General features: G+C 34.8%; 5 protein-coding genes and 1 long non-coding RNA gene across 9 annotated transcripts in view; 3 read left to right on the forward strand and 3 right to left on the reverse strand.

The window, feature by feature from the left end:
- Positions 1–13,861: 13,861 nt before the first annotated feature.
- LOC145821341 (uncharacterized) lies at positions 13,862–14,440 on the forward strand. The gene is made up of 2 exons (XM_082917850.1): positions 13,862–14,098; positions 14,222–14,440. The coding sequence occupies exons 1-2, from the start codon at positions 13,862–13,864 to the stop codon at positions 14,438–14,440; spliced, it is 456 nt and encodes a 151-aa protein (XP_082773976.1).
- Positions 14,441–17,891: 3,451 nt separating this feature from the next.
- Positions 17,892–34,505, forward strand: LOC114307527 (CBS / octicosapeptide/Phox/Bemp1 (PB1) domains-containing protein). The gene is made up of 14 exons (XM_028252917.2): positions 17,892–18,346; positions 18,501–18,669; positions 18,771–18,903; positions 20,996–21,166; positions 22,687–22,765; positions 22,877–22,990; positions 23,166–23,232; positions 24,658–24,763; positions 24,834–24,892; positions 32,605–32,711; positions 32,790–32,920; positions 33,104–33,186; positions 33,269–33,358; positions 33,897–34,505. Exons 1-14 carry the CDS (start codon positions 18,201–18,203, stop codon positions 34,074–34,076), a joined length of 1,635 nt encoding a protein of 544 aa, XP_028108718.2. The 5' UTR covers positions 17,892–18,200; the 3' UTR covers positions 34,077–34,505.
- Positions 34,506–36,282: 1,777 nt separating this feature from the next.
- On the forward strand, positions 36,283–43,756 carry LOC114307528 (uncharacterized). Of its 3 annotated transcripts, none has more exons than XM_082890073.1 (4): positions 36,283–36,587; positions 37,109–37,226; positions 40,781–40,858; positions 41,105–43,756. In XM_082890073.1, the coding sequence occupies exons 2-4, from the start codon at positions 37,125–37,127 to the stop codon at positions 43,643–43,645; spliced, it is 2,721 nt and encodes a 906-aa protein (XP_082746199.1). In that variant the 5' UTR covers positions 36,283–36,587; positions 37,109–37,124; the 3' UTR covers positions 43,646–43,756. The 3 variants fall into 3 exon arrangements, with proteins under 3 accessions (XP_082746199.1, XP_082746202.1, XP_082746208.1); XM_082890076.1 differs by having other exon boundaries at positions 36,305–36,583; XM_082890082.1 differs by lacking the exon at positions 37,109–37,226 and having other exon boundaries at positions 36,307–36,583.
- Positions 37,250–47,134, reverse strand: LOC114307500 (uncharacterized). 2 transcript variants are annotated; one of them, XM_082890091.1, is made up of 3 exons: positions 45,924–46,017; positions 45,025–45,179; positions 37,250–39,095 (listed from the first exon to the last, which is right to left on the reverse strand). In XM_082890091.1, the coding sequence occupies exons 1-3, from the start codon at positions 45,967–45,969 to the stop codon at positions 38,958–38,960; spliced, it is 339 nt and encodes a 112-aa protein (XP_082746217.1). In that variant the 5' UTR covers positions 45,970–46,017; the 3' UTR covers positions 37,250–38,957. The 2 variants fall into 2 exon arrangements, 1 of the variants encoding a protein (XP_082746217.1); XR_014341459.1 differs by lacking the exon at positions 37,250–39,095 and adding an exon at positions 46,883–47,134 and having other exon boundaries at positions 44,838–45,179; positions 45,924–46,691.
- Positions 47,135–48,261: 1,127 nt separating this feature from the next.
- On the reverse strand, positions 48,262–51,914 carry LOC145800421 (uncharacterized). The gene is made up of 2 exons (XR_014341460.1): positions 48,667–51,914; positions 48,262–48,565 (listed from the first exon to the last, which is right to left on the reverse strand). It is a non-coding gene; the product is annotated as an uncharacterized LOC145800421 (long non-coding RNA).
- A 9,672-nt stretch (positions 51,915–61,586) lies between these two features.
- The window catches only part of LOC114263160 (polyketide cyclase/dehydrase/lipid transporter), a 23,448-nt gene continuing 13,488 nt past the window's right edge, over positions 61,587–71,546 (reverse strand). The window contains exon 11 of the mRNA XM_082890098.1: positions 61,587–61,862. Coding sequence (XP_082746224.1) covers positions 61,653–61,862 — 210 coding nt within the window. The 3' untranslated portion in view covers positions 61,587–61,652. The remainder of the gene's footprint in view (positions 61,863–71,546) is intronic.

Here is a 71,546-nt window from a genome sequence, read left to right on the forward strand (position 1 = left end):
GCTCAACCAATTTTTCTGGGCCAAAAGAACACCTTTTTGTCCAAAAGGGACATCTATTTGTTCAGAACTTACTATTTATCTATCTATTCAAATATTACATATTTGCACACACGTTAAATATATGTCTAATTATTTATTCAGATGCCCAACTATATGTTTAAATGTTATATATATGTACACATATCACCTATCTATGGGCAATGCTAAAGACCACTAAAATTGATACTCTAAAGCAACCACTAATGATGTGGCACCCACTTTTTCAAAAAAAAAAAAAAAAAATAGACACAACATTGTGGCAGTGGGTCGTGCTCCCACTCATTTTCCCATATCTATCCACGTCACCATTATTAGAAACCACCGGCGACTTTTCAATGCACGTTGTTATCACAAAAAAAGATTAAACCTTAGACCAAATAGCATATGGCCTCATAGGAATGGATTTTTTACCAATTAATCCTATGAAGAAAAAAATATTGAAGTTGTGATGTGATTTTATGAATTTTTAAATTTTTTATATTTATAGAAAATAGGAATATTTTTCGTATTTATGCATATATAAAGAACTAGGAAAAAACAAAAATAAAAAATAAAACCTCAATGCATGGTATAAGAAAAAATAAATAAAAAATAAAATGTTTAGTAGATTGCTAAATCGATCTCAAAAAAATCAATAAAACCAAATTAAGCAGTGTGTCCCATTTAGATAAAATCTGCATAGATATTTTTTTGGTCATTTTTCAATCTAGCAAGATCTATATCCTCATAATTATATGTAATGTTTTAAATTTTTGAATCTTGTGTGGTTATAGTTATCAAATAAAATTATTTTTTTATACTAATAATTTTCACACATAGATCTAGAAGATGAACAAACTATAAAATTATACTTTGTGATGCGCCGAATGGACCAGCAATATGATGCATAAAAATAAGCTATCTACGAATTTTTAACATTTAATTGATATAATAAATATCCCAATGAAAATTTTTCTTATAACTGTCCTTTGTGGTCCCTTTTTAAAAAAAAAATTATTTGTATCCTACACAAAATTCTTGTCAACTACACTGAGCCATATGATAAGGTTCTGCTAAAGATCATTCAATGAGTGTTGGTTAAAGATCAAATAATATAAAAAAAATTAAAATTTTCATATGTTTTTATGCATTTTTATATATTTTTTGATTAATTACACTAATAGTCTCCGAAGTATACATTATGTTAGTTGCTCCACTTTGGTCCCCAAAATTTGCAATCTGTTACATTTTAGTTCTTGACAGGAGTGTTATTCAAAATTAGGGGTTGTTTGGCGTGTTTTAAATAAGTGTATTTTTTTTGTCTTTTTGGATTAAAAAGTTGAGGAAAAAAATATAGATGTTTGGGTTAACTTTTTGTCTTTTTACGAAAAAATGTATAATAAAAAATGTATAAATAAAGTGTATAGTAGAAGAAAAGTGATTGATTGTACGACTGCCCAGCTGTGCCCAAGTAGGTCTTACAAAGAAAGTAATTGCCTCCTTCGGGGCAAAGTGTTTGGACAGTGATGGTCGGTTTGTGGGGGCCACCATGGGTCCCATTTTAATAATCTGAACCGTTCAATATGTACAACTCGTCGAGTATTATATGTTTATAAAAAATCACGTTGATCGGATATCGATACCATGATCAAGATTAGTTTTTTTCAATAGTTAACTATCACCCCATTTGTTTTGTTTATACAAAACTGAGTTGATCATATAGCTAACGATATCCGATTAACGTGATTTTTTACAGGCATATATTAATCGACGAGTTCTACATATTCAACGGATTGTATTATTAAAACGGAGTCCTTAGTGGGCCCCTAAGGGCCCAACATTACCATCAAACTTTGTGACTTTACCTATAGAATTTTTTTTTGCCCCAAACAAAGTGTATAATGCCTGGTCTCTATCACAAGTACGGTTGAGAATAGCTGCTCAGTCCATTTGTATTATAAAAATATATAAATTATTTTTTTAATATTTTTTATTTGTGAATAGTAATGTCTTTTTTGCTTTTTGTGTAACTTTTTGTCTTTTTAAATTATTTTTGAGTTGCCAAACTTGGCCTTAATAACGGGAGGAAGGGTATTTTTATAATTTTACAAGAAGTTTTAATAATATCAAAATGACCAAATAAATATGGTCTAAAAGTATACATTTTGTAGTATTTTGATTTCTAAAGTATGCGTTTTGTGCCATTTTAATCTCTACATTTTCTTGCATTTTTTGTCCCCAATCTTTTAATTTGTTACATTTTGTTTTTTTCTAAAATTATAAAAATAGCTATTCTCTCGTGTATTGACTTTGAACAATTTTGATGTTAGGAACTAAAGTGAAACGGATTGCACACTTTGAAAACTAAAGTCCCAGAGTTAAAAGATTAGAAATTAAAGTATAACATAACACATAATTTGAGAACCATTTATACAATTAACCCTATATTTTTTATACATCTATTGATATTATTGACAACCCAAAAATCGTATTAGTAGCATTTTTGATAATTTTAATGGTTCATTTTACGCAATAAAAGATAGGATTAGATCACATTGCAATGTTTGGTTTGGATTTCAGAAACTTATTATAGATTTTTTTTTTCTACAAAATAAAAGGTAATTTAGAAAAATAAATAAATAAATAAATAAATAAGTAAAAAATACTTACATTTTTACATTATTTTATCTTTTGGGATGCTAAAAATGATTTTTAAAATATTTTTTTCATATTTATTTTTATCAAATTAGTTTATTTTTATATAAAATTTTAATCAAAAAATTTCTGAAAAACTCACCAAACAAGTCGGTTATTTCTGTCCTTTGATTGAATTAAATTATATTGAGGTTGATGTGGTCTGTTTGATCAATTAGTGAGAAAAATATGAAAAGAGAGATAGTGTGAAATTTCACTGTTTTGATTAAAGACCGAATCAGAGGATGTCATTGATAAAATCCACAATTTAAGGTTGTTTTGAGTTGCAAAAGCTGCTGGTGGCTGAATTTCATGCCCACTTTAGGGAATGAGCTCCCCTCTCTGCATACCTTTTCATATTCGTTGTGTGAACTCTAATTTGGATCCATACCAATTATTTGAATTATTATCCCATAAGTATTTATGCAAAAAATCAATTTCATTGAACAACTATAAATATAGGAACAAAGCCCCTTTTGTTTTATAAAATGAATGGTTTAAGTTTATAATCATATTTACCATTCATTTTACAAAATAAAATCTTACTTGTTTCTGTGTTTATAAATATCCGATAAAATTATTTTTTTTACACGAATAACTTTTATTATAGAACCTAGGAGTTAGATCGTTTGAATTATTAACGCAGTCCCAAAACGAGACCTATAAAAAAGATCCTTCCCCATTTCATAGTATGCATTGTAGACTAATAACTTAACAAATAAATTTTTTTTTTTTTTTTCAATCCAATTATGTTCACACACTAGTGTCTAAAAAATATACACATTTTAATTGGTGTAAAATAGTAAAGCTTTGATTACACTTTCCACACTATTGGACCAATCATATTTGGGTCTCATACTAAAAAAAAGAGGAAAAATTACGCTTTGCTCCCTTTATATTTGGTCGCTTTTCTTAAAGTTTATTTTTTCTCACCTTAGCCTTTCATATTTCAAGTTTTTCTCAATTGCTCTTAAAGCTAATTTTTATTAAAAATTAAACAAAAAATGACACATTAGCAGTCGCATGAAATAAAAATATTTTATTATATATAAACCACATCTTTAATATAAACTTAAACTCTAATATAATAATATATTTTTTATATTATGTGATAGTTATTGTGGTATTTTCTATTAAATTTTGAACAAAAATTAATTTCAGGAATAAATTGAAAAAAAATTGAAACATAAAGGATCAAAGTGAGAAAAAATAAACTTTAAGGGCCAAAGTGAGAAAATTGTCAAACTTAAAAGGGGTAAAAAGTAATTTATCTAAAAAGAAGTATGTGAACAAATTCATTTTTTTTAAAAACTTAGGTGCCCATGCAGTGCATATGCTAGCAATGAGTGTAAATGTAAGTAGTTGAAGAATGAAGAAGATAAATAGTTAAAATTTTGAGTATCTGAATGGAAGGAATTTTTTAAATAAAAAAATATTTGACGTCAACAACAAATCTGGTATTGACTTTATATAATAGAGTATAGAGATAAAACAAGTATGTGCAAAAGCAATGTGTTTGAATTTAAATTTTTGAACAATTTAATGAATGAAGTAAATTCTTAACTAGCTCAATTCACTCAACTAGCTCTAAATATTTTATAAGAAAAACTAAACATTATGAGATCTAAAATATTCATGATGCAAATTAAGAAAAACTATTACTAATGTGGTGAATATTGAAGTTTCATTTAATTTTCTTTTTATTTTTATATTCAATATTAATCTTATCTAACATGTCTCAATGAATAAGTTCCAAATATATAGATTTTATTAAGAATTTGATGTATATTATGAAAGTTAAGATATTTTCAAATTATACAATGAATCAAATTAAAAAAAGAAAAGAAAAAAGAAGTTAACGTCACGTTATGCTCCATTTGTTTGGATAGAAAATATTTTTTGAAAAACATTTTTTGTATTTTCTAGTGTTTTATGGTACAATGGAAAATGAAAGTCAACGGAAAATATTTTTTATGGTCAACAAAAAATAAATCTCTATGGGAAGAAAATATTTTTCACTTTTAAAAGGTTAAAAATGTTTTTTAAATTAAAATTTTACCAATGCCACCACACTACCGCCACCACTTTCACCTTCACCACCAAGCCACCCTCACCACGGCCATTGCCATTATCGCCATCACCACCACCTCTACCTCCGCCTTCGTTCCACTACCATCACCACCAAATATAAAAAAAATAGAAAATAAAAATTTATAAAAAATATTTTTCCGTCCAAACAAAGGCAACCTTAGCATCCTTTCATGATCAACATATAATGGCAGGCAATACTTCTGCCTCTTTTCAATTCATGGATTTTGAAAATAGATTTGAAAGAAAGATCCCGCTTGATTTGGAATTTTCAAAATTAATTTTTTTGATTTTTTAATTCATATTTTTATATTTATAGTATTTTTAAAAATATTTTAAATAATTTATTTTATTTTATTTTTTTAGATCCACTTAATCTTAATATACTTAAAAAAAATATAATTTGTACAAAAATCTTTAACAAAAGTCATTAAATACAATAAATTACGAATATGTACAGAATTTTAGTTTTTTTTTTTTTTTTGAATTTAATAATCTTTTAAAGTCTTTTTTCACAAATATTATACTTATTAAATATATTTAGATTAAGTATATATAAAAAATAAAAATTTTGCATAAAATATTAAAAAATTTCACTGAAAACAAAAAACAAAAAAAAAAAAAAATTAACAAAAAACAAACCAAACAAGTTCGCCATTGGTTTAAAATTTTTAACCCGGAACTTAGCCTTGAATAAGTAATCAAAATGTGAATTGATGATAAATGACTCTTAACAAATATATATATTTTTAAAAATAACTGCAATGAATAAAAAGTTAATGATTGATGTAAAAGCTAATTGCTGAGTATTTACTAAGCAAATCCACAATTATTTGGATTATTATACCGAGCAAGTCCAAGTTCAAATTTAATTTGTTAGATATTATAGCTCAATCAATCCTGACACTAAGGGACGTACAATTGTCAATTATGGTTTTTGATTTATATTAGCATCAATCATGCATCACTTTAGCTAAGGAAAAATTATATCGTGTTCCAAGGATATTACGGGGATCTATTATTGACTAATTACAATTTATTCCGGTTTTTTATATTTTTTAATTACTAACACAAAATTTTGAATTCCACCGTCTCAATCAATCACAACTCGCCATGCCCCACAACCACCAAATAACTTCTCTTAGACAAGTCCCTATCTCTACATCAAATTTCATTTCAAATTTTGAAATTATGCTATTCGCATTGTTTGACAAATGCTATTTTTTTTTTGTTTTTTGGATTAAAATTTACAAAAAAAATAAAATAAGTTAAAATAATTAATAAGACAAAATGTCACATCAAATTCATTATCATTTTATTTTTTTTCTTACAAACATCACATTCAATTACAAAAAAAAATCTAACTTTCTTCCCAAATACAAATATTTTAACTTACTAAAATAATCTATTAAAATAATAACTTTCCAAACATCCACATTATTTATTTTATTTTATGTGTCAAATATACGGATAACATCCAAAAACAAAGTCCAACCTATGAGATATGCATTTTGTAACTTTATGTAGCATTAGATTTAGGGATTGGATTCTCTCCCAACAGTTGGGATATCTAATTGGACAGTCCAATTCAATTCATTATTGGCTGTTTCAATGATTCAAATTATTTATTTTATAAAATTTTCTATGAAATCATGCATATCAAAAACATTGTTGATCGGATATTAGAAGCTACTCGATCGGATCATATTTGTTTAAAAAATAATTAATGGATAATATAATTTTGAAAGTAGTTTGATAATTATTTTTAAAATAAATGTAATCCGATCAAGTGATTTGATGTCTAATTGACTTGGTTTTTGGTATGCATGTTCTCCTTGAAGATACAACATAAATGATTTGAATTATAAAGACGAATCTAAAATGGGCCCCTAATGGCCTAACTAAACTATTCAGCTGGATATTCCAACTAAAGAGGATTCCATCCCATTTAGGGCATTGCATTGAAGGCTATTTTTGTGATAATTTTGTCATTTTATGTGTTTTATTAGACCATTTTTAATGATGAATCAAAAAATTTATTAAATTTGAATAAAATTTTGATGAAAAGATTAATTTGATACTATTCATTCCAATGCTAAAATTAAAATTTTTATTAGATTTTTTCACATCCTCAGTTGTCAGGGAGGACATCCGGGCAGTTGTCCTGGAGGTCGTCCAGATATGAACAAAAAAATTGTCAAAATTGCTCCTGGTGGACATCTAGAAGAATGTCTGGCCCAACGGTAAATTTAAATTTGATAAAAGATGAAAGGTTTCCTTCATTTGGTGAAAATTTTTATTTTGCCTCTATTTGATATGAATTTGGTAAAAAAATTAAAATGCCTTATTTGACACTTTTCATCAAATTTCAAATCTAGTGATACATGTTAGATGGGAGATGTTTTTAATTAACCTATCTTTAATTCTGCTTTCTTATTTTTTGTGAGATTATATTTTTAGATTCCTCCAACGTGATTATGAAATTGTGGGGAACAAAAATATTATTTTTACTAAACAAACATTAAAGTCTAACATATGTTTCGTTGTCATTTTAAATTCTTTTTACGGGTAAATTACACTTTTCAATCATTAGACTTCAAGTCCTATTTTAATTATTTTCCTTTGTCACACATTAATCATATAGGGTTTTACTTTCTCATCACATTATTATAGAAGTACAATTTGGACAAGTTAAGAAGTTGCCCAAGCCTAGCATGCTCGAGTTGTGTTGAGAGCTATCTAAACATGTCCAAGTCTTAAGTGTAATCCATTATTATCTGTCCAACTCCAACATGAGCTAAACCCGAATTGCACATAAATTTGAGTTTTTATTTATTTATTTATTTTTGTGCAATTAACTAATTTATCGAAATTAGACTATATTTACATTTTTTTATTTATAAAATCACTAATAATATCAAAACAAATAATTCATATAATGTGAGAGAGGCAATAATTGAAAAAATGATGTGCCATTACGACAGTCTATACAATTTATGAATGAGAAAAAAAAAATATAAGATTTTGTGTTATATTTACTTATGTATATGATATATATTCAATATGATTTAATGAATTAAATTACTTTAACATAATTTAATAGCTAATAATTTGGCCCTGTTTAGGATGTTGGGTTTAATGATTTTTTTGGCTAAAATAACTAATAAAGACAAAATAGGTTAAAATAGTCAATAAGACAAAATGTCATATCTAAATTATAATTATTTCAAATTTTCTCTCACAACTATCAAATCAACTACCAAAAAAACTAACCAACTTTCCAAACAACTAAAATTACCAAAAACCAAAATGCCAACTAAAACTTCCCAAACAAGCCTAAAATATCACATTCAAACTATAATCATTTCATTTTTTTCTCACAATCATCAAATCAATTATAAAAGAAAAAGAAGCTAATTATTATCCCAAACATAATTTTTTTAGCCAAGTTAAAATAACCAAATAGCCAAATAACCAAATTCCTAAACGGGCCCTTTATATGTATATTTAATTTTTATATATATAATTCGGGTTTTTGGTTACTCGAGTTGTTCGGTGTCTTTGCTGAAGACTGTCCAAATTTAATTCGACTGTCTGAATTTTTATCAAAACTTGCACCAAATTCAAAATTATTTTACCCAATTCCCTAAAAAAATCAGACTTAGCTCGGGTTGTTCGGGTTGAGCCCGTTCAAGTTGCACCCCTATATTATTGTATTATTGTGAGTGAATTTAGGATCTAAATTGCGAGTATTTAACAAAAAATTATTAATTGGTTCAGGAGTGCCATATGGCCATGCCCTTCACCAATCACAATTCATCATGCCTCTCATGTACATCATTGAGGCCGTTAATTAGAATCTCTTAACTTCACTTGCTGGTCGAACTGTATATTTTATGTGTGTTGAGTGTCAATCAGGTTGTACATCGTTGGAGCATAAAATGAGCAAAAAGACAGAATTTGGGCAGAGTTGACTTTCCCGCACGTGCGTTGACTTTTTTCGCACGTGTGTTGACTTTTCCGCACGTGCGTTGACTTTTTCTGGGAAAGTCAAACCGACGTTTTAAACCTGTTTGGACGAGATTGGAAGCAAAAAAAGGCAAGTAAAAGGCTGGATTAGGGTTCTGAAATTGTTTGGACCTAAAGAGGGAGGCTAGGGTTTGAAAAAAAAGGAAGAAACAAAAAGCTTCAAGGATGTCTCCCATGGTGGTTCCTTCTCCTTCTACCTCCTTCCACTCCTCCATGAGTGGCTAGTTTTCTTTTCTAGGGTTTTGATGAAACCCTAGCCATGTAATTATGTAGTTTTCTTTTTTGATTTTATATTATGTAAGGTTTGAACCATTGTATGGTGTTTTAGAAATTCTTTATATATAATTTTCATTATCTTTTCAAATATTTGACTTTCTGTGATTGTTGAATATTATCCATACATGAGTTTTCTATTCCTTTACATTCAAGGTATGGGACGAACCATGCTACGAGGAACGAGTCGTATCACTACCCTAGTTTAGAGTGAACGAGTCGTATTGCTTGAGATGGTTCGTGCTCGTACATTGAATGTGATAATCTTCTTGTTAAATGCTTTGAGCTTGTAGTTGTGAAGCATTAATTCGTTCAAACCATAGCATAATTAATTTCAATTGGAAACCCTAATTATGTGGTTAGTGGTGAATTCTCTACCCTAGGATTTTTCCCCAATTTAGTAAATCCAATTTCATTTAATATTGATAATTTAATTCCTTAGTTTAATTTATTTGTTAATTAAATTAGGTTATGATCATTCAATCTTTTTATCAAAATTAATTTAGGAATTTAATAATTAAATTAGTTTAATTTCACAATAGTCCCTGTGATCGATACCTGGACTTGCCATTATTTTGATAGAATTTGGTATAGTTTAGTATTTAATTTTGGTGTGTTCAACGACCCATCAGTTCAGGAGTGCCATATGGCCATGCCCTTCACCAATCACAATTCATCATGCCTCTCATGTTTCTCAATCACCCAATACAAATTTGCGGGTCTCATTTTTTTCACAAGTCACAACACCATTAGAGTATCATGTGATGATACTCTAAGACTATGGGTGTAAATTTGGTCCGATCCAGCCCACCCGAGCCCGGGCTCTGGTCGACCCATGTAAGCTTTGCAAGCTTCAACCAAAATTGGGGTTGGGACAGTGGGCCTAGTCTGGTCTCGGGCTTAGGCCAGGCCTCGGAGGGCTTGAATAATTTTAAATTTTTTTCATATTTTTTCCACCAAAATTTTATTCATTTCCACTAAAAAAAAACTAGGCATCGGGTGGGCTAAGCTTTGAGTGAGCCTTGAGCGGGCCAATGGGTCAGGGCCACGGGCCAGGCCAGACTTGAAAATGATGACCCAAGCCTAGGCCTAGGGTCCTGGACTGAGCTCGAGCTTGGGCCTAACAAGGCCAAGCCTACCCTGAGCCGCGGACAAGATTTGGGCCGCAGGCCATTTTTATACTCCTATTTAAAACCAACCAATAACTTATCTTATTTAACATTTCTCAATGAAGATGGTTAATATGATCGGGGCTCAACCTGAAAAGGGCTAAGCTCCCAAATAGGCCCAACTCATGTACCTATTTTGATGTGGGCTAAATAGGGAGCTTGGATTGAGCCTAATTGTCCGGGAAATTCTATTTACACCCAAAAAATATTTAAGTGAGTAATTTTTTAGTACACTCTAATAAATATTTATGATTATAATTCATTCTCAATACACCCTATTTTTTGTGTTTTTTCAAATTATCCTTTTGAGTTATATCCAAATAAAACAAATTAAAAAATTCAAATTAATTTGAAAAATCTTTCTTTTGTTCACGTACATACATGAAACACAACCAGGGAACCCAGCATCGGTGAGATGGCACCGACGAAAGAGAACAACGAAGAAGAAAGAGAGGGTAAAATTTCGCGTTCGAACTTCTAGAACCGAACAAAGTGAATTTGTTTAGTTCTGAAAGTTTGAACAATAATGACCAAAAACAGGCTGAATACAAAAATCAATAATTGTAGTTTGAGATTTATGTGAATACTTACATCCTCTTTGATGTGTTGCTTCAAAAGGCTATTATAATTATTACTGTTATCAATTGTTTAATTTTGTTCAAATTTTCTTTTATTTGCAAGTAACAATATAATAAAAAATAATGATGTGGATGATAATGGTGCATTTGGTGAGGTGGATTGGAATTTTGGAGTGAGAAATAAGAATAAGAGAAAATAATTGAAACTTATAAAGAAAATGAAGAGATTTGAACAGGAAGGATACACATAGGGCGCATTTGATTCGCTAGATTAGGGGGGGGACAATCCACTGTTTGGATTGTAATCCATTGAAAGCTCCTTATCCGCCGTTTGTTTTTTTTTTAGTCCGCCGGACATGGAGTCCGACCGGACTCCTTATCCCCCATATAAGGTATTCCACTGTCCCCAAGGAGAGGGGGGGGAGGGTGTGGGACAACTTTGGTAGGATTATTTACTATTAGGATTAGAGGGGTGAGATGACCATTTTGCCCTCATAATATATAATTTGCTTCCTCTGTAATTGTTGGCACAAAACATTATATGAGAAGAAGCAAAACGGCAAAACCCTATATGCAATTCTTTTGTTTGAGGCTCAATTTAATGTTGAACATTCTCTTTTAAGGAAGAATGTTTGATCATGTTCAATTGTAATGAATCTGTATATTGTAAAAGAGAAATTAAAAGGCCTCCATTTTTTCATCCATTGAAGTTATGGAATGGTTTCTGTCTGTTTATTGAAGTTAAAAAACCAAAGGAAAAGTGCCTATTATTTAGAACAACAATTAAATGTTGCAAAATCGTGGTCAATCTTACACCTATTTCCTGTGTTCCTTGTGCTCTTCTAGTTTGGGTTTGTTTAAGCCAAGCATGCATTGCTCAAGCTCTGCTCAATTATTAAACAAAGTCTAAAATTTTAATTCAAGTTCTTCATTCAATAAATAAACTAAACTTAAACAAATTTTAAACAAATCAAGCTCGAGTTGCATTGATCTTTCTGTATTGAAATGAAGTTATCTTAATGAAAAATAGATCATGAGAAACATCCATCACATAGATGGCTGACAGAAATGACCAAAAGATTTGAAGGACAATGAAAAACGGCATGAAGAAAACAAAAAACATTAATGTTCCGCATTAATACACCTGCTTGCAAATTTTTATATGTTATCTATATGCCTAGAGAAGCTCCATTCTTTAAATTAGTTGTAATTCTAAATGGTTTTTGTATGATAATTGATTTTGATAGATGGATGAGAATTTTTATGACTTTGACAATGAGAGTAATGATGAGCTTCAATTGTACATAGTACTACAAGTTGTAATGCAAGAGCTATTTGCCTTATGCACTGTAGCTTCTGTTGTCATTCAAGTTATCTTGAAGAAGTATTTATCTAAGTACCCACGTAATCTTATTAGAGGACTCAATCGGTTGCAAGAACAAATGGACCATATTAACTATTTAGTGAGAGAAAGTGACATAACATGCATTGAACTCCGTACGGATCGTTGTTCTTTTATGACTTTGTGCAACATGATTCATACAATTGATGGGTTAGGACCTTCAAAACATGTCACTTTAGAAGAGAAGGTGGCCTTCTTCCTCTTCATTTTGGCGCAACACTTGAAAATACAAAATGTTAATTTCAATTTCTATAGATCTGGACAGAATGTCAGTCGATATATCAATGATGTCTTAAAGGCTGTGCTACGCCTGCAAGCCAACTTACTTAGCACACCAAATCCTATTACCGAAGCAAACAAAAATCCACAGTGGAATTGCTTCCAGGTAAATATATTGTCCACAAATTTGATAACTTTACATTATTTTTTTTTTCTTTTCTTTTGTTCTCTATTTTACCCAAAACAAAAAACCATAACTATTACAATATTTATTCAACTGGTTTGTTTAGAATTGTCTTGGAGCACTTGATAGCACCTATATTAGAGTTCGTGTACCCGTGATTCATCAAGCAAGGTATGGGACAAGAAATGGAGATATTGCTACTAATGTTCTAGGAGTTTGCTCCCAACAAATGAACTTTATATATGTGTTGCCGGGGTGGGAAGGGTCAGTGGTCGACTCTAGGGTTTTAAGAGATGAGATCAATCGGCCTAATGGCCTAAGGATTCCAAATGGTAATTTCAAAGTTCATGTATAATAATTGAGTTTAATGCATAACATTCCACACATAGGTTACTACTACCTAGTGGATGCTACCTAGTGGATGCTGGCTATACAAATGGGTGAGGATTCTTAGCACCTTACCGTGGTCAGCGATACCATGTGTCTGTTTGGAAAGAAAGGGCAACTCCAAGTAATTACCAAGAATATTTCAATATAAAACATGCACAAGCCAGGAATGTCATAGAAAGGTGTTTTGGATTGTTGAAAATGAAATGGGCAATACTTCGCAGTGCATCATACTACCCCATTAGAACCGAAAATCGTATTATCACAGTATGTTGCTTGTTACACAACTTCATTCGACGAAAGATGGCAGTTGACCCTATAGAGGATGATGATGATGACGAAAAATATCAACTGCCAATGGGAGATGATTTCATTGATACTATTGAGATATCTAATGAATGGACTATGTGGCGGGATACACTCGCAATATAATTGTACAACAATTGGTTGGCTAGTGAGGGGGGGGTTGGATGAGAATAGTTCAGTGTTTATTTTCATTACTATTGTGTTCTACTTTGATTTGTTGTTAAACCATTTAAATTTTTTATGTAACGTTGCTATGTATTTTTATTAATATCTGACAATGTGGATGTTGAAAATGTATTTTTTTTAATATCTGACAATTTATTTTTTGAGTTATTAATGATTTATTGTTATGTGTATGAAATGTTGAATGATTACTTTAGGCATGGATAATGAGGTATCTAGTTCTCGTAAGAAAAAGAATGACAAGGTTGATTCATCAAAACAAAGGCAGATTTGGAGCCCACGTGAAGATGATGCTCTAATTTCAGCATTGGTGTCCATTGTTAATGAATGAATGAAAGTTGACAATGCTTTCAAGGCTGGTTATCTTGCGAGACTGGAAACTAAATTGGCGGATATCTTACCTGGGACAGACTTACGTGGTTGTTCCCATATTGAATCAAAAATTAAAATATGGAAGAAACACTATAATTCTGTGTCCAGTATGCTTGCTACTAGTGGGTTTGGATGGAATGACACTGAAAAAAGAATTGATGTGGAGAGTGATAGTGTATGGGAGGCATATGTTCGGGTAAAGTTACCATGATATAAATACTTTATTTATTTATTTTTATTTTTATAATTACTACATGTTTATGTAACTACTTTTGAAATACACTTTCCTATATTAACTAGGATTAGTTGGTCATTGCAGAGGGACACCAATGAAAAACACCTAAGGAACAAAACTTTCCCATATTTCGATGAATGGATTCAAATATTTGGCGAGGACCGGGTTATAAAGGATTTTGTTGAAGGGCCTGCTGATGCAGTTGAGGCTATGAATGCTGAGGAAGATGTGTTGTTGCATGGCCTTGCGGATAATGACACTTTTCTTGAACAAATGGGAGTAAATAGTCACATTGGTGAATGAATGGATTGTTCAAACTCAGCAACTCAACGGGCTTGTGAGAGCTCTGCCAAAAAGAAAGACAAGAAAAGATCTAGATCTGATGATGATGTAGTTGAAAAGCTGTCTATGTTGGCTGACAAGTTGGTGGATGTCATGGGTAAAACCAATGAGAAGCTGAAATTCATTGGAAAAAAGGATGGGGTATTCACATGATGTCGTATCAAAACGGGCAGTATTAAATGATGATCTTACAAAGTTGCCAATTACTGTAGATGAAAGGTTAGATGCTTGCGAAATCATATCCCATGATGTCCAAAAGCTTGACATGTTCTTCAGCTTGACACATGATGATGGGCTAAGGTAGGTAATGAGGTTGCTAAGTAAAAATGCTCCATAACAAACTTGTGGCATGTGATGGGAATATTTGGCTTTTGAGTTATACTCCATAGACTTAATTGTTGCTTTTTTAATTCGTCAAGCACCGTATTTTGTGGGTTAAATTTATATCATGATTTTGTGCCCCTGACTTATCTAGTTATGGGATACTGATGTTTTTGTTGTTGAAGGCTACTAGTTGTAAGAACAAATATTTATACCTGCTGACATCCTTATGAACATATACCACTTTCATGTTGGTTGTTGTTTTCATTTTGGTTGTTATACACAGTTATTTGGATGATTGTTAATTGGTGTGTTGTGCGGTTTTGCTGGTGTCAATATGAAGTGCTGGTGCGTTGTGTATTGTTGTTAGTGTGTTGCATGATGTTGCTGGTGTGATGGAACAAATAATTTTTTTGTATTGGATAAAATTAGAATGGGTATGCTGCTAGTGTGATGCTGCTGGAACAAACCATTTTTTTGTGTTGGATAAAAATTAGAAGGGGTATGCTGCTGGTGTGATGTTGCTGGAACAAATAATTTTTTTGTGTTGGATAAAAATTAGAAAAGACATGGTCTTATTTATATTGAAAAAATGTGACCATTAAAAAATATAAATATTGAAAAAATGTATGTTTCAAACATTGAAAAAATTAAACAATTAATTGTGGTCCACTAATCAATTATAAATAAAGATTAAATTTAAAGACAGATTTAATATTGTTATTATTTAGTAAACAATTGAAGAAAGGGTAAAATAGTCTTTTGTTCATTTATCCTTATCTAGTCCGTCCAACCAAATATTGGATTCACTAAAAATAATTCTTTCCAGACATCTAATCCCATGAGAAAACAAACACGAGATATACATCCAATCTAATCAAATAGTCTAAGAGATTCACAGTCTTAGGATTTAAGTTCGATGGATTCCAATCCCCCATTATTCAGTCCGCCCAATCAAACACACCAATCCCCCCTTATCCAGTCCGTCCAATCAAACACATCGGTGTGTTAGATTGAACGGATTGGATAAAAGAGGATTTGAATCCATCAGATTATAATCTTGGGATTCATAGTTCTGGGACTATTTGGTTAGATATGATATGTATTCCATGTTTATGTTAGGAAATGATTATTTGGTTGGATAAGATACGAATCCTATGTTTGTTTGGGATATTATAGAGAAAGATAAATGCTCAAATGACTATTTTATCATTTTTAATTATTTACTAAGTAATAACAATATTAAACATATCTTTAATATTTTAATTAATTTTAGCTAGATTAAATAAAAGTTTATTTTATTTTATTTTTTAAACAATTAAATAAATTTATTTTTTTAAATTAAATAAATAAAATATCAATAAAAATATATGTTATTTTTTAATTAAAATTTCAAATACATTTATTTTAAAAAATAATAATAATAAAATAATGAAATTAAATAAAACATCTATTAAAATTTAAATAATAAAATTAAACAAAATTTAAAAAAAAAATATCTATTAAAAAATTAAATAAATAAAACATCAATAAAAATTAAATAAAATTATTTTATTTTTAAATTGAGACATTTAAATTTTATTGAATTTTACTAAATATAATACATAATTATATGGTAGAGGGTCAAAATGGTCATTTCACCACCTAATCTCATATCCCCTCCATTTGTACCCTCCATGTGACATAATAGTCCAACACATTTGGGACTAATAGGTCGGAGCAAAATTGAAAAATCAAACAACAGATATAAATCCTATCTCACACTCCAATCCCTCCAAACAAACAACACTACAATTGATTATGGTGTATCATGAGAAAAAAACAATATTTTATTTGAAGATTTAATATGCGTCGTTCTTATTAGTAAATTTACATTAGAATATAATAGGAATTAAATCAAATCAAACTAAGCCTTAAGTATCATCAAATGGGGTTGGTTACATGAATCTTTTTTCTCTACACACGGCCATTTGATTAGTCAAATTAAAGAGATTCATATCTCTATTTACTATACTCACCTACGTCAATCTAGGTTTGCCACTTCCCCTAACACTTTCATCTACTGTCACTGTAACACATCTCTTTTCTATTGCCTTTGTTGTATATGACCAAATCATCTCAATCTATTATGTCTTTTCTAATCTCACCACACATCCACCGTAAACATCATCATCTAAGCAATACTCATCTTATCTATATATTATTTCTTAGTTGCCTAACATTTTGTCCCATACAATATCGCTGGTCTAATAACCGTTCTATAGAACTTTCCTTTTAATCTAGTGGATATTCGTTTATCACACAGTATCTCAGCCGCAATTCTTCACTTAAGCCACCCTACTTTAATTTAATTCTATGGACCACATTCGCTCCAATCTCTCAAAGCATTATGATAATCGATCATAAATAACAAAAATGTTCACTCTTAAGTAGTTCTTGATTATCAATTTTCACTTCTTTGCTTCCATTGTTACTGTTACCAAAATTATACTCCATGTACTATGTCTTACTTCTACTTATTATAAATCCTTTAAATTCAAGTGTTTCCCTCTACGTCTTAGTATTAACTCATTCTTTAGTCTTATCTACTAACACGATATCATTTGTAAAAAATATACATCATGACACATCATTTTGAATATTTCTAATCAACTCATCCATAACTAAAACAAAAAGATAAATACTTAAGGTTAATTTTTGGCGTAACCCCACAGTAATTGGAAATTCACTTTTCTCTTCAGCAAGTGATTTAATAGTGGTCACCACACATTCTCTAACACTCACCAGATTATATCCCGACACACTATATCATAGAAATTAAAATTTTAAAATTTGAACAAGTTTCGGTTTGGTAAAAAAAATTTAGTTAGTTTTTTGGAGTTGAAATTTTTTTAATTTGGGGTTAAAAAATTCATTGAAATTTTTTTACCTTATTAACTTATTTAACTTATGTTATTTTTTTTGTATTTTTTTTAATCCAAAATGAAATAGCCAAACGAAACCTAATTTTTTTTAATTCAATTAGAATGGCCCAATTGGCCATTCAAAAATGGGCCAAACAAAAGATTGGGCGAAACCCAATTGGCCACTTGGAAGTCGAGCGTTGGGTTGACAACACGCCACCTGGCTCAAAGGAAATAACAGGAGTCGTGGTAGTTATTCGTTAGTAGTTTATCCATTGTTCAAATCAAATGTAAATTCAATTAAAATTTGAATCTCTCTCTCATCTCAGCTCCGCGGTCAGACAAGAAGAAGAGAGGAGGGAGGGTTAGGGCAAACCATCCTCACCTCTCTCTCTCTCTAAAACTAGGGTTTACCATCTCTTCTCTCTCTAAATTCTAGGGTTTTCAGAGAGCTCCCCTCAAACGGCCCCTAATTTATGCAATAATAATTGAGGAAAATGAGTGGACAAATCCCTCCAGCTCCGAGACGGAACAGTTTGGTTCAGAAGCGAAATCAATCGACTGTGAAGAAATCTTCGATTCAATCCGAGAACGGAACCACCAATGGCGGGACCCTTTCCAAACCCTCCTCCCCTAAGCAAGCGTAAGTTTTTTTTTTTTTTTTTTTTTTTGTTGTTGGTGTGTGAACTTTTTTAAATTGAATTGAATTGAATTACGTGTGTATTTTGATGATTCATTGTATTGTTTTTGTTGTTTGATTTGGGTTTGTTGTTGTTTAATCGATTGATTGCTTTCAGGCCTGTTGGTGGCGAAAGGACGGTCAAGAAACTGAGGCTATCGAAAGCCCTCACTATTCCGGAAGGGACCACTGTTTCCGATGCTTGTCGGAGGATGGCAGCTCGTCGTGTAGACGCTGTTTTGTTAACTGATGCAAATGCTTTGCTTTCTGGCATAGTCACTGACAAGGTTTTGAGCATAACAATCGATTTTCTTGTGGTTAATTTGGTTTTTTGCTTTTGTGTTATTGGGGGAGTCAAGTGTTTGAATTGTGTTTGTTTTGTGCGTAGGACATTGCAACTAGAGTTATAGCAGAGGAGTTGAGGCCAGAGCAGACAATAATTTCAAAGGTTATGACAAGGAACCCTATTTTTGTCAATTCGGACTCACTGGCAATTGAGGCTCTTCAAAAGATGGTCCAGGGTAAGTTTTATCTTGTGTTTTATGTATATTACATGACTAGGAATTGAGTCAGATAAAATTATGATATACATGGTCCTTGGAGTAGAAGCTTACATAAGTGTGTGATAATAATAGTATTTGGTTGGAATATGGGATGCAGACAAGCACACAAAAATAGTGCCTCTAATTCTTTCCCATGTATTAGAGAGTAAAGAAAAAAGAAGAAAACAAGTAGGGCCAAGCATAAGTGATGCAAAAAACATGTGTATAGTATTTTGCTGCTTTTAAGATGGCATTTTGGTGTTCTTTGCGATTGTCAATTGCTATGAAGCATGGATATGGGTACAAGTATGCCAATATGACAAAACTTTAAAAAAATTGGATACGGGTATGCCTGGGGTACGTCTATAAAAAAATGATTTTTGTAATTTGTAGTAGTGCATGATAAAAATTAAAAACTCAAATGCAAAAATAGTTAAAATAAGGTACAAACTAAGATGAAGAGCCAGAGGGAGAATCAAAGAGGAGAGGGGACTTACCGGGAGGCATCGACATTAGTGCTGGTGAGGTTTGTGAAATTTTAGAGTAAGTGCTTGGTCGTAAATTGTGCCACTGCTTGTTGAGGGCTCTCCTTATGTTGGCGTAGCGTCTTCCATGCTTCTCCCATCTGTCTTCGAGCTCTCCAAGGCTTCATAGGTAATCCATTGTGCTCTTCTCATGATAGTGGCTTGGGTTATATCTAAGGTTGCACTTACAAGTCACACCATCCTAAATTTCTTCAAATGTTTTGAAAATTCTCTAGCTCATCTTCATTTCAATTAGTTGCATCACATGGCTTTATATAGATTTCTATTTCTATTTCTATTTCTAAGGACTCAGAACTCTAAATTGACTTGGACATTTGAAAAATGAGCACTTTGACTTCTAAAACTGATGCGTGTGAGAGAGAGAGAGAGAGAGAAAATCACGCAAGAATCGTGAATCTGATGAGATAGAAACGTGAATCAGTCCAAGAACGAAGCTCGATCTCTGTTGATCTTCCCGCCCCCCCCTCTCTCTCTCTCTCGTTTTCTCTCTTTCTTTTGTCTCTCCATCTTCTTCTTCTTCTTCTCCTCTCTCTCTCTCTCTCTCTCTCTCTCGGTTAGGGTGAGTGTAATTGGTCATTTAATATTTTGTCGAGTCTGACTCCTAGATACATACCCGCACTCGATACTCGTTCCCAAGTCCATGTAACGTAGCTCCTGCCCATTTCAAGAATTTGAAAATTCCAAAATAGCCTAGACCTATGTAACATGAATAAAACATATAAGCTGACCAGAGCTACACTCGCCTAAAAATAAATATTAAATGGGACTCTATGAAGCCGAAACTCAATTATGTAAGGTTTTAAATGAGTGAAGCCTTGAAATAGATCAATTCCCAACTCTTCCTGCTTAATGGAATTTGATTTTCTTTTTGTTTTGTTTTTTGGGGCTCTTCTTATGCTTTTCATTGAGATGATCTTTATTACCATCCATGGTTATAGAGGGCTTTAATTCGCATACTTAAAGATCCATCTTATATTACATTACATCACATTACATTTGGTTGTTTCTTAATTGTTTCATGCTTTTAATTGGTTTTGACATTGTCATGTTTGGATTCCTGTTGGGTAAATGCACATGTTGACATTTTTGGATTCCTGTAGGGTACATGTCTATGTCTAGGCATTTCAGCCAGTATGTGGCACTTTGCTGTCTCATTTACAATGTGGAATCATAAAATTTTCTACTACCTCTATTACTTGGTTTGGTAGTTGGATTTGTTTGATAGTAGTATATTCTTTTTCATGTGTCTTTCCTTCTCTATTTTTCCCTTTCTTTTTTCAGAATTAATGGTGTTGTATTATTATTCTAATCTCTATAACCTTTGATGCTGTAATGTTTTTTTAATTTTTTTTGTTGGTTTTTCTTTGGTGGACATTTCTTCAGATTATGTTGTTTTTAATCTTAGGCACTTTAAAAATCCATTATTCTATTTATAACCCATTATCATTTTCATATACATACTAACCAACACATTTTAAGTGAGCTATTGGTGTTATGATCTTAGTTCATCATTGTTTGGTTGACAGGAAAATTTAGGCATCTCCCTGTTGTAGAAAATGGTGAAGTTATTGCCTTGTTGGATATTACAAAGTGCCTCTATGATGCTATATCCAGGATGGAGAAGGCTGCAGAGCAAGGTAGTGCCATTGCAGCTGCAGTTGAAGGGGTGGAGCGCCAGTGGGGGAGCAATTTCTCTGGTAAGTTGGCACTTCTTTCAACTTAAAATGTACAATACATTATGTCTTCAAAGGATAGTTGCTGCACTTATGAATGCCCAAGGGAAATTTGTAACTTGCTCTGTGGTATGTGAGGATATAAGCTCAACTCAATGAGCCTTTCTACCAATTACTTGGGCTCAGTTACATGGATATCCACTTCCCCCACTTGGTTTTATTCAGATTCATATGCGAATATTATTTAATATAATTTTTGGTTATCTTTGTACTCATGTAGATAAGTAGGCAGACACTTCTCATTTGTAGTCACTTTGTGTACAAGGGGTGAACCCCTTGTTTTTGTTCTTTTACATATTATGGAGAATTGATCCAAAAGAGACGCTCAAGAAATCAAGAAGAATAAGAACAGAGGAAGAAGATGATCAAGTGTCACAACCCGAACACAAAAATGGCCATGGCCTTAACTCGATATTATTATCTCCAAAAGCTAACCTAAAACTATAACATAAAGCATATATATAAGTTTTGTAGGAAACCCTAAATTAAGGTTACCAAAAATAAAACACCATCTTAATAAAAGTCTCAATTAAATTATAACTCATAAACAAATAAGAAATTACAAAATCTTGAATTTTCCTTTTATCCAATGCCTTTTCGATCCCCCATCAGAAAGTTTTATGCATGGTTCAAAAAACCTGCTCGTTCAAATTGCTTTTTGGGCAATCTAGTTTCGTCACACCCCGATTTACCAGTGTGAGTAAAAATTGTTTCTGAACTGGCTCGTTCACGGTATCTACTGGTCTCAACTGGATATTTTACCAAGTTTTGGGTGCATTGGATTGGTTCAGCTTAAAAAGGCCAGTTCACCTGCTGCTTGTTGAAATGCAGAACTGTGTGCTATGCAGTAGACTTTTTGGCCCGATTTCTCTTCATTTTTTGGGCCACAATTCCTTCCAGAATCTCTACCATTTGGTTTGATTTGCATCCTACTATCACTAATCTACAGATTCTACCCCATAGCCACTTGAATTGCATCATTGGAAGCATGAAATAATAATGATTTTCCTAACGGGGACAGGTCCAATGTATTGGAGGTAAATTCCCCCCCCCCCCCCCCCCCCTCACGATTTCTCCTAGTTTGAAGATGAAAATATTATGGGTGTCAATCATTTCTTCATTTTGGTGAGATCTATCATTTTATATTCATTTTTTACTCTCACGATTTCTCCTAGTTTGAAGATGAAAATATTATGGGTGTCAATCATTTCTTCATTTTGGTGAGATCTATCATTTTATATTCATTTTTTATTTTATTTTTTTTGAATTTCTGGATATTTTTGTTTAAGTTTTGATGGCGTTTTCCATATTTATATTTTAGTTGTTTTTGTTTCATTTTTTTTTTGCCTGTCATACTATATAATATGGCTTTTGCATGTTGTCTTTGTCAGCATAGTGATGAGTGTAATCTATCATGCATATCTAATGGATGTAGATAACATATATTTATTTTGTAGACTCTAATTTGTCAATCTCTATTTCAGCACCGTCCGCTTTCATAGAAACACTCCGAGACCGAATGTTCAAGCCCTGTTTGTCAACTATTATTGCTGAAAATGCCAAGTATTCTTCAAACTCGGCCATTGGCCTTTCTGTGTAGGAGATATAGTTTCTATCTACTTGTTTTAGTGTTGGTTTTTTGACACCAAGTCTTGCTACATTCTATTTTTTCAGGGTTGCAATAGTATCACCGTCAGATCCTGTCCATGTTGCTGCCAAACAGATGCGAGAGTTGAGGGCTAACTCCGTCGTTATTGCCACTGAGAACAAGATTCAGGGGATACTAACGTACTGTTCTCTTTTCATCAGGGTTTTCCTTTCCTTCTTTCTTTTTGTTTTTCCTTTCATAAAATCTTAGATTTTCGTATTTGGGTAAATATGTTTAAGGTGCCATTTTCTTTATCTTTGTTTTTATATATTATGACTGTTGCTTATAGTTGTTTTTGTTGTAACTGAACTGCAGTTCAAGGGATATTCTTATGCGAGTTGTGGCCCAAAACCTTTCTCCTATGTTGACTTTGGTGGAAAAGGTTCTTATTGTGAAACTCCTATCATTATATTGGTTTCAGTTTCAGCAGTTTCAGTTGTTCCACTAGGATGAATTAGTCAGAAATGTCATTAGACTATTACAAGATCATTATATACTATTTCTCTATAAATAGGTTTCTATTTCTGTATTTGGCATATTCATCTTGGACATTCTGATACTAGTTTTGCTTGTACATTGTGTTTACCTTGTAGAAGCACTTTACCTGGTTTGGGTACATTTGTGCTCCTTTTGGTTGATCGCCTATTTGGTTGCTCTCTTTGTTAATGCTGACATAAATGCATGATAAACAAGAGTCTGATGAGCTTTAGGTGTAGAAAAACATTAATTTTAATTGTATTCCTTGTTGAATCATTTTGTATTAGTTTGAATATATTTATGCTCCACATGTGACACGGTTGATATGTTTCCTGTTTGGTTGCCCCATTTGCATATGCTGACTTGGGCCCGAAGCTGTGTGACTCCAAGTGAATAGGCATTACTTTGTAAATAGATCTTGTTTACTTGTGAAGTAGTTTTTCTCATCTCAGTTACTTCATCAAAGAAAATCACATTTTCCCCTCTGGCTTAGCTGTTAAGCTCTATATGTTCCATCAAACTCATAAAATTTCAATGAATGCGACTTGATATTTGTTTTGTTGTAGAGGTAAAGACATGGTTACTGTTCTTTCTAGTGTACCTTGCATGCTTATGAATACATAGTTTAGACAACGTTTATTTCACTCAAATAAACAATAGAAAAATTTATGGGGGCAAGTTAGTCTTAAACATCCTTAGAAGATGTATTTTGATATTTTTCTAAGAAAAAAAATTAAGAAAAAAGGTTAACAACCTTTGAGGTCTAATTGGATCATATTAAATCATTTGATCACCAAAATAACAAGAATCATTAGTTATTTTCATACTAATGTATTATGACATTTTCACAAAAAAAAGGAGGTAAAAAGGGGTCGAAATATGTCAGAACCCAATAGTTTCAGGAAAGCATAAATAGTAAAAACATAAATCGAAATGTGAATCAAATTATGATTCATGCGATTCACCATTGACTATCCCAAAATAGATTAACCCATAGGTTCACATTGATCTATACATGAATCATTAATCGAAACACAAATTCAATCGTGTATTGTAAGATTCTGATAACTGAGGTCATGGTATAGTTTGCCAACTTTGGCCTCCCTTGTAAGCCTTTTTCGTATTTGTCTCTCTTTGATTCCACTACTCTGCTACACAAACATCTGTATATATACGTATGTACCTAATCCAGACCTTAATTGATAATTTGACACACACACACACACACACACACAAAGCGATGTCCTCCCTTTGTCCAATCAGATTAATTGAAAAATACCTGTTTCACTTGGTTCCTTTTTGTCTCATTTTTGGTTTTTTCTTTGTCAAGGTAATGACGCCCAACCCTGAGTGTGCAACATTAGAGACAACAATCCTTGAGGCTCTGCATATCATGCATGATGGCAAGTTCTTACATCTTCCTATTGTGGACAAAGGTGAGTTTTAAGTTTTTAAATCAGTGTAATGGATTTCCCAATCATATTTTTGACATTTTCCATTGGGCAGATGGATATGTTGTCGCTTGTGTGGACGTTCTCCAGATAACTCATGCGGCAATTTCCATGGTGAGGACATTTTTTTTTCTGATGTTGCTGTTTGTATACTAGTGACATAATTTCTAGATCATGATGTTCCTACTCCAGGTTTTCTGCTTTTCTTACTGAAGCAAGCTCCTGAACTTTGAGCTGGTTGATCGGATACAATGTGTACATGAAGATTAGCTAATCCACTGTCCTGGAACTGTAATTTTTCTCTTGATAAAAAGCATGTACAACTTAAATTTTTATTTAGAAGCACAGTTCTTTGGTGATTAAACTTGGGGAAAATTACAAAAAAAAAAAAAAAAAAACCAGGGGATTTTTGTAACTATTTTTTGTAACCCTGGGATTCCCTAATTACAAATCCAACTATTTTTAAGGAGGAAACAAGAAAACAATTGACTAAAAGACAGGGTAGTGGAGTTGGGGAGGGTCTCAGCTTGGAAGAGGGTGAGGCTAAGAAGCATGGACACGTGACACGACATGGACAGTCGGACATGTAAACATGACAATTTTTAAAAGATAAAAGATGTAGGATATGACATATTGGGGATAAGTGCAAAATATATGGTTATATATATTATATCATGTTTCATTCAAAATTAATAAAAATATATGACATGACATGAATTTCTAAAGTTTAAAGGATGATAAATTAATAGGTATAAATCTACATTATTTTTCTTTTACCAATAGATCTCAAGTTATTTTGTTCAAACTTGTATTGTGTTTTATGTGTGTCCAAATGATGGATACGTGTATCTCCCAAGTGTTAGAAGCATGTCCAACTGTAAAAATAATGATTGAAGGAATTGATTTTGGATGGAATATAAGTCATAGATTATTGTGATATATTATATTGAATATTGGATGTCAATTTGTGGTGATGTGATGTATGTTGTTATGAAATAACATAATATTATAAATACATAAAAAAAGTTATGACATGTCCATGGATATCAATTACATAAATGTTGCATAAATTGTAATAAAGCGCTCTGTGTGTGTGTGTGTATTAACCATTTGATGAGATTCCATGGAGATGTATTACATGGGTAGTGTAATTTTTGTTGGCATATTATAATCACCGAAAGTCTTAGTATTTTATTAGCCGAAAGGCACTTGGGTCTGTAATCATTGTGATGCCCTCAGGGATCATCTTGTAATTGTCTTGTTTGTAAACCCTAATCTTCATGTATAAATAAGGGGTGATATCTCATCATACCCTAAGCTGATTATTCAAAGCTTCATGGTATCAGAGCTGAACCTATAGGGTTTCGGCTCACCCTCGTTGGCAGACCTATTCACCAACAACACTCTAGGGTTCGAAGCTTACCTGGGTGGATCTGCCTTAGCCGTCTTCCTCAGTCGATCTTCCTCAGTCGATCTCCTCAACCGTACCGTCTTCCTCAGTCGATCTCCTCATCTCCTCAGCTCTCTCTCTCTGTCGCCATCGTCGCCCATCATCGACCATCGCTAGCTCATCGTCACCGTCGCCAGCTCATCGTCACCATCGTCGGCCGTCAACTCTCTCTCTCTGTTCGTCCTCAGCTCGTCTTCCTCAGCCGTCTTCCTCGTCGACCTCCTCTGTCGATCGTCACTCGACCGACAGCACCGCAGCTCGGCGACCTCCTCCAGCCATTTCGTCGCTCGTCTTCTTCGTCATCCCACTTCTGATCACTGTGGTCTATAAATATATATATATATATATAACTATATATATATATCCGGCTCTATTTATATATATATATCAGGATATATAGTTATATATATATATAAAGACATGTATAAATAAATCAATTTAAAAAAAAAAATAAAAATAAAAAAAATAAAAAAAATAAAATAAAATAAAATGAAATAAAAAATATATATAGATATATATATTTAAAAAAAAAAAAAAAAAAAATCATTTCTTAATTTTTTGTTATGTCTTTATAGTGGTCATTGTGCCTGTTATCTCACTACCACCTTCCGGGTTTATGATTTCTACTAGTTTGTTGTGGGTTTGGTAGTATTGTATCCATGACAGATTCCACTAGTGTGTCCTCTTCGTCTCAAACACCAAAGAGTGAGAGTCTCATTCTACCTACTACCGTGACTGAGAATCCCAACCCTAGTCTGAAAATCACCACCTCTCTATTTAATGGTCAGAACTACCTAGCATGGTCTCAAAGTTTGACTTTGTTTTTGAAAAGCAGAGGAAAGATGGGGTATGTTGATGGCAGGATACAGGCACCTAGTACCACTGACTCAGGTTATGACCAATGGGAGATTACTAACTCTTTGATTATGAGTTGGCTTATCCATTCGATGGTTCCAGAACTTGGTGAGGGCTACTTATCTATGGAGACTGCCCAGGACATTTGGGAGGCTGTGGCTGTTACCTATTCCCGCAAAGGAAATTTTTCACAGGCCTTTGAGTTGCGTTGCTCTATTGAAAGCACACTTCAGGGGGAGCAGACTGTTCTTCAGTACTTCATTTTCCTCACCAACGGCTGGAAACGCCTTGACCACCTGGAAGACTATAAGCCCGTTTGCCCTACTGATTCTGTCGGGTACAAGAAGTTCATTGCTCGGGAACGGGTCTTTAAATTTTTGGCCGGCCTAAATATGGAGTATGATCCAGTTAGGGGTCGAGTTCTGAGTATGGACACCCTTCCTTCACTACAGGAGGCATTTGCCTATGTACAAAATGAGGAAAGTCGTCGGTCAGCTATGATGTCCCCTGTCTCTACTGACCGTTCCGCATTACTGTCTACTCCTCGAGATGGCCTCAGCCTGCCTCCTCCGTCTGCTGCTAAGGAGTCTGTATTCTGTGATTATTGCAAGAAGCCGCGGCATACTCGTGAGACATGTTGGAAGCTTCATGGGACTCCATCTGGGGGTCGAGGTGATCGGTCAGGTTCTCGAGGAGGTCGGTCAGGCCACTCTCGAGGACGTGGTTCCTATTCCCGGGCTCATCAGTCTAGTGCCGTGGATACCCTTGATTCTAATTCCATTTCTGTTACCCAAGCTTCTGATACTGAGCTGGAGGATGCTTTGCGCCAATTGTTGGACCGCCGATCTTCTACTGCTCTCAGTACCGCTTCCTCGTCCTTTGCCCGCTCAGGTAACTTAGCATCTGTTCCTTGTGCTTTCCTGTGTCATACATCTTTGCCTTGGATTATTGATTCTGGTACCTCAGATCATATGTCTGGCTCCCCTGATCTTTTTTCTGCCTATAAGCCCTCTTCAGGTCAGGACAAAGTTAGGATTGCCGATGGAACTGTTTCTTCCATTTCTGGAAAAGGTTTAGTCCAAGTCACTCCCACCATGCATCTATCTTCTGTTCTCCATGTTCCCAAGTTTTCTGTTAATCTGTTATCCTTAAGTCGTCTTACCCAGGATTTGAATTGTTGTGTGACGTTTTTTCCTGATCATTGTCTTTTTCAGGACCTTGTCACGGGGAGGACGATTGGCAGTGGTAGTGCAGAAAATGGTCTCTACTTCCTAGATCAACCGAACAAACTTGCTTATTCTTCCACCGCGTCTTCTACTACCCCCGCTGATGTATGGTTGTGGCATCGGCGTCTTGGGCATCCCTCATTTCATTTACTTAAGCATTTATTTCCTTCTAGTTTCGCAAATCATCATGTGTCTGACTTTCTTTGTGAGTCTTGTCAACTTGGAAAACAACATAGAGCTTCTTTTGCTCCCAGTTTGAATAAAAGCTTAGTTCCTTTTTCATTAATACATTCTGATGTTTGGGGTCCCTCTCGTGTTCTGTCTGTGAAAGGTCATCGCTGGTTTGTTACATTTATTGATGATTTTTCTCGTGCTACTTGGGTGTATCTCATGAAAGATAAGAGTGAAGTTTTCTCTGTGTTTCGCACTTTTCATAAGATGATTTGTACTCAGTTTGGGGCCACTATCAAAATATTTCGTTCTGATAATGGCGGGGAATATATAGATTCTGGGTTAGGAAACTATTTCTCTACTCATGGCATTATCCATCAGACCTCTTGCACCAATACCCCTCAACAAAATGGGGTGGCCGAACGCAAGAATCGGCATCTTCTTGACATGGCTCGGTGCATGTGTTTTTTTATGAACGTGCCTCAACCCTATTGGGGCGACGCTGTTCTCACCGCTGCCCATCTTATTAATCGTCTCCCTACCCAGGTCTTGGACAAACAGGCTCCGCTTCACGTCCTCCTCGGTTCTCAGTCCTTGTTTTCTATTCCTCCCAAAATATTTGGTTGTGTCTGTTTTGTCCATAATCACTCTCCCTCTCGTGGTAAGTTGGACCCTCGCTCCCTCAAGTGTGTTTTCCTTGGTTATTCTCCTACTCAAAAGGGGTATAAATGTTACCACCCTTCCTCCCGTAAGTGGTTTGTGTCCATGGATGTCACTTTCTTTGAATCCCAGTCCTATTTCTTGTCCTCTCCGGTGTCACCGTCCTCCTTTCCGGGGGAGCCTTGGTGTGAAGTGAGTCCTGTGTCTCCTATGGTAGAAGTGAGTCCTGTGCCTCCTATGGTAGAACCAGTTATTCTTGCACCCCCCTCTTCTACTGGAACTATAGAACCCACTGTCACCAAGAATAAGGATGGGCATGTTTATGTCCGGGACATCGACAGAAAACAAGTTAACTGGATACAAGGGACTGTTTCTGCTACTCCACTGCCATCTCCTGCTTCTGATGAGAGTCTAGGTAACTTTGAATCTCGTGAGTCCATTGATCTTGATGTTCCTATTGCCAAAAGGAAGGGTGTGAGATCTTGTACTCAACATCCTATCTCACAGTTTGTATCATACTCTCATTTGTCATCCTCATATAGAGCGTTTGTGTCCAATATTTCCTCTGTTAGCATTCCTAACCATTTTCAGGATGCTCTTGCTATCTCTGAGTGGAAACTAGCCATGATTGAGGAAATGAAAGCACTTAGAAAGAATGGCACTTGGGAATTGACTGAGTTACCTACGGGCAAACGACCTGTGGGCTGTAAATGGGTATATACTGTGAAACACAAAGCAGATGGGTCTATTGAGCGTTACAAGGCAAGACTTGTGGCAAAAGGGTTTACTCAGACATATGGCATTGATTATCAGGAGACCTTCGCACCCGTGGCTAAAATGAATTCAGTCAGAGTACTTCTCTCTCTCGCAGCTAATCTAGATTGGCCGCTTTATCAGTTTGATGACAAGAATGCTTTTCTCCATGGTGACCTCGAAGAAGAAGTATATATGGACATTCCTCCGGGTTTTGAAGATCATCAAACAGAAGGGAAAGTATGCAAACTTCGGAAGTCATTATATGGTCTCAAACAATCTCCAAGGGCTTGGTTTGAAAGATTCACTCAGGCTATGTTTAAATATGGTTTCAAACAAAGTCAGGCAGATCACACATTGTTTGTGAAACATTCCTCATGCGGTAAGACTACAGCGCTTATTGTTTATGTAGATGACATAGTTCTTACAGGCAATGATAGTGAGGAAATACCTCTGTTGAAGAAATACTTAGCCAAAGAATTTGAAATCAAAGACTTGGGAAGCTTGAAGTATTTTCTGGGAATTGAAGTTGCTCGCTCTAAGGATGGGATATTTATCTCACAGAGAAAATATGTGCTTGACCTGTTGAAGGAAACTGGGATGCTTGGCTGCAAGGCATGTGCCACCCCACTGGAACCCAATCAAAAATTGGGAGATGATGAAGGAGGAGAAGTTGTGGATAGGGGGAGCTATCAACGATTAGTGGGTAAGCTCATTTACCTATCTCACTCCCGTCCTGATATTGCTGTTGCTGTCAGTGTAGTTAGTCAGTTTATGCATGCTCCTTATCAGATTCACTTTGAGGCTGTCATGAGAATCTTGAGGTATCTGAAGTCTGCTCCTGGTAAGGGTCTGTATTTTTCAAAGTATGACCATCTTCGTGTAGAAGCCTATACAGATGCTGACTGGGCCGGGTCAGTAACTGATAGGAGATCAACGTCAGGGTATTGCACATTTGTCGGCGGCAACCTAGTTACTTGGAGGAGTAAGAAACAAAATGTGGTTGCCAGGTCAAGTGCAGAAGCTGAGTTTAGAGCTATGGCACAAGGTGTGTGTGAACTTTTATGGATCAAATTATTGTTGAGTGATCTAGGTATTGCTCAGACGGACTCCATGCGGTTATATTGTGATAATAAGGCCGCCATCAACATTGCTCACAATCCAGTTCAACATGACAGGACAAAACATGTTGAGATTGATCGCCACTTCATTAAGGAAAAACTCACTAGTGGTACCATTTGTACTCCTTTTGTTCAGTCTGGTGAACAACTTGCTGACATTCTCACCAAGGGAATTGGGAATAAACCGTTTCATGACATATTAGGCAAGCTGGGCATGAGAGATATCTTCGCACCAGCTTGAGGGGGAGTGTTGGCATATTATAATCACCGAAAGTCTTAGTATTTTATTAGCCGAAAGGCACTTGGGTCTGTAATCATTGTGATGCCCTCAGGGATCATCTTGTAATTGTCTTGTTTGTAAACCCTAATCTTCATGTATAAATAAGGGGTGATATCTCATCATACCCTAAGCTGATTATTCAAAGCTTCAATTTTTGGGTTGGGAGAGGAATGATACTTAAGTTTGAGTGAACACCCAAACTACATGTTTCACTTAATGTAGTCATGATTTTGCTCACTATTGGTACATTTCTGTATTGTGTAGTTCTAGGAACTCATTATTTTACTTGTCATTTATTTAATGCTGAATAAGTAAAATTTGTGGTATTATATTGATTGGCTGGCATTCCTCAAGTACTCACCAGCATTCAATTTTTATATATTGCATCTCAATTGGTTCCAAATTGCAACATTCTGTTTCTAAATTATGCATTAGTAGACACTTTTTGAACACCTGATAGCATTTTGATGGTTTGCTATCAGTGTTTCTCACTTTAAAAAAAGAAAATGCAGCAATATTAATTCTGAGTTTTGTGACATGTCTATGTATATTTATCTACATACTTAGTCGCAAGAAACTCCTACTAGGTGATGTTTCTTACTTTGAAACTTGATTACGCGCTCCTAAGTAAGAAACTTATAGGAAAAGTACGAAACTTACAGGAAATTCACTCCAACTGACATAGAACCTCTCAATTGTACAAATCTGAAAGAAACAAAAGAAAATCAACCCAAACATGTTTTTTTACTTTGTTTTCACAGAATATTTGTTCATACTTAACAAAAACAATTTGCAAATGAATACTAATTTCTAATATTTATTCATATTTTAACACATATTACAATTAAGCGGAAACAAATATTTGTTAAAACATATTTATATATCTAATATATAAAATATATACAAGCTTCTATATGTGCTCCAACCTTAGAAAACTTTAGAAAACTTTATATGCACTCACTCCCCCACTCTCGGCCCCGCCCTGACCCCTGCTTCATGCAACTAAGTACTTGAATGCTTCATTTGTGCTCTAAGCATTTGAAAGCTATTAAGATAAGTATTTATATGATCCTACAACTGAACCTATTTCTATCACTCTCTTCATGCTTCTATAATTGGAACTGTATGGGGGACATTCTATTATGTTTATGACTTGATGATTACATGTCTATCTGCATCTCAAATAAAAAAGTGCTGAACTTTTGAGTTGTAGACATGGAGAAGTACACTAATAAAAAAATTAAATAAATAAAAAAGTATCTCATATAACATGCAAAAGGGAACTAAGGGTATGATATATCTTTTTCAAGGTTGATAGTAGCTCTGGAGCTGTTAATGATGTGGCAAACACAATGATGCAAAAGTTTTGGGATTCAGCACTTTCCCTAGAGCCACCAGAGGATTATGACAACCAGAGGTATCAATTTTGGTGTGTTGGGTATGTTGTTTTGGCGACTGATTAATTCATCTATCACCTTTATGTTGTTGTGCACAGTGAGATGTCTATGTCTGCAGTAAACACATCAGATGGGACAGAACTCGGGAGGTATCCATCTCTTGGTCTTGGGAATTCATTTGCCTTCAAATTCGCCGACCACAAGGGTCGCGTACACCGATTAAATTTTGGTCAGTATCGTTTCAAGGCTATAATTGATTGCTTATGGTAGTGTTGCAATGGGGAAATAATTTTTACTTTTAAAAGCTTTGTTTATTTCTTCATGCAAATCTCTCTCTCTCTCTCTCTCTGTTGCTAAAATCATGATGTTGATCTGTTTTTATTTATTTTGTGTTGTTTAAAACTTTCATCAGGCACTGAGAACTTAGGTGAGCTTGTTTCTGCTGTTATGCAAAGGTTCGGTGATGTTAGTGATCAAGGCCGGCCTCAGCTTTTGGTGAGTGCCTAAGAATATATAATTCGATATATTTTCTGATTTGGTGTTAAATTTTTTGATCTCGTTTGTGGTGGTCTTGTAGTATGAAGATGACGAAGGTGATAGGGTTCTCCTTACAACAGATGGTGATCTTGTTAGTGCCGTTAGCCATGCCAGATCAGTGGGTCTAAAGGTAGTGCTCTCAGAGGTCACTAAACCTCGTCTGTCAATATGATGTGAAGTGACAAAAGAACTTATATCAAACATCTATCTGTTGGTGATTGTAGTCTAGTTTACCATACCATTTGGAGATGTGGAAGGGTTAATTTAGTGCAAATATACCACAATCTTAGGTTGAGCTTCAGCTCAATGGGTTTTGAATAATCTGAAATGTTTTTTTTATAGGGGTATAATTTCAAAACTATGGATTGAATCAGAATTCTAGAGAATGTTGCGTGTTAAGGGTTTATTTGACAATGCCTTGCGACGTTTGTTAATTATTCTTGTGTTAGTAGAATATAATACAGGTTTAGTCGTACTTGGATCTAATTGAATTGAATATGTCCAACATTTGAGTTTGATTCAATTTTAACCTGATTATATCATTTGCACTCGGATAAATGATAAAAACATCCTTTAATGAGAAGTTGTTTTGTACTTCTTGCAAATAACTTTCGGAAACTTTTGCGTGCTACTCATGACCGTTCTTACGACTCGCATCTCTTTTGCAGGTTTTGAGATTGCATTTGGATGTTTCTGATTCAAGTCAACAAAAGGCGGGACAAGAATTATGTACAACCACCACCAGTGAGAAAACCGGGTGGCTAACACCCCGCTCTGGAATTTTGGCTGGCGCAGTTGCTCTGACAGGCATTAGTGTGTTGGTCTACTTAAAGCGTAACGACCTTTGATTTTCTGTTGATCTGTTGAAAGGAAACGTAATTATGCCAGCATCTCGAGATGTTTTCTTGGGAAGATATTCGACAATAACTGAAGATGGAAAGTAGCTTCAGGTTTCATAGCCTATAGAGTTGGCAGTGTTGTATAATAGTGAACTACAAATGAAACAGTGGGAGGACAAGGCGCAAATATATATTAGCAAGGGGAGTTTGAATGTTTTGTTTTCTTTTGCAAGCGGAAGGGGCAAAAAGAGCTAGAGTGTATGTACACCCGTGCACGTGTTTTATGTCGAGTGGCGGGGGTGGTGAATACAGCAGTACGTTGTGGCCTTGTTTTAAGTGGGTGAAAACCTTGGATAATCTTTGTAGTGAATATCTAAGGGCATGAATTACAATGACTTTGTCCCATGAATGTGAAATCTCTCCCCAGATTGCATTGCACTTTAGTAGAGTTTATGTTGTTGAATAGGGGGGGAAAAAAAAATCATACCTACTTGGTAATGTTTCTAACGAGGAAATGAGTAATGCTTAATTAAACTCAATAATGTTTAATATAAATTTTTTTGGTAATTAAATTATCATTTTTTCATTAGTTTTATTTGATGGAAATAGGTGGATAGTTTAGATTAAAAATAAATCAAAAGATTAGAATTTAAATTGATAAATTAAAATTTCAAATTTATTTTATAATGAAGTCAAATTTAATTATTTTTTATTTGTTGTAATTTTTCCAATAATTTATTGGTAAGTCAATTAACTTCTAAAATACTAGTGATGCCTTGTATACTTTCTTTTTTTTTTTTTTTTTTTGATACAATGATGCCTTGTATACTTATTTGTATTCCCTTGCCTGCGCAAGTGTTCATAATTAACCATAATATGACTGGGCAACTTGTGGTTAGCTCAGAGTCAGAATGGTGACCACATGATCCGATGTACAAGTCGACTCTAATATTATTTTGCACGTCATAGGCAATCTATTGGTTCAACATCTTCAAATAGAACAAATTTACCGGCGGGTGTTTTTTCTGTTAAAGATTCAAATTATTAAAATTAAATCTAAAAATAGAACAAATAAATTGGATTAAATTGCCTAGTCCGATTTAAAACTGAAGAGAGTCTGAGTTATTAAAGACAATGCTCACATCGTCATATGCATGAGTCAATTATGATATCATTGTTTTGGTCCATTAACGTAAATAAAATACATCTATCAGCATAATCCAAACATATTTCTAAACTCAAATTAATAATAATAATTTCAGAATGTTCGTTTGAAAATTGACTATTTTAATTCATTTTTTAAATTTTTTTACAGAAAGGGAAATTACATATAGGTGGAAGAAGGAAAAAAAAATTACAAACATATGGGGTATAAGTGTTTCTGTGGTGGGGGGTGCAAATGAAAGGATGTGAGAAAGTAAATGTCACTTGCACCTCTCCACGTGTTGATAATTTTTTTCTCCTTCTCTTATACAAAAATGTGCATAAAAGTAGAGAACGGTGTGATTGGCTAATCATAAATCATAATGTCCTCTCATATTTCCCAATCACTCAATACAAAATCATAGATTCACTCATCTATCAATCACAGCACACTTGAGACACCGTGTGACCATGCCCACAACTAACAAAAAACTTCTCATTCCTAAGATGTATATGACAAATAATTCGATCACTGACATCTACTCGTCACTCTAACAAAAATGTTAGGGATTCCAAATAGTTTATTATTATTTTTATCAAATGTCTCATATAGGTATGTGAAATTCACACTATGTGAGTCTCATACCCACGTAAGACATTTGATAAAAATATTAGTAAAACATGAGTTTCTACCATTACTCAAAAAAATAAATAATTATTAGTTGATTCATAACGGTGCATCTTTTTTTTTTCCTTCACCAAATTTGAGTAAAAATTCCCTTTGATATAAAGTGCTCTAACGGAGAATTTTGAATTTTCATCAAAACACCGGACGACTAGGCAGATGTTCGGCCGGTCGACTGACTAGTATATTTTTTTTACAAATTTTTGCCTAGAGGTAGTTATTCAGGAAGACATCTGGCAATGAAAATTTAACTACTATAAATAATGATTTGACGAAAGCTCATAGCGTTTTCAATCCGATAATACTCAATTTAATACTTATTTAATGAAATCATTAGAACAAATTTTTTTTTTTAATCAAATTTAAATTTGATAATAGAATTAATGAACCATTTCTAGAAATGATCTAAACGTCAGACATATTGGGAGGTTACAAAGTAACATACACCCCTTCGAACCGGTGGCCAGTCTGAAGTGATGCGGCGAATAGAAGTTTTCGCGGGAAAACCTTTTGTTGTTGTTGTTGTTGTTGCAACCCATTCTCTGGCTCTCTCTCTCTCTCTCTCTCTCTCTCAAACATGGTCTGAAGATATTTCTCATCTCTCTCTCTGACCTCGTCCCAATTTGATCAGAATTGACAGTTGAGAGATCTGCGAATCAGAGACCTCTCACTCTCACTCTCACTCTCTGTAAGTCATGCTTTCTTCAAAAGTGAATGATTTTGTTTGATTCTTTTTTGTAATTTGTTCTACAAAGTTATGCGGTTTGAAAATCCGAGTATAGACGACTACACATAGGCTTTGATGATTTCTTGCCCTTGCTATCTCAAATTCGTTTCTGATCATACATTTATGAATCTTCTAGAATATCTCATTGTTCAGTGGTTCTAAATTAATTGATTATTGAACGATTATGTGATGTTTTATGGTTGCTTTTTTCACTCAGAATCCATATATACACATATATTACCAAAAGAAAAAGATATATATACTTGTATGTTGATGATGAACAAAGAAAAGTTTGGTTAATTCTAGACTTATTTGAAGCAGTTCTGTCATTTTCATGGAGGTTTGGTGCCCCCTCCCCCTAAAATTAAAAAAAGAAAAAAAAAGAAAAGAGAAAATTAAACTTTTAATTAATATTCAAATTAAACTTTTTTGGTATCATTGTGTGCTGTTTGAGTTAATCTTGATTTTAATTAATTTTGCTGGTAGGTAGTTTATCTGAGAGATGGAACTTGAGGATGTAGAATCAGATCTCCAGGCCTTGAGAAAATTATATGGACTCCTCCAAAGTAATGGAAATGGTTCACGAAGTGAAAGCTTGGAATATGTAAGACTTCTTCGCACTACAAATAAGTTGAAATATGCATGGAAAAAAAAACCATAAAAATGCATATACATATGTATATGTAATGTATTTGTGAATTTTCGCGGTGACAGATTAAAAATAAATAAATAAATGAAGTGCCAATGTTTTGGTAATTTTTGTGCCATGGTGTTCATGTGAACCTTACAACCTTTTGTGAAGTGATTCTCTCTCTTTCTCAAAAGCAAACCAACTCAGGTAGTGTTGGCGTTGGAGGGAGGGGAGTGACTCGGACCTATACCTCTTTATGAATAGAAATAAAAGATAGGAAAGAATAGGGAAAGCTTAAGGATATTGTTTGTATCTATGGAAAAATTCTGGATGTGCCCAAATCGAAATGAAAATACTGTACATGTTAATTAGTATTCGGTACCCTTATTTCTTATTGATACATAGCGAATGGATTGTTCTTGCCTGGATCAACTGATATTAGAGAGGTGACTTGCTTTATTTTATTTTTTAGTAGTATTGATCATATTTTGGAGACACTTGATGTTATGCCAGGGAAGTGATAGAGGACAACAGAATGACTTCCATGTTTTTTTAAAATTCAAGAATCTAAACTCATAGAGTCATAGTGAAGGTGACAAGCTCTCTAAAAACTGCTTGAATCTCAACTGGAAAGCTTGTGTGATGCTCTATGCCTCAGAAAATGAAAAAAAACCTTTCATCCCTTCTTATCTCTCTGTGTGATACCTTCAGAATCATGTTGACCACTGTTGTTTCTAATTATGGGGGCAGAGAGTCTCAAGGTGATTTTTTATTTTATTTTTTTTGGAAAAGCTACTATCACCTTTTTGATGGAAATAGAACATCCAGGGCCAATTATCTGAACCAAAATTTGAAGTTTTCTTTTGACAATATTCTCAACATCAGAAAGAATTCTATTAGAAAATTTATCTGTAATCTAAAGCCAAATTTGTCGAGTAATTGAAGCTAGGAAGGGCTTTCACAGTTAAACTAAATTGATTTGAATTACTCCACCAGTTTGTGAGAAATATTATGAGGCGATGGTTTTGCAATCCAAAGAACAAGTTGAGAGAATGTTTACTCTGATAGCCTTTTGTTTTATCACCAAATCAACGGGAGCACAACCATGGAAAACTTCAATTTGAGCCCAAAGCAACTGGGACACTACCATGGGAACTATCAATATAAAACTCATAATAATCTTTTTAGATCTTATTATTGGGATTATATAAGAATTAGCAACTTTTATGAAATTATGATATGAAGCATCCTCCAGATTATCAAAATTCCATGTTCCTTTTCCATCTAGAATGCCATACTCTTATTACAATTTTCATAACATGTCGACTTCTTTTTTTCCAACAAGCAAAGAGGAGCAACCAGAAACACTTGGTACACTTTCTAACAGATTCCATGACAAACATAAAAAAATAAGAGTTAACAGTTAAAGAGTCCACTTCAAAGTCCTGGACTAATATGGGTGGCTCAATCTCACAAAAATGCTTCCTCAAAACATAATATTTGAAAAGTGGCTTTTGCACATAAATATTATTATAGTTTTGAAGCACACGCCTTTGGAAGTAGACAAGTGAGCTCATTTAAAGACAGGTTAGGAATTCCCAGATTTGTCCCTTTCACCTTATGAGTTTTTTTTTCTTCCGTCATTTGTGACCCAAAAGTTTGCCAAACATTTAAAATCATGTGATCATGCGAGTAGAGGTATAATTACTGATAAAGTATGACAGCAGAGGTATTTGAAAAATTGTTATCAATTAAGACATCTGCACCACCACTGGAAATAAGTTTTGGCTTGGCTTTTCCTGGAAAGAGCAATTGAATATCTCCATCCTGGAAACTAGTGATCTGACATATAGACACAAATCTCAGATCTACAAGATTTGCCTTACAGAATGAAGCAGCTCATTTTTTGTTAATTTGCTGACCTGGAGATCAGGTTTTGATTTTTTTGAATTTCAAGAAAATTGGACAGATTTACCTAGAAGGTGCTGCACCCACTCTGTAAAATAGCTGGTATTTGGCTAAGAGCAGGTGGAATTCTAGAGGTGCCCATAGGTTTGAAAATTTTATTATTGAAGATATTTCTCAAACTACAGTTAAGCAGTAACGAAAAAATAATTAACCTTGAGCATTGGGGGAAAGTAAATAAACCAACTTTCTCACTGTTAATGCAAATGGAGAACTAACAATTTATTTCAATGATCATCAACTCATAAATTACAATAAAACAAAACAATTTGTAATCAATTCATAATCCATAGAGACCAAACTTAATCCAAGTTTCATATCAAAAATTGGAACCAAGTGATCTTTTTTTTTTTGTTTGTTTTTGATAAATAGATCCAAGTGATCATATTCCTTCGACATATGGAAATCTAGAGAATATTGTTGCCCCTAACCTTCTCATACATATTGTGAATTACTTCTTTGGACTATGGAAGAAATCCCTAGAATGACAGAGTCAAGGGTGAGAATTTTGGTTGCGGATGTGAATTCCTTCTAATTCTAAGTGTGCTCTGTGATGGCGCTGATGCAAGGCTTGAGGCAAATAGCTTCAACTCATCATGACTAGAGGCTTCTAATTCTAAGTATGCTCTGTGTTTACTCTGGCTTAAAGATTTTCTTGCAACTCATAATCTAACTAGACATTATTATGAGTGAACATATTGAGGGTTTGCAAACCTAAAATGACATAACAAGGACATTATGTATTGTTGGTCAATATTAATTGAGGGTCTGAGAGATGTAAGAACAGAGATAGATCTAAACCTTGGCACTATTTGCACAAAGTGGTTATTCTCAAACTTGAACCTGTGTTTTCACCTGTGTTATCAAAGGAAGTCCCATTGCACCAAGCAATGCCCTTGATTTTGGTAAAACCATACAGACACACTCTTGTATGCATGCATGTACATATTGCACCACCCATAACTTGATGCATTTTGTCTAGGTTCTACAATGTGTTATACATTTTACCTCTTTTTTATTTGTACCCGTTTTTTAAAATTTTATTGTATTAGATAAATGTTTATTTTTATTATTTTTAATATTTTAATGATTTAATTGGTTGTGATCCTTGTGCCTTTAATATTTGTTCTCTGATCATGGATCATTAGAGGATAGAAAACTTCATGTTTAGATTTGCCTCTCAAAAGGTTGCTTATCATGTCATGTAGTTTCTTTTACTTTATAATTTGTTGAGCACCATCCATCTGCTGGCCAGTAGTTGAAATTACATGTAGCTTTATATTAATCTTTTAGGCTATTTAGGGGGTGAAGGTGAGACTTGGAGTTCATTATCAACTAGCATTTTGGATGTTTTGTTTGAAATACTTCAGTGATCTAATGGTTTTTTAATATTAATCTAGTATGCGGTTATGAGTAGGTTCTTCTCCTCTAAACTGCCCTTTTGCTACCTGATTTTTGGGAGTAGTCAATCATATATATATATCAGTAGCAAAGCTAATGCCTTTTTTATGCTTGAGGTCCCGTAGCTATGTTCATTGGGTTTTTGTTTTTTGTTGTTACAGTTGGATGAGAAGGCACGTGTCTTCTTAAAGAATTTACTAGATGGTGCTACTGAAAGGGTTTTTGAGGCTCACTCAAAGGTAGATTGCCTTCTCTATGTTTCCCTAATGTGTTTCCCTTTAGTTTTAGATAAAAGATGGATTTTTTCATTGAATAGAATTGGTCAAGGGAGTTCAGAATGCCTGCAGTGAGCTTTCTACAGTAATTTGATGCAGTTCAATTTCTATGGTTTAATTTAATTGCAGCTTGGATTTGTGAATATTAATTAAATCGTCTCATTATGATGTTTGTCTGATTTAGCATTTGGTGTGTCTGTGGTGTCACAGTTCATGGAAGCTCAGTTGGGTTTATACAATTTACTGCCTGATATTCAATTCGAGAAACTAAAAGGCATGCCAATGCTAAGGCCACCTGTTTCACCAGATGTATCAATAATTTCTCACGGAGTTGGTCAAAGCTCTGCTAAAGCTCCCAATTGCAATCCAATCACTACACGAGAAGATAAATGGACAATTATTACACCACCAACTCAGGCGAGTGTTTCAGAGTGGTCAAAGTTCAGCTCTTCTGCCATGGAACCTCAGAATAGGAAAAGACGTTGCAGGGCTTGCCAGCAAAGATCTATAAAGCAGGTGAAGTCTACTGAGGAACATTCTCATGAGATTACTCGGAATCCTAAAAAGGATATTGCTAGTCTTCCGCATCGACAACCAAATCAATCTAGCCATTTTTATTGGGACACGGGGCTGGTAAAATTGGACAAGCAGAGCATTGGAAGCCAGCAGAAGAAAACAATTCACAAAATTGAACCCAACCTGAGTGGTGCTGGATCTTTGACTTGTTCACCCATTATTTCAGGAAGTGGGGTTGCTAAATCAGTAGCTATATATGACACAAGCCAAGAAATTGGGAAGTCTGGTGAGACTGGCTTTATTTCAAAAGAAGTTGCTGATGCCATCAGACAAGTTGAATTGCGCATTTCGTCTTTGCAACTAGCTGCTGAGCTTGTGTGTCCATCAGAAACGATGGCCAACTCTATTCTCGGTATAGATTCAGTTAGTCCCATAAAGCAGACAAAGCAGGGTGTAGTTACCTGGAGTGAGCTGAGTCAGGATCGCAAATTTGTAATAGGCAGAGATGATTCACTGAGTAAACAGTTGAGTCAAAGAGTTCGGAACAGCAAGAAATTGAGTCGACTACCACAGGTTGTTAGCCAGAGTCACAAACCTTATTTAGTGGGAAATGACTTGTTGAGCCAGATGGCAAGACAGAACACGGTGAAGCCTAGGGAGACCGAATTGCCAGATCAGGTTGCGCGTCAGTCCTCCAAACTGCTTCTCCCATATAATGGTCCTGTGAGCAGGTTAGTGAGTGAGAAGGTTGGCCAAAGTACAAATACTGCTTTACCAAACAATGATTTGTCAGGTCATGCGGGGAAGCCTTTGTCGAAAGGACATGGCAAACCAAACTGGAGGACAATTCAGGTTACTGATCAGGATGAGCCAATGAATCGATTGCAGAGACAAAAAAATGGTCATACATCATCAAGTCATGCTCGTAATTGTGTTCGGGGTTTGAGGGTCCCACCAAGTCCAACCAATATGGCCAATGCATCTCGTTCTGCCTTTTCATCTAATAAGATGCCATGTCAGATTGAGAAGGAAAACCGAAATCAAAATTTAATGCCACAGGACCTAATCAGGAAGGGTAGAACGTCTCAACTGTCAAAGCCACATCAGATGATTACAAAGCCAACTCCGCGAGATCAGAAGATCAGTCAGCGTATGGTGTCGCCAACCTTGCATGGAAAACTGATGGATCAAGAGAGGGGTGGGGTCCAAGAAAGTAATAAGTGGGTGGCCCAACGGAAAAAGATCTTGCCACATAAGCAAGAATCAGAAGATACGAGTTCATCCTCACGTTCTTACTCCAGCTGGACAAGTCAGCAAGCTAGCTCGAGTGGTAGTGACAGCAAAGAGTATTCACTGCCGAGCCATAAACGTGGTCATCGTGATATGGTTCCCTCCAGCTGTAGTGACAGTGAAGAGTATTCACTGCCGAGCCATACTCGTGGTCAGCACGATATGAGTCCCACCAGCAGTAGTGATAGTGAGGGGTACTTACTGTCTGGTAGGACAGAAGGCCGTTATGTGGAACCTACAACCAGTGGTAGTGAGAGTGAGGTGAACTCACTGCCAAGTAGGGGCCGGCCTCATCACGTAGGTCCTACGAGTAGTAGTGAAAGTGAGGAGTGTCCACCGTCAGATCGGGTACGGGGCCATCATCACATGGCTTTGTCATCCAGATCAATCAGTATGGATTCTACCAAGGGTTCCAGATTAGGCAATCGAGTGAAGCCAAAGAAACCGATAGGCGGGTTAAGAAGATTGAAAGACAAACTAGCCCTTATCTTCCACCATCACCACCACCACCATCACCACCATCACAATGATCACAGATATCAAAAGGCCAAGGTGGGTCATGGTGGCACATCCTTGTGGAAAAACGCGGGAAAGAAGATCTTTGACAGTGCAAACAAAGGCGAAGCTTATGGAGAAAAAGCAGCTGAAAAACTAACAAAATCAGTTGTTTGCAAAGTACCGGATAAGAAACAGCATGGACATTTCTTCCACACACTTGTAAAGGGGCTACTGAATTCCAAAAAATCAAAGGTGCCGAAAGGCAGCATCAAACGTTTGGGGAGTGGTAGGCATGGCAGTAAGAAAGCGGTGAAGAAGTTGCAGTGGTGGCATATGTTTCGTCACCAGAGGGCGGTGAAAATGCCGAGCAAGACCAAGGCACGTGTCAAGCTAGGAGTTGGTAGTAAGAAAAAGCCTGCGCTACAGGCATTGCCTAAGATGAGATGAGTTGTTCTAGACCCTGTAATTGTTTCTTCCATAACGGTTTTTATGCATATATCTGTCATTCAGATTTCAAGGTTATTTTTGAGGTGTTACATATATAGAATTTATGTAAAATCGAGGTCATAGTCTCGTGGTTGTGATTGTTGGCAAATTTGCGGAGTTTTTCTTAGGCAAACACAGTTTCGTGTACATAAATATGAAAATGGAAAGTGGTATAGAGTGTGGGCTAAATATGTAAAGGGTCTACATGGGTCCCTGCGCAGGTGAACAAATGGGTCTTGTCCAACCAAATGGGCCAAGTAAACAAGCCTCCATGGGTCCATGTGCCCGAACCGTGTCTGGAAAAGCTCACCGAGAAGAATAACATGTTTGCTAATTTGGCAGGTTAACCCATTTAATATACAACCTGGCCGACTTTATCCAACCCAAACCTGTATGAAATGGACCATTTGCCACCCTAGTTCTAATTGATTCAAATAAATTACCCTACAAAGACAATCCTTTGTCTTGCCATTTTTAGACCTTGGAGATAAATTAATCAACATTATGTCCAAGGCGTTTAAAATTTGCTCATACATATAGACCCAGTCAGTTATGTATGCAATTAACTTCATAAGATTCAAATGTAAATGTAATGAGAGAGTGAGAGAGAGAGAGAAGGGGGGGGGGGGGGGGAGAGGGAGAGAAGACAAAATTGGAAAAACTACATAGAAAAAAAAAATCCTAGAATTTGAGTCTTGAAACAAAATAAACATTGAGTTTTCAATTTTGTCTTAAATCTTAATCTTTTTATTTGTTTTCAATTTTCAATATAAATCATTTGCCTATTTTCGTTAAATAGAACTGTCAAAAAGTATATTTTAATCATTAAATTCAATGGGAACAAGTATTTTAGACATTTTTCGTACACCTACATTGAGTTTAATGACTTAAATACACTTTTTCTGACTGTTTTACTTAACGGAAATAAGTGGATAGTTTAGATTGAAAATAAATTAAAAGATTAGGATTTAAATTGACAAAATTTAGAACTTCAAATTTATTTTGTTATAAAGCTAAAACTTGGGTTAAAACCTGGGTTTTTTTTTTGTTTGTTGTAATTTTCGTGAAAATTTTAAAGTGAAAAATCCTCTTTAACTGCGCCACTAGCCTATATACAAACTTTTCCCAACTTTTTCAGTTTGTATAAAAGTGATTAATCCCAATTCAAACACATATTTCTATATACAACTTTTGTATAGCATTATTCACACAATTTCCATGACCACAAGAAATAGAAAACAAATAAAACTATATTCTCATTCAACCCAATTAATATCCAAGTCCTTAAGTTTCATGAGCCACTTGTGTGTATCTTGAGAAACATAAGGTTTAGAAGGTACCTTCCCTTCACCATTGGCAGATGATACATAATCCATTTTCTTGTCTTTGGAAAGGTTTCCCTGTCTATTAGGGTGCCTCGCCTTTAGTGAGAGAAGACGAGATACTTCATGCAGTCCCCCCCATTTCTCCAATGCCCTAGCAATGTCATACCGACCTGACAAAGAAAATCCAAAAACATGAAATGCATATGAATCCAAGTCACTTAGGCCGTGTTTGTTTTGTTGGACTTGATTACATAAAACTATTAGTCTAATAGTCATAAGATTATCAATCTTTTAAGATTATGTGCCCTATCTCAGAGGTTAGAGGATAACCCTCAATTAGCATGGAGAATTATCAGAGTCCTATCACTAGACATAAGAGCATATGATGTAATGACATATCTCAAGGATATTTTGGTCATTTAACCCCTTTAATTGGGAGGTTATATTTGTACACCATAGAAATTCTCAGTTCCATTTTGCTGTTCAGATATCAAGTTCCAAACAAAAATGAATTGTTTAGATATAAACCATATGTTGGGTACTTGATATCCGGAAAATTGAATTTTAATTTTTTTTGGAAGTTGATAACTGAACATTTAATTTTTATTTGGAAATTTATATCCGAACGGCACAAATGATGTGAACTGAGAGAGTGTGGTGAGCAAATAGAAGCTACCTGTTTAATCCCCTAATTTGTGTCCCACACAGCCCATGGGACTCAGTAGTCTCTCATATGGAGATATACAAGGCCCACTTCATATCCAAACATGAGATTCAGGATTGGTCTTCAATTCTGTGGCCTTGTTGCCCAAACGAACACAGCCCAAGTGTAAGAAATAACAATTAAGTTAGCAGTCACCATAAACAACTTCTGACATTGTGCTTGTAACTGGAAAGAAATTTATAATCCATACCGGCACGCTCAAAAGACTTTCTACTAGGCATAAATGACGGGTCCATTCCCCAGCTTCTCTGGAATCGACTTATCTGCAAGATAGAAAAGGATCAGTTTTTAACTTCACCAAAAATCAAGGCCGGCAGTATTTTGATAAAGAGCAGCATAATTTTTCCTTGAAGATTAAATTACTTGAGACTTGTACATTAAGATTTTTTTTCCTTTTCATGTATTTTCCCTTTTCTTCTTATTTGTTTTTGTTTTTTTGGTGTCATTTTCCATGTCTGAACTCAAAACGAAACAACAAAATGCAAAACTTGCCTCTTCTTGCAAATTCTCAAGGTCATCCCAATAACCCTTTGGTTTACGGTGCTTGTAAGCAAGAGAAAGATTCATCAAAGACGCGATCCTTCTGAATCCCCCCATGCGTGTGATTGCCTTCTCAAATGTCCACCCTTCCATGCTTGCGAAGTTGCTTTCTCATTGGCATAAATCCTTCTTGCCCGTACTCTGATATAAAGGTAATAAGCTCAGCTTTAAGAACTTCTATATCTCTCTGCAAGCCTGGAACCTGTGGTCTTTGTCTGGAAGGATGTGGACTGTCAGAATCAAAATCAAAATCTTTCTCAACTGACATCCGATCATCATATCTGTCTTTGCTAGAGGAAGCAGTTTGCTCCTCAGAAAATATTGCATGGTCACAGGTCTCCAAAGTGTTTTGTGCTTCCCTTTTTTCAATATAATCTCGAATGGCACATAAGTTTGATGGGAGATCTTCATATATAACCTAAAAATGTCAAAATTACCATCAACAATTTTGTAAGGACGATTATTATGGTAGATGAATATATCAGAAGGTCTTATTTAAAATAAAAAATAAATATAAAATCATAAGGACTACTAATCTAAACATATAAAAGAAAACAACCATGCGGTGTGAGAGAAATTCGAACTCGTAGTCGAATAAATTTCACAAACCTCTTCCATAATAGCTTCAGAAAGAAAGGAATTCTTGTGCATTTTTGACTCCACAGAGTATTTCAATAGTGTGTGATGATTTCCAAGTTGCTCCAAAAGCCATTTTTCCTGGAAAAAGTTGAAGTCTCCTTCAACATGCTCAAAACTGATCTCCTGTTCCAGGTGTTCACACAAATCCAAGATGACACGTGCATGGAGTGCCATATACAATAAGCCCTCGCATCCTTCCTGAAAAATGACACACACAACAATAAGCGTTGTGCCTCAAGAATGGAACTTATTATTTTTTTATTATTACTCTTTCTTTTCTTTTTTTAATTTTTAATTCTAAGTCTAATTCCATTGGAGTAGATAAGCATTCATAGTGACCACAAATTTTAATGATAATCAAATTCTGTTGTACCTGCAAAATGCGAACTTTGTTGTTGTCACGCGATAAAATCTTACTGATTGCAAAATTTGGAACTATCCTGTAAAATAGTTTCACAAGGAAACAAGATCAGGAATATAAAAGTTGATTCATGATTATTAGTTGATTCATAATTGTCCTTTTTTTCCCCCACCAAATTTGAGTAAAAACTCCATTCAACATCAAGTGCTCCAACGGAGGATTTTAAGTTTTCATCAAAACACCGGTTGACTGGGCGGACGACCAGCTAATGTATTTTTTTCACAAATTTTTGCCTAGAGGTGGTCATTCGGGAGAGCATTCGGGATATCCGGTGATGAAAATTCAACAGTTATGAGCAGTGATTTGATGAACACTACAAAAAAATTGACTTTTTGCGACGGTAAAATACCGTCGCTAATATTCCTAATGCCGTCGCTAATACTTTTTGCGACGGCAAAATGACTTTTTGCAACGGCAAGAAGGGGGTCGCAACTGCAGGGGTTGCAAAAGAATTTTTGCGACGGTAAGTGCCGTCGCTAATGTTTTGCGACGGCATTTTTTGCCTTTTTGCGACGGTACCGTGCAGTCGCTAATAATGTTTAAAATTTCTTAACTTTTTTGCGACGGCCCTATTTTACCGTCGCTAAAAATGTTATTTGAGACAGCAAAAAACACCGTCGCCAATAGTCTTTTTTTTTTAAAAACACTCTTTTTTTGCGACGGTATGATACCGTCGCAGAAAGTATAAAAAAATATGAAATTTTCTATTTTTTGCGACAGTGTAATGCCGTCGCAAAAAATATTAAAAAATAATAATATTTCTATTTTAAATAATATAATTTCTATTTTTTGCGACAATATAATATCGTCGCAAAAAGTAAAACCTGTAACAAAATTAATAAAAATATTAAAATTTTCTATTTTTTGTGACGGTGGTACCGTCTCTCTCTAAGAGCTGATTATTTACATTCCATTCACAAAAACATCATAACAGAAAATAAAAATAAAAATTGATCAAACCATCAAATTCAATATTTTACAAAGAATAATTAAACTGTACATGTTCATAAAAGCATATTTAAATTATAAAATTCACCCAAATCCTAAAAAAAAATAAAATAATAAAATAAAATCTAAAATTCACCAATCAACACATTGGATATTTAAATGCTCTTACAAAAATTAAAAAATTTCCAACAAGATCTCAAGTTTGAGCCTATTTCAAAAATCAAGCTGCAAATTCCTTACTTCTAGAATCAGATCTTCCCCTCGGCAAAATTTATCCTTTTGACCTACAAATAAATAGATAACAGTTGCAAATTATAATCTTTTGGAAAAACCAACTATTTAAACACCAGTAATGAAGACAATGAAGACTGGAAAGAACACTTACGTTGTCATCAGGAACAACTGCATATCTCTCAATTGGAGAAACCAAAGCTTTCCCTGCTCACAAAAAATAATAATAATAATAATAATGGAATTCAATGTAGTCCAAAATAGTGTAATAAACTCTTATTGTAATATACCTGGGGTATTTTTTCATATCTGATGGGAGTGGGAAGGGTTGGACTTAAAGAGTTCCTACCTGTCTTGGATTGTAGAATACATAAATTTATTTTGTAGGAACTCACATGCAGAGGGTCCATCATAAAGAATTGTGAGAAGAATACTAATATGTGATTACAATTAACTCTATATATGGTAGTTAATCAGGTGTAACAAAAAAAAATTTACGAAAAAATAAAAAAAACAGGGTGTCCACTAAAAATTAATTTTTTTTTTATTTTCTGTATTTTTTGTGCAATAATTTATGATCTATGGTTGTTAGGAAAGATGAAAGGGAGACGATATAAATGCTTTAGAGCTCTAATATTGGAGTTCTAATAGCTCTAATGGAAAGTGGGTTCTACTCTGATATAATATTTTAGTCTTATTTTTTTTATCAATAATATTTGAGAGCTCTAATACAACTCTAATGATGTGGAGAGTACTCATGTGAAGGTGGGGCTCACACTCTTTATTTCTCTCTACTCTCTTTTTTCCACCTCACTAAAGCTCCATTTAGAGCTCTTAAATTAGAGTTATGTTTCATTACTCTATTTTTCACTTTACTAGAGTTCAATTAGAACTCTAATTTTAGAGGGATGAATCATAAGCCAAAAGACAATGAGAAAAGAGTTGAATAGGAAAATGGATGATTGGATGAGTGAAAGCGTAGGAAAGTGGGTGACAAGCATTTTTGTTACTCCTACTCCTATGCTAAACATTCAACCTTCCGAATTTGTCTCCTACCGATCCCAACTTTCTAGCCAGATCAGCAATGACCCGTATTACCAAAAAATTTAGTTTACAACTGTCTTCAGAGAAAACCACGGGTTATTCATAATTCAGAGATGATTTGCAAGAAAGGAAGAACGCATAAGAGGTCAGCCCCACATCACAACCAGTGAATCACAATGCGAATCATAATGGAGAAAAAAACAGACGTAGACTATAATGAGTAATAAAGAACTGATATGGAGGGAAACTAAACAAAGTATAAAGGCATGCTCTTACCTACAATAGGCCAACATAGAAAGTGATTCACCATTAAGGTATGTTCTATGGCTAAAGGCAAGTATTTCTATAGCAGGACATAAAAATTTACAACCATACTATTCTGAAATATAATGCCACTTTACTACCATCAGCTGCAACTTCACTGTAAGCATAAAATGTCGGACTTCCTAATGATTTCTGCTACAAGATTTGAGAGAGAGAGAGAGAGGGAGGGAGGGGGAGAGAGAATAGTTTTAGTTCATCCGTCCTGTTAACCAAGCCAGTGTTCCAGGGCTACCACTGCCCGTTACCATTTTCAGACCTCTTTAAGTGACAAGAGTTTATTGAAAGAAATAAGAAAATGAACAAAGAAGATGCAACTCACTTTAAGAACTCTGCTGAGGCTGGTTTATGAAATTGATATGCCATATGAGTAAGTTGATATGAAAGTCTTCTACAACTCTTTCCTTAAACGACCTCTACTATAGTAGTATCACATTTGAACAATAATAAATTCAGTTGGAAACTCTACCTGCAAGTTGAATCTTTTTCAAACAAAACTATGCATGAGGCTACAAATTACTGACTTATGAAATTATGTATCATTAAATCCATGATCAGTTCGGTTGCACTTAAAGCAAAGGGGAAAAAAAAAAAAGAAAAAGAAAAAAAAAAAGAGGATATAGGAGACACTAGGGGTAGGAATGGTTGCTATGAGGATACATGTGTTCTAGTAACAATTAGAAAAGAAAGAGAGAAAGAAGGATCCATGGTGTCTTCACCATTTCTTCGCCTTTGAATGTAGCATAAGGTCAGACAAGTGCAGATTTATCTCAGTAATAGACTACTTCCTTGGTGCATGACTCCACACACAGGCCAAAGGAAATCAATTCAACAAACAAAATATTTACAATTTACTAAATCCCATATGACAGACCATGTTGCAAATTTCATTTATGAAACCTCACTGATCCCATTTCTTGAGAACGTAGAAATGATTTTCCTAAACCCATTCAAAAACAAAAACAAAAACAAAACAAAACAAGAGAGAGAGAGAGAGAGAGAGAGAGAGAGAGAGAGAGAGAGAGAGAGAGAGAGAGAGAGAGGAGAGAAGGTTTCTGCATAAGGTCTGCAGGATAGTTCCTGAGCCTACCTCCTAAAGATGAATAAGAAACAATAGGTTGTTGTGTCCTCTGTTCATTAGTTGACAGATTTCTTTCCCTTTTCTTTTGATCTTGAGGTTATTTGGACCATTTGTTGGGAAGGAAGGCAAAGCGCAGCATGGAACCTTTCTATGAGCCTTTCATTATCATTTTCATTAAGATTCAGAACAAGTTTCCTCTTACTGTGTCTTCTCAGCAATCAACTAGAGCCTTAGAGGGTTAGCATATGGGTTGGCAATAGGATGAAAAAGAACATGATAATGTAGTAGATAACAGTTTGCTGCATTTGCTACAAAGAAGACGAGAAGAGAACATAAAAGATGAAGCATTTGATGTGATGAAGTGCTCTAACATTGCTAGACAAAAATCATAGCAGGATGTTTTCAGTCCTGATAACTTTAATCCATCAGACCTCAAAATCTAGTAGTTCTTGGCTGTAGATGACTAAAACAGACAAAACAAATTTCCTTTTGTCATAAGTCCATAATGACCAAGTTTCATGACTTGCAATGCAGATCTCGACATTTATAAGGTCTGCAATTGTACCAGATTAGATCATTCATGCCCTCTTTCTCAAATTTAACACCGTCAATTTGGTTAGCTATTTAACCAGGACAAAACAAATAACACATGCATGTAGCATCACTGAAATGACCATTTTCAAAATTGCCTGGTGAGATAAGCACTTAACAAGTTAGCATCATCAAAAAAATGGTATGTCAATATTGATGAACTGAAGTCCTTGAGTCCTTCCATGGTAAATTCTGCTTAAAAATGCAAATGGGTACACTTAATTAGTACTAGAGTTAATGCACACACCAATCAGTTAACTAATTCCCAACTTCTCTCTATTTTGTATCATTTTAATTATCAAAATCAAAATAAAAAAACAAAAGAAATTGATGGAAACGCAATTGCTATTTTGTTGACCAACTAGCTATATACAAGGTTTGATGGAATAAGAACGGCATAATATCTTCTATCGTTAAAGTTTATGTTCTTCTGTTATTACTAATTGTACTATCGTGCCTTAAAATTCACATATTTTATAGATTCTTATTAGATCATACATTAAAGCATAATGGAAAAATTTATGAAATACAAGATTGTTAGCGGGATTAAAAAAAAAGGATCACAAGATTCAGAATTCCATTAGATTATTTAATAGAAGAAAAAGGTCCACTTATGATTATTTAATTAAACACTGTTTACCAATTGAGTCAAAGCCATGGAAGAAGCATCACAATCTTTTCCCCCTGGTACAAAACCAGTAGCAATGTTAAACAATTATATCCACAAAAACACTATTTTAGAGTATACAATTGATTCTAAAAATAAATAACAATACATGAATTTAATTCTAAAGCTCCGTTGAACAACAAAGAGAATTATGTTTAGAAACAAATGGTCAAGAAATGGCACAATCTTTCTATAACGGAAATGAAGCAACTTGGAAAAGCATTTTGAGTCATTTTTCCACTTTCTGTCCATGACAGATTCACAATGAGATCTAAATAGACCTAAATCTTCAGTTTCTGATTATTTGGGATATGACCAAAAAATAAAAAAAGGGGGAGTTTCTACTTAGTCAGAGCATAATACTGTGAATTCTTAGTTTTTTCAACTTCCAAAGCGACAGAAATATTCAAGATTTCTTCTTTTAAATATATATATTTGTGGCAGCTTCCTCATAACTTGAATCCTAATGCATTTTCCACATATTGCATACAATATTCACAATTTTTAGAGATGTTTTCACAATTTTTAGATAGTTTCACACACCATTCACATTTCTATAACAGAAATGATTCCACTTGAAAAATAATTTTGTCATTTCCCCTTTTCAGTCAATCATAGATTCACAACAAGATCTAAATAGACCCTGAATCTTCGATTTCTCATTATTTGGTATATGACAACCAAAAAAAAAATGAATCTCTACTCATCAGAGCATAATACTATGGATTTTTCGTTCTTTCAACTTTCAAAGCAACCAAAATATTATAGATTTCTTCTTTTTTATATTTCTTTGTGGAATCTTCCCAATAATTAGAAACCTAATGCATTTTCACATATTTCATACAATATTTACAATTTTTAGAGATATTTTCGTACACTATTCACATACTTCTACACAATTTTTACACATACATCGCAACTAATGACTATAAATCAGAGATATATCTGATATATATATATATAAAACAACCATCGGGCCGAGAGAGAGAGAGTTTACCTGTGAGTAGATCGGCGGTACGATGATCGGTGCGAATCGATGAGATGAGCAACGAGAGAGTAAGAGAGTGATCGGTGCAGAGATGAACGAGATCAGTGCAGAGATAAACGAGAGGGTGAGAGAGAGAGAGAGAGAGAGGCGACTGAGAGAGTGATCGGTGCAGAGATAAACGAGAGGGCGAGAGAGAGAGAGAGAGGCAACTGAGAGAGTGATGTGAGGGAGACGATTAGTTTTAGGGTTTTTTTTGGTTCTAAAGAGATTGGGAATTTTGGGGCGCGGGAATGAAAAAAATGAGAGAGCCGAGCGGGCGGGGTGAAAATAAAATAAAAAAAAAAAATCATCATAAATAAATATTTAAATAATAAAAATAAATAAATAATAATTTTTATTTTCTTTCCGTTATTAAAGTTGATTTGTTTCATATATATTTCAATGAAAAATATTTTCACTAAAATAAAAATTATTTTTTTGTACTCAATGAAAAATATTTTTTTGTGGTCTATTTTTTTTATTACTAAAAATCATGAACTAATTTTTTGTAGTAGAGGAAAAGGAGCGGCAGCAGTAGTGAAGGTGGTGGATAAGAGATGATGGTGGTGGCGGCGGTGATGGTGATGGCGAAACAGATTAGTGGTGAAGTTGTGGTAGTGGTAGTGTAAATGGAGTGACAGGGGTGAAAGAGAGGTAATGGTAGTAGCAGTGGTAGTGGTGGTAGTGGAGTGGTGGCGATAGTAGTAGTAATGGTAGTCGTAGAGGTGAAGTGGCTACAGTAGAAGTAATGGTGGTAGTGGAATGGTGTTTGCAGTAGTGGTGAAGGTGATAGAGGAGATGGGTGGTGAGAGAGATAAATGAGTGAGAGACAGATAGAGAAGAGAGAGAAAGACAGAGTGATGAGCGAGAGAGAGATAAAGAGAGAAAGAGATATAGAGAGAGATAGAGAGGCAGAGAGAGAAATCGATAGAGAGAGACATATAGAAAAATAGAGATAAACAAGAGATGAGAGAGACATATAGAAAGAGAGCGAAAAGAGATGAACGATAAAGAGAATAGAAAAATAGAGAGATAGAGAGAAAAGAGATGAGCGAGAGAGATAGAGAGAGAAAAGAGAAGAGAGAGATAGAGAGAAGAGAGATGAGCGAGGGAGACATAGAGAGAAGACAAATGAGAGAGATAGAGAGAAAAAAGATGAACGAAAGACACACAGACAAACAGACAAACAGATAGATAGACAAACAGACAGAGAAATAAGAGTGATGAGTGAAAGAGAGAAAGAGAAGAGTGGTGGTAGTTGAATGACATTTGCAGTAGTGGTAAATGTGGTAGAGAAGATGGGTAGTGAGAGAGAAAGATGAGTGAGAGACAAATAGAGAAAAGAGATAGAGAGACAGAGTGATGAGCGAGAAAGAGACAAAGTGGTCGCTAAAAGTGCATTTTCTTATAGTGGATCGATAAATCGATAGGGAGCTCAATAAATAAAGAAGACAGATAATTCAAAACTCTGTTCAAAACTTAATTCAAATCAATTTTTTAAATATTTTAAATATTTAAATATTTTAAAAATATTTTAATTTTGTAAGAGACAGATAAAGAAGAGAGATAGAGAGAGAGACACAGAGATAGAATGATGAGCGAGAGAGAGATAGACAAAGTGGTTGCCAAAAGTGTATTTTCTTATAGTGGATCGATAAATCGAGAAGGAGCTCGATAAATAGAGAAGATAGGAGTAAGAGAGTGAGCAAGTCGAACATAGTGAGGGAGAAATAGACAAATAGACAAGTAGACACACAGAGAGAAAAGAGTGATGAGTGAGAGAGAGACAGGGAGAGAGATAGACAGAAAAAGAAATAGAGAGAGAAAGAAAGAAAGAGATGGAAAGATAGAAAAAGAGAGAGAAACAAGAGATGAGCGAGAGATAGACAAAAAAAGAGAGAAATAGAGCGAAAATAGATGAGCGAGAGAGAGACACAGAAAAAGAGAGAGACAGAAGGAGAAGAGAAATGAGCGAGAGAGATAGAGAGAGATAGAAAGAGAGAGAAAAAAAAAGAAATGAGAGAGATAGGGATAAGAGAGATGAGCGAGAGAGATAGAGAGAGAAAACATATGAGAGAGATAGAGAGAAGAGAGATAGGCGAGAGACACAGAGAGAAAATGAGAGAGAGAGAAACAGGCAGACATAGAAAGAGAGAGAGAGATAGAGATAGAGAGAAATGAATTAAAAGAGATAAAGAGGAGAGAGAGAGATAGAGACAGAGAGACAGGAAAATGAAAAAATGAATGAAAAGAGAAATGTTATATCAAAAGAGTAAGACGACATTGTTTTTTTAATTTTTTTTGCGACAAAAAAATACCGTTGAATTTATTCAAATCATTTTGTGACTGTATATATATGAAGCTATCTCAAAACCACAATCACCAAAATCTTTTAAAAATTCACTAAATACCAAAAATACAAAAAAAAAAATACCATAATTAAATTCTTTTTTTTTTTTGTATTTTTATGTATTTATTAATTTTTAAAAATATTTTTTCATAAATTTTTTATTTTTTAGATACATCTAAGTAAGGTACATCTAAAAAAAATATTTAAAATTTTAAAAATATTCACTAAAAAAAAACACGAAAGCCACTTTTTGTGACGGCAGAAAATGCCGTCTCAAAAAAGCAGAGTATTTGCGACGGCACCATTTGCCGTCTCAAAAAAGTAGAGCATTTGCGACGGCACTACTTGCCGTCTCAAAAAATGAGAGTATTTGCGACGGCAGAAAATACCGTCGCTAATACTCTCATTTTTTGAGACGGCAAATAGTGCCGTCGCAAATGCTCTGCTTTTTTGAGACGGCAAATGGTGCCGTCGCAAATACTCTGCTTTTTTGAGACGGCATTTTCTGCCGTCTCAAAAAGTGACTTTTTGAGACGGCAAGTGTGCCGTCGCCAATAGTTCCGTCTCATATACCCAGTTTTCTTGTAGTGGAAAGCTCTCAGAGTTCTCAATTTGATAATTTTTTTTTTTAATATTCTCAAATTAATACTTATTTGATGAAACAATTAGAATAGAAGAAAAAAAAAATTCATCAGATTTATATTTAATAACAAAATTAATGAACCATTAGAGATGATCTCAATGTTGGATATATTGGGAGGTTACAAAATAACATGCATTCTTTCAAACCGGTGGCCAGTCTATATGTTCATGATTAAGTAAGATGTATTTTATCGGTTTTAAGTATGGAATATTTTTAAGATTAAAGGAAATGATATATTCTCCCCTTGTCATAATAATGTTTAGATCTGTGATGTTAAGAAATTACTGCGTTGAATATTTGATAAGATGTGTTTGTGTCCTAATTGAAATTGTGTTGAATACGATTGGCTGTACGGAGAAGTTATGTATATAATGACCCCTCTTAGAATTGTGTATTTGTTATGGAAACCTGTGATCTGAAATTTGAAATTTGACATTTGACTTGTCATATGTAATCTGTATTGTTATGTGTAAATTGTAATATGTACCCACATTACGTGTTTACTTATGTAAGACATATAAAAAAAAGAGAGAAAACGAAAGAGGTTAAATTAATTTGTGCCGTAACAAGAAGAAATGCTTCTTAAGGGAAGGTGTTCCATCTCACGGTCATGAGTGGCTCTCTTTGCTCACATAACATAGTTGGTTATGGAAAGTACTTAAGTATACGCAAGACTACTAGAAGTTAACAGTTTAAGTGTGGGTGATATTTTGAATAAAGCTATGATATAATGTAGGATAAAACTTTGCTTTGTTTTGTTTTGAAAAATAATTGATCAAGCATGAATAATTACCCAATAGTTCTGTACCAAGTATTATCTTTCTTTTGACGATATTCTTGAAAGGTCCTTTCGTGCTGGGGGACGTTAAGCTTATGTAGCACCCTTGTTGAGAATTATGTTTGCCATCGACGGTCTTGTACGGGTGGATTATGTTTTGCCACAGACAATTTTCCAAGTGGGTTATCTAACCGATTTTGGATCGGCCATCGACGGTCATGAACGGGTGTGCTTCGAATCCGAGGCGGTTAGTCCTGTGTTTCGCTGGAACTGTCATCCTTGTATCAGGTAGATGTTAATAAACATCCTGAGAATCTTTGATTTGAAATATGGTTCTCCTTGTGTTACCGTATTTAAAAGTAAAGTTATGAAGAATTAATGAAATTGATTGGGATTCTTCTTCCTATCGTTTTGATCTTGTAAAGAATTAGTATATATGGTTTGAATCCATATAACGATATGACTTTGATATGTTTTTGGAACCTTGTTTGGTAAGTTCTGATATCTGATTCAATTATGCATAACCGGATTTGAAACTCGTCATGTAATTGATTTCTTTTGGGCACTATATAATCTTCATTGATGACTCGTCTCCGTGATTTACATATGAACTACTAACATTGGGTTGATCTAATTATGAACATGATAAAGAACATTGCCATTGTTTTGATGGCAATTGAAATTGTGCCCCGGGAACACACGAAGTATGTGCTTCAGGAAATGATATTTATTATGTCCCTCTATTTGAGAATTGTATGTTTCTGTATCTCAGAGTTGATGCTGTGAAATGTGTTGACAGGAAAATGTTGTGATTATAAATCCTGCCTACTGAAAATTTTATGTCTTAAGTATTCTGAAATAAACTCTTGTGGTCTTATCTTATTGGTACATGACCCTATGAAATAAATACATAGAGTTGTTTGTCTTACTCCACATACCTGAAATAGATGGCGAAAATACTAATTGGATAAAATGATGAGATGCTTATTATGTTAAGGACTTTTGACTAATTGTGATAAATATTGGATTTCCCTATGCATGGTTCGAACGGAGAAATTAATTGAACATCTGTAACAGAATTAAATAAGCGTGTGAGACTGAGTTTTTTTTTAATCTGTTACATAATAGAACAAGTTTGAGGGACCAAACTTATTTAAGGGGGGGAGAGTGTAATGACCCGATCCTCGTACATGTTTTCTGATATACTTTCAGTCCCTTATTTTGTGCATTTAAATGCTTCATGTAGAGTTTCATGAGAAATTAAGTTTAAACACATGGATGTTATGATTTGAAATCTATATCTGTTTAGTAAGGAAAGCATCCGTCACAATTGGATCAGAAATTGAGAGCCTTAGAGGCTTGATAATCCGAAATTAATTTCATATTTGAGCTCAGCATAATTTTTAGGTAATAATAAGCATTTTTGTGAAATTTCAATTTGGAATGATTAAACTGATTAAATTTTATCCTATTCACTTTTTATATATATATGTATATGCTTAAGCCATTTGACTCATGAACCTTAAAAACAAAAACACTTCTTGAGAGGGTTAAAAAAAAAGGGGAATTAAGGAGAAAAAGAAAAGAAAAGTCTTTCAAGGAAGGAATTGGGGAAGATTTAGAGGATTGTGGAGAATTTGACTCAAGGTAAGACCTCTCTCTTTTTGAATAAAAAAAGGAATTCCTCTATGTTGTTGTGCTAAATGATTTATGGAGTTGTTATCTTTTGTGTTGAATTGATTTGGAGTTGTATTGAGTGAGAATTCATCTTATTTCCTCAATTATCAAACTTGAACCCAACTATATGGATATATGGTTGCTTATATGTGTGTATGTGTAAGGAATTGGAAGCATGGTGGAATTGGTTCATGTTCATAAGTTTTAAAGATCAAAGATCCAAGTTATGTTGAGATTGATATATGTTATGATGTTTATTTACATGTTTTTGAACCATATTCTAACCATTAAAAAACCTATTTTGAGCCTTGAAAAAGAGTACCAAAAATTGGATTTTTGCTGAATTTTCGAACTGCTTTCTGCCAGAATCGCCGCACGTGCGGCCTAAACTGCAAAAATTCGTTCGCTCTGTTTTGCGTGCTTAACCCTCTGGTATTTTTGAAATTCATGTTTGAAGTTCCTAAGATGCTTGTAAATTTGTTCGAAATGAAATGATGCAGGAAATGAATTAAGAAAGAAAAAGAACTAATGTCTAAGTTATGTATGTGTACAGGGCACATTCTAGGAGGGACAAACACTCCATTGCAGCACTGTGAGTAGTAGTACGGTAGTCGTACGTTCAATTATTGTTAATGATTCTTAATGTTAACATTCTATACCTTGCAAGTAATTATGTTAACAATATGTTGATTGGAAAATCTAAAGGCATTATTCCGCAGTACATTTTATTTACTGTTGATAAAGAATACTAACGTTATTTGCAAGATAGCCATAGAGATTCATGACGAATCAAGGGTGCTTATAAGCACTATGGAACCATGGTATTCACGTATCTCTGACATCATTCAATCTGTACAATGTGCTTACCTTTTGTTAATAATTATTAGGAATGTCCTGTTAGACTTAAGTTAACCATGTTAACTCATGTGAATGATGTAACGGTTACCATTAGTACTCTGTTAATTACAAGTCAACTATGTTAACATATATGAACGATCAAACAAAAGTGTATACTTCTACATGCTACTGATTAATAGATCAAGTGAATTACACCATTTCTTAATGAATAAAAAGGAATTATGTTCATTCTTGAAAAACGGATTTTGAGTAAAGGTGAGAGCCTACTGTTTTGTTGTTCATAGGCCACAGGCCAATCAATTATAGGTTATTAAGTGTAGACACCTTCGAAGAATCAAAATAATTGGAAGGCTATGTGTATTCATGTGAATTGGAAGTTATTCAGAAACTACGGCATAAGTGCAAAAGTTTAACATTGGTGTGTGACCCTCATGAAAATGTGAATTATTCTATCTTTGTTAAGCATACAATAATAACATGATATGACAAGAAATGCCTTATATTCTAACATGTACATTTTGAATCACTGAATGATTGTCCATTTAGATAAAGGTATTCAAGGCATCCTTAGCACAAGGCCCTTACCTGGGGGTAATAATATAGTGGGTCATGTATGTTACAAGTTTATATCTGTTACAAGTTTAAGTATGTTTATGTTACAAGTTTACATATGTTACAAGTTTACATATGTTACAAGTTCATGTATATTACAAATTTAAGTATGTTACAAGTTCTCAGTACCGGAGGACTCCTTTATAGAACTAACAAGAATGCGTTTTATTGATTTGTTAGCGCTATTGAAATGCCAAGCACAGTCAAGTATGAATTCGGATTGCTATTTATGATTCAAGCAGAATGCGTATGTATGAATTTGTTTTCGTTTATGGTATGACATGATATGTATGGTTTGGTCTGTAAAACCTATTAATTCCTGGGATGGAACAAAGTGCTACTTGGTACTAAGTGTTATGTTGTGAGCCACCTCTAGAGTCCATGTGAGACACCTCTTGAATCCATTCATATATGAACTAGGCTTAAAGCCAATATGGGCCTATAGCCATTCTGTATGATCCATTAGGCCAAAGGCCATCCTGTGTTTCTGGTATGGGGCAAGTGCTGTACGGGACTAAGTGCTGCAGCGCGAGCTATCTCTAGAATCCGTACGAGCTACCTCTTGAGTCCATACATATGTGAAAGTTATGAGGCCTATGGCCATTCCGTATAAGTTGTTATGATATGAAACAAAGTGCTACATGGAACTAAGTGCTACGATGTGAGTCACCGCTAGAATCCGTGTGAGACATCTCTTGAATTCATACAAATATGTTCAAGGGCTTCATGCCATATGTACAAGGGCTATATGCCATCATGTTTAGGGGCTTTATGCTATATGTTCAAGGGCTTCATGCCATATGTATAAGGGCTATATGCCATCATGTTTAAGGGCTTCATGCCATATATTTAAGGGTTATATGCCAACACGTTTACAAGTTTAATGCTACTATATTCAAGGGCTTTATGCCACTCTGTTCAAGAGCTTAAAATCATTATGTTCCAAGATATTATGTTCCAAGCCATTATGTTTCAAGACTGGGCCTAAGGCCGTTTTGAAACTAAATTAACCTAAGTTATGTATGCATTGATATGTATTATAATTCAAGTTGAGCATTGTATCGTTTATGTACTATTATTCACTAAGCCTGGCTCACTCTGTGTTATGTCTGTTTTTGTAGGAACCAACCAGGTGGTCAGTCCTAGCCATGACACCCGTTTTCTTTTGTCAACCTTCGTGGGTCCAGGCACTGCATGAGAACATTTATTTTGTAAAATCTGTTAAGATGTTGGCTCACTTTTGATTGTCCACCCAAGGTTGAATGTATAAAACTTCAATGCTTTTTGTATGTGCCCAATTATAGGGCTGAGACTATACATGTAGTTGTATATAACCGATGCTCCAGGATATAGTTTGGACTTTACCTATCTACTATGATGCATGTGATGTATGAGATCCTGGCATGAAGAAGTAGCTCGATGGAGTTTATATGTATCATTATTTTCATATTATGTGCTTCCGATAAAGCCTCATATGTTATATACAACAGGTTAAATGTTCGTTTTTGAACAGGTCATGCCGAAACTTTTAAAGGCGGGTTTGAGGCCGTGACATCCAAGTTGCTCCAAAAGCCATTTTCCCTGGAAAAAGTTGAAGTCTCCTTCAACCTGCTCAAAACTGATCTCCTGTTCCAGGTGTTCACACAAATCCAAGATGACACGTGCATGGAGTGCCATATACAATAAGCCCTCGCATCCTTCCTGAAAAATGACACACACAACAATAAGCGTTGCGCCCTCAAGAATGGAACTTATTATTTTTTTATTATTACTCTTTCTTTTTTTTTCTTTTTTTTAATTTTTAATTCTAAGTCTAATTTCATTGGAGTAGATAAGCATTCATAGTGACCACAAATTTTAATGATAATCAAATTCTGTTGTACCTGCAAAATGCCAACTTTGTTGTTGTCACGCGATAAAATCTTACTGATTGCAAAATTTGGAACCACTCTGTAAAATAGTTTCACAAGGAAACAAGATCAGGAATATAAAAGTTGATTCATAATTGTGTTTTTTTTTTTTTCACCAAATTTGAGTAAAAACTCCATTCAATATCAAGTGTTCCAACGGAGGATTTTAAGTTTTCATCAAAACACTGGTTGACTGGGCGGATGACCAGGCAGATGTCCGGCCGGTCGACCAGTTAATGTATTTTTTTCACAAATTTTTGCCTAGAAGTGGTCATTCGGAAGAGCATTTGGGATATCCGGTGATGAAAATTCAATAGTTATGAACAGTGATTTGATGAAAGTTTTTTCAATTTGATAATTTTTTTTTTAATATTCTCAATTTAATACTTATTTGATGAAACAATAAGAATAGAAAAAAAAAAAAAATTCATCAGATTTATATTTAATAACATTAGAGATGATCTCAACGTTGGATATATTGAGAGATTACAAAATAACATACATCCTTTCGAACCGGTGGCCAGTCTGAAGTGACGCGGCGAATAGAAGTTTTCATGGGAAAGCGTTTTTGTTTTGTTGTTGTTGTTGTTACAACCCATTTTCTCTCTCTCTCTCTCTCTCAAACATGGTTTGAAGATATTTCTCATCTCTCTCTCTGACCTCGTCCCAATTTGATCAGAATTGACAGTTGAGAGATCTGTGAATCAGAGACCTCTCACTCTCACTCTCTGTAAGTTATGCTTTCTTCAAAAGTGAATGATTTTGTTTGATTCTTTTTTGTAATTTGTTCTACAAAGTTATGTGGTTTGAAAATCCGAGTATAGACGACCACACACAGGCTTTGATGATTTCTTGCCCTTGCTATCTCAAATTCGTTTCTGATCATACATTTTTGAGTGTTCTAGATTATCTAATTGTTCAATGGTTCTAAATTAATTGATTATTGAGAGATTATGTGATGTTTTATGGTTGCTTTTTTCACTCAGAATCTATATATACATGTCATATATTAACCCAAAAAAAAATATATATATATATGTACATGTATGTTGATGATGAACAAAGAGAAGTTTGGTTAATTCTTGACTTATTTGAAGCAGTTCTATCATTTGCATGGAGGTTTGGTGCCCCCTCCCCCTAAAATTAAAATAAAAAAAAAAAAAGAAGAGAGAGAGAGAGAAGAAAGTTTAGTGTTGTCTTGAACTTCAACATAGAATGCATGTTCTTTTTGGATGACTTTTCTTTTTCATGAAGCCCTGGGTCAAATTAAACTTTTTTGGTATCATTGTGTGTTGTTTGAGTTAATCTTGATTTTAATTAATTTTGCAGGTAGGTAGTTTATCTGAGAGATGGAACTTGAGGATGTAGAATCAGATCTCCAGGCCTTGAGAAAATTATATGGACTCCTCCAAAGTAATGGAAATGGTTCACAAAGTGAAAGCTTGGAATATGTAAGACTTCTTCGCTATGTGGTCAACTTTTCACTACTGCACCTTTACAAATAAGTTGAAATATGCATGGAAAAAAAACCCATAAAAATGTAGGACAATCTTCACTGTATTTAAATAGATTAAATTCTGTTGTGTACAAAACAACAACAAGAATAAAAGAAATAGATAAAAGGAGAGAATTTGTTTGATTACAAAAATCAAACTCGAAATAAAAAAAAAATAAATAAAAACAGATTTTATTTTGTTACAAAAACAAAATTAAAATCTGATTTAAATAAATAAAAACAACACTGAAAATAAATTAAATAACTTACTTGATTTAATTTCTTCGAATTATTTTCTGATCAAGTCCAGTGTTTGACACTGTGTCCTTAAGACAGATTCGTCCTCTCCACGGTGCTTTCAGAATTCGGACGTCTATCTCCCAGGATGAAATGATCTACCACAAACAATAGCAGCACTACTAACTGTTTGCCTTACGAACACACTAAGTGTTTACACTCTTTCTTTAGAAAATAAAATGCAGCAAGATGAAGAATAGAAAACAGAAGTGAAATACGAAATTTCTGAATGCAAACATCAAATGAGGGTGGTCCTATTTATAGATGTGAAGGTGGCTCTTCATTTTGAATTAAACAGGTATGTAGCTCTTGGTTTTGAATTGAACAGGTATCATACCTGTTGGGTTTTGAATTCAAACAGATTTGAATCAATTCAAACAGATAGTAAAACGGGAAGGGCCCTGTTTGGGTGTGCATTAATTCCAAAACAGTTTATTTCTGTTTGAAACCGGGAAGGGCCCTGTTTGGATGAACAAATAATCCAAACCAATTTAATTTGAATTATGGATTTTATTTTAATAAAAAATAAAATTAAATTCAAATGTTTTTGGCCCAAAAAGATTAGAAGCCCAACCGGACGGACGGCGGCGGCGGCGCGCGCGTGTGATGATTTTTGGGTCCAATGGGTCTAGCCCATTTTGCCCATAACCTCTCCCTCTAAAACACTTGGGTACCCCTTGGGGCACACCCCAAGTATCTCACCCTAAGCCTTATAAACCCTTTCAAAACCTCCCACCAAATCAATGTGGGACAAGCCAATTTACAACCTTAAGGAATTTCTACCAAAACTCCATTTCCATGGAGTATACTTTGGCTTCAATTTCCCATTCACTCGGTAATGGTTTTGAGCAACCAAATATACCACGTGAATCACAACGCGGCATAGAACGCGTTACCACTTTGACCCGAGTAAATCGACACTCGGGGCCCACCTAAAAAATAGACCAAACTTGAGGAAAAAATAACCATTTCCAACAAAAAATGCATATACATATGTATATGTAATGTATTTGTGAATTTTCGTGGTGATAGATTTAACGAGTACAAGAAAATTTGAAGCAGTGTCTGAGCATTAAAACTCTAGCAGCCTGGAATTTCATCTTTTCTGCTTTATAATGTAGACAAATAAATAAATAAATGAAGTGCCTATGTTTTGGTAATTTTTGTGGCATGGTGTTCATGTGAACCTTACAGCCTTTTGTGAAGTGATTCTCTCTCTTTCTCAAAAGCAAACCAACTCAGGTAGTGTTGGCGTTGGAGGGAGGGGAGTGACTCGGACCTATACCTCTTTATGAATAGAAACAAAAGATAGGAAAGAACAGGGAGAGCTTAAGGATATTGTTTGTAGAATAATGCTAGGAATCATAAAAAAATATATCATGAAAATTTTTCATCATTTAATTAATGTGTAGTGTTTTATTGTATGTGTAATCCAAAGGTGGAAAATCTTTCATGATCATTTTCATGATATTTATGAAAAAATTCTAGATGTGCCCAAATCGAAATGAAAATACTGTACATGTTAATTAGTATTTAGTACCATTATTTGTTATCAATATATAGCCAATGGATTGTTCTTGCCCGGATCAACTGATACTAGAGAGGTGACTTCATTTTTTTTTTAGTAGTATTGATCATATTTTAGAGACACAAATGTTATGCCAGGGAAGTGATAGAGGACAACAGAAAGACTTCGATTTAAAAAAAAAAAAAAAAAAATTCAAGAATCTAAACTCATAGTGAAGTTGACAAGCTCCCTAAAAACTGCTTGAATCTCAACTGGAAAGCTTGTGTGATGCTTTATGCCTCAGAAAATGACAAAAAACCTTTCACCCCTTTTTATCTCTGTGTGTGATACCTTCAGGATGATCATGTGGACCATCGTTGTTTCAAATTATGGGGGCAGAGAATTTCAAGTTGATGTTTTTTTTTTTTTTTTTTTTTTTTTGGAAAAGCTACTATTTCCTTTTTGATGGAAATAGAACAACCAGGGGCCAATTATCTGAACCAAAATCTGAAGTTTTCTTTTGACAATGTTCTCTATTAGAAAATTTGTCTGTAATCTAAAGCCAAATTTGTCGAGTAATTGAAGCTAGGAGGGGCTTTCACAGATAAACTAAATTGATTCGAATTACTCCACCAGTTTTTGAGAAATACTATAAGGCGGTGGTTTTGCAATCCGAAGAACAAGTTGAGAGATGTTTACTCTAATAGCCTTTTGTTTCATCACAAAATCAACTGGAGCGCAACCATGGAAAACTTCAGTTTGAGCCCAAAGCAACTGGGACACTACCATGGGAACTATCCATATAAAACTCATAATAATCTTTTTAGATCTTATTATTGGGATTATATAAGAATTAGCAACTTTTATGAAATTATGATATGAAGCATCCTCCAGATTACCAAAATTCCATGTTCCATTTCCATCTAGAATGCCATACTCTTATTACAATTTTCATAACATGTCAAATTCATTTTTTCCAACAAGCAAAGAGGAGCAACCAGAAACACTTATTACACTCTCTTAACAGATTCCATGACAAACACAAAAAGATAGGAGTTAACAGTTAAGAGTCCACTTCAAACTCCTGGACTAATATTTGGTGGCTCAATCTCACAAAAATGCTTCCTCAAAACATAATATTTGAAAAGTAGCTTTTGCACATAAATATTATTGTACTTTTGAAGCACAAGCTTTTGGAAGTAGACAAGTGAGCTCATTTAAAGACAGGTTAGGAATTCCCAGATTTGTCCCTTTCACCTTATGAGTTTTTTTTCTTCCATCATTTGTGACCCAAAAGTTTGCCAACACTTAGAATCATGTGATCATGCAAGTAGAGGTATAATTACTGATAAAGTATGACAGCAGAGGTATTTGAAAAATTGTCATCAATTAAGACATCTGCACCACCACTGGAAATAAGTTTTGGCTTGGCTTTTCCCGGAATTGAATATCTCCATGCTGGAAACTAGTGATCCGACATATAGACACAAATCTCAGGACTACAAGATTTGCCTTACAGAATGAAGCAGCTTGTTTTTTGTCAATTTGCTGACCTGGAGATCAGGTTTGATTTTTTCGAATTTCAAGAAAATTAGACAAATGCACCCACTCCGTAAAATAGCTGGTATTTGGCTAAGAGCAGGTGGAATTCTAGAGGTGCCCATAGGTGTGAAAATTTTATTATTGAAGATATTTCTCAAACTACAATTAAGCGGTAAGGAAAAAATAATTAAGCTTGAGCATTGGGGAAAAGTAAAGAAACCAACTTTCTCACTGTTAATGCAAATGGAAAACCAACAATTTATTTCAATCATCATCAGCTCATAAATTACAATAAAACAAAACAATTTGTAATCAATTCATAATCCATAGAGACCAAACTTATTCCAAGTCTCATATCAAAAATTGGATCCAAGTGATTTTTTTGTTTTGTTTTTGATAAATAGATCCAAGTGATCATATTCCTTCGACATATGGAAATCTAGAGAATATTGTTGCCCCTAACCTTCTCGTACATATTGTGAATTACTTCTTTGCACTATGGAAGAAATCCCTAGAATGACTGAGTCAAAGGCAAGAATTTTGGTTGCAGATGTGAATTCCTTCTGATTCTAAGTATGCTCTGTGTTTAGTTGCCATCAAGTATAGATGGCCCTGATGCAAGGCTTGAGGCAAATAGCTTCAACTCATCATGACTAGAGGCTTCTAATTCTAAGTATGCTCTGTGTTTACTCTGGCTTAAAGATTTTTCTTGCAACTCATTTTAGGTTTGCAAACCTAAAATGACATAACAAGGACATTATGTATTGTTGGTCAATATTAATTGAGGGTCTGAGAGATGCAAGACCAGAGATAGATCTAAACCTTGGCACTATTTGCACAAAGTGGTTATTCTCAAACTTGAACCTGTGTTATCAAAGGAAGTCCCATTGCACCAAGCAATGCCCTTGATTTTGGTAAAACCATGCAGACACACACATGTATGCATGCATGAACGTATTGCACCATGAATAACTTGATGCATTTTGTCTAGGTTCTACAATGTGCTATACATTTTACCTCCTTTTTATTTGTACCCGTTTTTTAATTTTATTGTATTAGATAAATGTTTATTTTTTTATTATTTTTAATATTTTAATGATTTAATTGGTCGTGATCCTTATGCCTTCAGTATTTTTTCTCTTATCATGGATCATTAGAGGATAGAAAACTTCATGTTTAGATTTGCCTCTCAAAAGGTTGCTTATCATGTCATGTAGTTTCTTTTACTTTATAATTTGTTGAGCACCATCCATCTGCTTGCCAGTAGTTGAAATTACATGTAGCTTTATATCCATCTTTTAGGCTATTTAGGGGGTGAAGGTGAGCCTTGGAGTTCATTATCAACTAGCATTTTGGATGTTTTGTTTGAAATACTTAGTGATCTAATGGTTTTTTAATATTAATCTAGTATGCGATTACAAGTAGGTTCTTCTCCTCTAAACTGTCCTTTTGCTACCCGATTTTTGGGAATAGTCAATCATACATATATATATCAGTAGCAAAGCTAATGCCTTTTTTATGCTTGAGGTCCTGTAGCTATGTTCATTGGGTTTTTGTTTTTTTGTTGTTACAGTTGGATGAGAAGGCACGTGTCGTCTTAAAGAATTTACTAGATGGTGCTACTGAAAGGGTTTTTGAGGCTCACTCAAAGGTAGATTGCCTTCTCTAGGTTTCCCTAATGTGTTTCTCTTTAGTTTTAGATAAAAGATGGATTTTTTCACTGAATAGGATTGGTCAAGGGAGTTCAGAATGCCTGCAGTGAGCTTTCTACAGTAATTTGATGCAGTTCAATTTCTATGGTTTAATTTAATTTCAGCTTGGTTTTATGAATATTAATTAAATTGTCTTATTATGATGTTTTGTCTGATTTAGCATTTGGTGTGTCTGTGGTGTCACAGTTCATGGAAGCTCAGTTGGGTTTATACAATTTACTGCCTGCTATTCAATTGGAGAAACTAAAAGGCATGCCAATGCTAAGGCCACCTGTTTCACCAGATGTATCAATAATTTCTCATGGAGTTGGTCAAAGCTCTGCTAAAGCTCCCAATTGCAATCCAATCACTACACGAGAAGATAAACGGACAATTATTACACCAACAACTCAGGCGAGTGTTTCAGAGTGGTCAAAGTTCAGCTCTTCTGCCATGGAACCTCAGAATAGGAAAAGACGTTGCAGGGCTTGCCAGCAAAGATCTGTAAAGCAGGTGAAGTCTACTGAGGAACATTCTCATGAGACTACTCGGAATCCTAAAAAGGATATTGCTAGTCTTCAGCATCAACAACCAAATCAATCTAGTCGTTTTTATTGGGACACAGGGCTGGTAAAATTGGACAAGCAGGGCAATGAGTCCGTCAGCAGCATTGGAAGCCAGCAGAAGAAAACAATTCACAAAATTGAACCCAACCTGAGTGGTGCTGGATCTTTGACTTGTTCACCCATTAATTCAGCAAGTGGGGTTGCTAAATCAGTAGCTATATATGACACAAGCCAAGAAATTGGGAAGTCTGGTGAGACTGGTTTTATTTCAAAATAAGTTGCTGATGCCATCAGACAAGTTGAATTGCGCATTTTGTCTTTGCAACTAGCTGCCGAGCTTGTGTGTCCATCAGAAAAGATGGCCAACTCTATTCTCGGTATAGATTCAGTTAGTTCCATAAAGCAGACAAAGCAGGGTGTAGTTACCTGGAGTGAGCGGAGTCAGGATTGCAAGTTTGTAATAGGCAGAGATGATTCACTGAGTAAGCAGTTGAGTCAAAGAGTTCGGAACAGCAAGAACTTGAGTCGACTACCGCAGGTTGTTACTCAGAGTCACAAACCTTATTTAGTGGGAAATGACTTGTTGAGCCAGATGGCAAGACAGAACACAGTGAAGCCTAGGGAGACCGAATTGCCAGATCAGGTTGCGCGTCAGACCTCCAAACCGCTTCTCCCATATAATGGCCCTGTGAGCCGGAGTTAGTGAGTGAGAAGGTTGGCCAAAGTACAAATACTGCTTTACCAAACAATGATTTGTCAGGTCATGTGGGGAAGCGTTCGTCGAAAGGACATGGCAAACCAAACTGGAGGACAATTCAGGTTACTGATCAGGATGAGCCAATGAATTGATTGCGGAGACAAAAAATGATCATACATCATCAAGTCATGCTCGTATTTGTGTTCGGGGTTTGAGGGTCCCACCAAGTCCGACCAATATGGCAAACGCGGCTTGTTCTGCCTTTTCATCTAATAAGATGCCATGTCAGATTGAGAAGGAAAACCGAAATCAAAATTTAATGCCACACGACCTAATCAGAAAGGGTAGAACATCTCAACTGTCAAAGCACATCAGATGATTACAAATCCAACTCTGCAAGATCAGAAGATCAGTCAGTGTATGGTGTCGCCAACCTTGTATGGAACACTGATGGATCAAGAGAGGGGTGGGGTCCAAGAAAGTAATAAGTGGGTGGCCCAACGGAAAAAGATCTTGCCACGTCAGCAACAATCAGAAGATGCGAGTTCATCCTCACGTTCTTCCTCCAGCTGGACAAGTCAGCAAGCTAGCTCGAGCAGTAGTAACAGCAAAGGGTATTCACTGCCGAGCCGTAAACGTGGCCATCGTGATATGGTTCCCTCCAGCTGTAGTGACAGTGAAGAGTATTCACTGCCGAGCCACACTCGTGGTCAGCACGATATGAGTCCCACCAGCAGTAGTGATAGTGAGGGGTACTTACTGTCTGGTCGGACAGAAGGCCGTTATGTGGGACCTACAACCAGTAGTAATGAGAGTGAGGTGAACTCACTGCCAAGTAGGGGCCGGCCTCATCGCGTAGGTCCTACGAGTAGTAGTGAAAGTGAGGATTGTACACCGTCAGATCGGGTATGGGTCCATCATCACATGGCTTTGTCATCTAGATCAACCAGTATGGATTCTACCAAGGGTTCCAGATTAAGCGATCGAGTGAAGCCAAAGAAACCGATAGGCAAGTTAACAAGATTGAAAGACAAACTAGCCCTTATCTTCCACCACCACCACCACCACCACCACTATCACCACCATCACAATGATGGTGATCACAGATATCAAAAGGCCAAGGTGGGTCGTGGTGGCACATCCTTGTGGAAAAATGCGGGAAAGAAGATCTTTGACGGCGCAAACAAAGGCGAAGCTTATGGAGAAAAAGCAGCTGAAAAACTAACAAAATCAATTGTTTGCAAAGTACCGGATAAGAAACAGCATGGACATTTCTTCCACACACTTGTATAGGGGCTACTGAATTCCAAAAAATCAAAGGTGTCAAAAGGCAGCATCAAACGTTTGGGGAGCGGTAGGAATGGCAGTAAGAAAGCGGTGAAGAAGTTGCAGTGGTGGCAAATGTTTCGTCGCTAGAGGGCGGTGAAATGCCGAGCAAGACCAAGGCACGTGTCAAGCTAGGAGTTGGTAGTAAGAAAAAGCCTGGGCTACAGGCATTGCCTAAGATGAGATGAGTTGTTCTAGGCCCTGTAATTGTTTCTTCCATAATGGTTTTTATGCATATATTTGTCATTCAGATTTCAAGGTTATTTTTAAGGTGTTATATATATAGAATTCATATAAAATCGAGGTCATAGTCTCGTGGTTGTGATTGTTGCCAGATTTGCGGAGTTTTTCTTA

This window comes from Camellia sinensis, chromosome 1, assembly GCF_055761805.1.
Source record: "Camellia sinensis isolate YWXY chromosome 1, ASM5576180v1, whole genome shotgun sequence".
Taxonomy (NCBI): domain Eukaryota; kingdom Viridiplantae; phylum Streptophyta; class Magnoliopsida; order Ericales; family Theaceae; genus Camellia; species Camellia sinensis.

What these genes read in the sequence shown, in the direction of transcription:
- LOC145821341 (XM_082917850.1), top strand. Translation starts at nt 13,862, where the DNA reads ATGAAAGTTGACAATGCTTTCAAGGCTGGTTATCTTGCGAGACTGGAA. An exon ending in TATGGGAGGCATATGTTCGG is followed by an intron (nt 14,099 to 14,221) that starts GTAAAGTTACCA and finishes TGGTCATTGCAG; the next exon opens with AGGGACACCAATGAAAAACA.
- LOC114307527 (XM_028252917.2), top strand. Translation starts at nt 18,201, where the DNA reads ATGAGTGGACAAATCCCTCCAGCTCCGAGACGGAACAGTTTGGTTCAG. An exon ending in GTGGGGGAGCAATTTCTCTG is followed by an intron (nt 21,167 to 22,686) that starts GTAAGTTGGCAC and finishes TCTCTATTTCAG; the next exon opens with CACCGTCCGCTTTCATAGAA. An exon ending in AAGATTCAGGGGATACTAAC is followed by an intron (nt 22,991 to 23,165) that starts GTACTGTTCTCT and finishes ACTGAACTGCAG; the next exon opens with TTCAAGGGATATTCTTATGC.
- LOC114307528 (XM_082890073.1), top strand. Translation starts at nt 37,125, where the DNA reads ATGGAACTTGAGGATGTAGAATCAGATCTCCAGGCCTTGAGAAAATTA. An exon ending in GAAGTGAAAGCTTGGAATAT is followed by an intron (nt 37,227 to 40,780) that starts GTAAGACTTCTT and finishes TTGTTGTTACAG; the next exon opens with TTGGATGAGAAGGCACGTGT. An exon ending in TTTTTGAGGCTCACTCAAAG is followed by an intron (nt 40,859 to 41,104) that starts GTAGATTGCCTT and finishes GTGGTGTCACAG; the next exon opens with TTCATGGAAGCTCAGTTGGG.
- LOC114307500 (XM_082890091.1), bottom strand. Translation starts at nt 45,969, where the DNA reads ATGGACCCGTCATTTATGCCTAGTAGAAAGTCTTTTGAGCGTGCCG. An exon ending in AAAGTCTTTTGAGCGTGCCG is followed by an intron (nt 45,180 to 45,923) that starts GTATGGATTATA and finishes TTTCTTTGTCAG; the next exon opens with GTCGGTATGACATTGCTAGG. An exon ending in CTGCCAATGGTGAAGGGAAG is followed by an intron (nt 39,096 to 45,024) that starts GTACCTTCTAAA and finishes TCTATATGTCAG; the next exon opens with ATCACTAGTTTCCAGGATGG.